This window comes from Ixodes scapularis, unplaced genomic scaffold, assembly GCF_016920785.2.
Source record: "Ixodes scapularis isolate PalLabHiFi unplaced genomic scaffold, ASM1692078v2 PGA_scaffold0__279_contigs__length_252992795, whole genome shotgun sequence".
Classification (NCBI taxonomy): Eukaryota; Metazoa; Arthropoda; class Arachnida; order Ixodida; family Ixodidae; genus Ixodes; species Ixodes scapularis.
This window is the reverse complement of record NW_024609835.1, coordinates 13659402-13731490: the sequence shown is the minus strand read 5'-3', so window position 1 is coordinate 13731490 and position 72089 is coordinate 13659402. Positions and strand designations below refer to the sequence as shown.

At 44.5% G+C, this 72089-nt stretch overlaps 1 protein-coding gene across 1 annotated transcript; it reads left to right on the top strand.

Moving 5' to 3' along the window:
- Positions 1 to 42603: 42603 nt before the first annotated feature.
- Positions 42604 to 54124, top strand: LOC115310424 (putative nuclease HARBI1). The gene is made up of 4 exons (XM_040218810.3): positions 42604 to 43615; positions 44161 to 44580; positions 47070 to 47309; positions 51762 to 54124. Exons 1-3 carry the CDS (start codon positions 43230 to 43232, stop codon positions 47305 to 47307), a joined length of 1044 nt encoding a protein of 347 aa, XP_040074744.1. The 5' UTR covers positions 42604 to 43229; the 3' UTR covers positions 47308 to 47309; positions 51762 to 54124.
- Positions 54125 to 72089: the final 17965 nt, after the last annotated feature.

The window sequence follows — 72089 nt, the reverse complement described above, 5'->3', positions numbered from 1 at the left end:
ATCGTCAGTTATCCATGACTTCTCCCGCCTTTTCAGTTTGCTGCTTAATATACTCGGTATTTGAGAGTCAGTGAGACCAAGAATCCTCTGCTTAATCACTAATCATAACTAATTAACACTTAAGTTTTCGGTAAACACACAAAAGACAAGAACGTTTTTGTAGTATAATCAAAAATTTCCGTAAAATCTCCCTTCGTGAAAAAGAAAGCGGGTTTAGAAGAGGATTTTAGATCGACAAGCAGATACAGCGCAGATAGCAACGACCGCGTGGTGATCATTGATACCAGGGATAACACCTACGTTAGAGACAATATAAGAAGTGTTAAGAAATAAACCAAAAGGCTGCTATCTGCAGTAGTTGGGTATGAGACGCGTTGGAGAAAGCCAGGCGTATTTGTCATAGCTTTCATTTTGCAGTGTACACTGCTATCAGGGCTCCAAGTAGATGTACCATTGATCCATGTCACTTCTCGTAAATTTAAAATCAGTTTGTAGAAATTTGCGATCCATTATGCGCAACTCGTGCACAACATCTGTGTGCAAAGTAGCATGACGACAAAGGGCACCGACAACGAAACTTGAACCGCTAGAACCATCCGACTGCGTGGCTCGGCGCCAAACAAATTCGGACAAATTATTTTCAACACAAAGCTCAGCACTCATCAATATATAATTCGAAAGAACAAAAACGCCCCCATCGTGAGTTTATGTATCATTGCAATAAACATAAGAATAATTAGTAAAAGCTTCACTATCATTTACTGATCCGTCGATCAAAGGTTTAGTGCCAATAATATCGTCAACACGTAAAAAGATTGATTAAAGCAGTCAATTATTCCGCTTTATTTCTTAGGTTTCCTGTAATTTACAAGTACAACAAAATCACTGCCTTTGTTTTGGGTGGAGGTTAAGTACGTCTCAACGTAAGTACTTCCCGTAGTTACGAATCCCAAATAAATGGTTTGCCATCTAAACAGAGTTTCTCGTGAGAAAGCTTTACCAAGAGCTCGCCGTTCTTTTTTTTTTTTTGCATTCACCCACAGGGGTGAATACCATTATTCATGACTTCGCAAGAGTAGGCATTACTGAGGGAGTGTGTCGGTGTCTTTGAGCTTATACACTCTAAAAAAAATCCGTTCTTGAAAGGTTCTTCGCCGCCCCAAGAACTCTTTTTCCTCGTGAAGAACTGTTTTCGCTCAAACAGTGTCACCCCCTGGCGCAGCAGAAAGGCGACCGGGCGATGAAGAACGTTTGCCTGGAAAAAAGTTCTTCATAACGTTTTTTTTTGTTTTTTTTCTTTCTTTTTTGTTCTCGAAGAAGCGGTTGCGCGCGAAGGAGTGCCGGTGGTGCCGCTGCGCCGCGCCGTTTGCCTGCGTGAGATTTTGTAAATTCGAAAGTAACGGCGGCCAACAATTCGGGGTTCGCTGTTTACTGTTTCGACCTGGTTCTGTCGGCGGCATTCAATGGATGGGTTCACGGTGCGAGAACATGCAGATGTGTGTAGATGGAAGCTCCAGGGCGTGTCAGATTGGTTGACAAAGTAAAACCTTCTAGACTTCGCCCAGAGATTCGAAGGTAAGCAGAATGCTCCGTCCTCTTTGTTTGTGTTGGTTGGCGGCGTCGGTTTCGTCTCGCGTTTTCAGTTTCCAAGTTGAGGGTAACGCCGGTAACGGTGGCTGATCGGGGTCTCGATGGTGCTATCCTTCCATACTTCCATGTGCACGGGAATATTTTTTTATGAAATTTGTAGTGCCGTGTGGATATTTGGACATGTTTTGTGAGCGACGAACTGCTTTCGGGTCTTTCGGCGATTGGTGAGATTTGTCGTCGTTTGTGCGATTTCAGCATGAGCGGATACGAGTGTTCAAAGTTTTCGCAGTGCTACCACATAGGGAGTCATCTGACAAATCATGTCCAGATAGCTCATGGTGACCCGGACTTTAAGTCTGTTTGCAAGTTGGGTGAGTACTCTCCGTCTGGACGATACTTTATTGCATTTGAGAGCTTCAGGAAGCACATGAGACGTAAACATGTCGAGGGAGGATCTGGGGAACCAGAAAATGGAAGCAGTGTGGGTGTGATGCATGCCACTGCTTTATGGTTGTCCCCCTTCCCTCCCCCCCCCCCCCCTCTTCACTCTCTTTATACTATATTTGTGTACACCATCGGAATAAAAGGGTAGAAAAATGTGGTATAACTTCTGTCCTTAACATATATAACATATATGTATGATATAAACTGTATGTGCAATATTTTATCTCCTTTTATGCAGAAGAGGTTGATGGGAAGACGTTACTAAACTTGTCAGTGTGGATGATTGAGCAGTTGCTCCCTGCTATGAAACTGCGAGTCAAACTGCTAAAACTGATTGAACAGCTAAAAGGAGACATAAAAGAAAGGTGAGGCACATTACTCAATTCGAAATTTGCGTTCCATTTGTGAAATTCGAGATGCACTAATTACATTGTTATTTTTCAGCTTGCCTGGACCCTCCAATGTGCCTCGTGCTAGTAACACAGCAGCCTCAGTTTGGTCTACAGAGGTTGTAAGGATGTATGGCCACAGATATATACTCTCCCATAATTTCCCTCGCTACTGTTAAAGAGGCTGTGTGAAAAGAGTGAACTGTTCCTTCAACCACAACGAAATGAAGCACGAACAAAGTTGGTCGCTGCGTTGGCAGACGACATTCTGAGCAAAACTCCGAAAGCAGCAGCATTTGAAGTCCTCACTTATATATCTTAAAATAGATGCTAACATTTGTTGTTTTTTCTTTCCAGAACGCCAAGTCGGTCTTAGCTAGATGATGTCGTGCGTGCTCTCCAAGCGGCATACCCCTTCCTGGCCGACTCCACTGGACGCTGCGTAAGATTTACAAGAACTTGTTTTAATTCTGACAATTGAAAGGCCTGTATCGAAGTTCATTATCTGCATTGTAACAGGCTTGCTACTCGTCAGTCTCACTGTAGGATTCACTGCGGCACAGCCTTATTAACAAAATGAAAAAAGAAAAGTTGCTTCTTATGCATCTGCCAGAAGTTCAGCAAAACAAGGAAAACTAAGGCAAAGGTGGTGGACGAAAGCGAAAGGAAAAACGCCAACGCAGTGACTGTATTCAAAAATAAAAAAGGACCATGGTAAGTTTGTTATAATCTGGTTCAGACACAGTTAAAGGAAATAAAACTAACCTGGAAGCGGGAACTGTTCTTAAATAGTTATTCAGCTAAATGTAGTTATGTAATTGCTGCACCATATGCTTCAAAGTGCTTAGCTTGCTACCTTTTGCCAAAATGAGAGGAATCTTTATACAGTTTTCATTTGCCCGTCCAGAGGAATGGTTAGAAGCTTGGGAATGACCTTACCAAATTTGGCTTGATTGTTTTTAAAAGGCATATTTGTTGTTCGCATGCAGATTCTTGTTATGAAGTCTTAAATATACGACATTGATATTCACAATCAAATGACGAAATCTTTGTTTTATTATAACCTTTAGAACTGTAACAAAACATCACTTTGAGTACTCAAAATGTTTCTATTTTTACATTATTTTACTTTAGTGGTACGTACTGTTTGCTTTACTTTTGGTTCCGTACCTAAAATCACTATTCACAGAAGTTTATACTGTCCATCATCACTCGGACTGTTGTTGCCATGTCTGGTGCTTCTATGTGCAGCTAAGCAGATAGTGCTTTGTTCGAGAGAATCAAACTCGTCAAGCAATTGATGTTAACAAAAGGTTGCACAGGAGTGGGAGGGCAAAGTAGATAGTGTTTTAGTTGAGCATGCCAATACATTAACCGTATGATAATATTCACAGTGGTAAGAATAAAGACGAAGGTTTTGCTTACATGCCAATACATCTTTTAGCAGCTCCTAAACATACTTTTGGCTACTCCTAAATGGACTTCTGACTACTGCAACAGGTGCTCCAAAGTGACTTGAACGAATCACATTGCTGTAAATGTAACCTGTAAAAGTCACAGTTGCATGGCTTGTCAGATATATCAAATACTCTCTGGTTGTCTCTCGGTTAAATCTCTTTTGTTGCATTGAACTGCCTTATTATAGCTAAAATATAGAGTGCATATAACGATCTATATGGACCCGTGCACCCACTGTTTAAATTACAATTTTTTACATAACATAAAATAAGGCTTGCTGGAGTTCGTCTGGTACACAACTTTGTTCTTCAAATCCCATATTCTGTGCATGGCACTGACTTTTTTTTTCAGGTTCCACATCATGACGTAGAAGGTACCGACAACTGTGCAGACCACGTAGAGATTATGGCTGCTGAATGCTCCAAGGCTGCAACAGATGTGAAGCTCTTACTTCAAATAATGGCACAGACGTAACAGGCAAGGAGGGTAGACATCGGTGGCAAGACCACCACTGATGTTATTTAGCTGTACCCGGCCCTCTGCATTCCCGAAGTGGTAATTTTAACACCTTTTCCACTAAACTTTCAAAGCAATAGACAGCCTGAATGGTGGATCAGTTTTGTCTGGTTTTGAGTTACTTCAAACCTAAAAAGGGTATACTAAGAGAGTTAGGCACTGTCTAAATTCAACTAACAGCCTGGTTTGCAGCTGCCTACTTGCAGTGCCGTTGTGTTCTTTGTCTGGGTTTAACACCTGTTTGTGCCATGCGCCCTCGCAGTGTGTGGTTGGAGAGGGTCATCATGAGAAGGAAGGGGCCAGAAGTCTTGTTTTGCCGCAATTTCCTTTTTCCTGCTTCCACACCTGAGTGGTTGCCTCGTCCATCTCGTCTCCAAGATAGCATTTTTATCCATAAAGTATACCTCAACAAGAAAGGGTTTTGAAGTTTTTCCAAGTCAGTTTTTGTTTTCTTTTGTTAGTGGTCAAATAATAGATCTGAGCTCGCTAACGTGCCATATATGAAATCAGACATCTAGAACGTTGCCTCCATTTTCTCAAGGCCAAAATTTCAGTGTCTCATTTCAGTGTTCCACTAGGCCGTGTTATATTTGATCTATATTTTAGGCAGAGAAGCATTCGACTCATGTGCTAAGTTTCAATTTAGTCATGTTCAATAAACGTCAGTATGTTTGTTTTTTTGTGAACCGCGGTATCTTGTCTTCATTTCACCATTGACAGGTTGGACATTGCAGAGCATCTCTTTTGTTCTCCTACCTTTATTCCCTATACCTCATACTTCGTCTTGACAAGAGTATCAACGATGAATGTGTACTTGAATACCCATCCAAGCCAGTGGTTCTGCAGTAGATGTAGGGCCCCAGAAAAGGAGCCTTGTTGTTCAAAGCCTGTTTTGCACGTCTGTTGACGTTTGCAAAACGTCTAGGTGATGTATATTGCCTCTTTGAACAGTTCGAGACAGTCAATAAAGAGCGGTTTACAAAAGAGCTACTGTACACCTAAAATTGCTGCCCAAGTCGCTTTTTGCGAATAAGTTATTCAACTTAACTCGAAAGTGGTCTTTGCAACAAAACTTTCGTTGAAAAGGTTCATAATAGAAAGCTCTCTCGGTGAAAAGTAACTTAAAAGTTAGGGGTGAGCAAGTAGTGGTTAAAATAAAATCCTTGGTAGTTTTTTTTAGTTCTCTCTCGGATGGAACGGTTTTTCATCAAATACCTTTGCAAGCTTCTTATAAGCTCTTCCAATTGACCAGTAAATCATGAAAAACCTTTATTGAGTTTTCTTAGGGTCTAAGGAAATAACAGTTCTAAATAACCTCTCAAGGGAACTTTACTGTTGGGGTGTGCGAATACCCCTCGGTTCAAATAGCGCAGCGATATTTCTAGATTCAAGAAGTCCACGGTACACAATGACTTTCATTGCAGTGTTGAACCTAGAAATATCGCTCCTCTTTTCGAACCGAGGAGGTATTCGCACACCCAACATAAAAGTTCCCTTGAAAGGTAATTTAGAACTTATTTCCTTAGACCCTAAAATAACTCAATAAAGATTCTTCATAACTGGTTAATTAAAAAAGAGCTTATAAGAACCTTCCAAAGGCACTTGATGAAAAATCGCTTTATCCGAGAGAGACCTAAAAAGGACTGTTTCATTGAAAAGAGAACTTAAAAGAACTGTTAAACGGTTCTTCACCAAGAACTGTTTTAGCGAAAGAAGGGCTGAAAAGAACTTTTTACAAGTTCCTCGCGAAGAACTGTTTCATTGAAAAGAGAACTTAAAAGAACTACTTAAAGATTCTTCATGAAGAACTTTTTTATAAGGTGCTTAAAAGAACCTTTTAGGGTGCAAAATATGGACAAGCCGAAGAACTCCTAAAAGTTCTTTTTCGAACTGATTTTTTTTAGTGTGTAGAAGCGTTTCTAAATAAGTTTTTTTTTTTTTTATCGCAGTTGAAATGCCGCAGATTTGCTAACCACTTTGAATGAATATTCCTTTTGCCGAAGCGATACATTTTTCTCGACACTAGAAACGTTTACAACCATCTTGGTTTCAAGCAATCTCTGAATGCCACGCTCTCGTAGTTCTGCCAGAATTTTCTTGCTACTTCCCTTTACCCCATAATAATATCATGTTATTACGTCTACTGCGATTCTAAATGTCGTTAATCGTAACACGAATTGCTGCATCATCACCCTACATCGTTGGGACTAGACTTCCTTTTCACATTGACCGACCTGCGACTTACATCCAGCAAGACGTTTGGGCTAATTCTTAACGGAGTTTAATTGCCTGTCAGTTTGAACTTTGTAGTTGGCTAAAGTTTGGGTGGTACGCCACAATCTTTTCGAGTTATTATTTCGGATCTTCGAGAAGTGTCGGCACTCCTAGCGCTATTCGGCCCAGGGTTCAGCTCAATATCTCCGCTTAGAAGCAATACCAGCATACAGAATCCATCAAAACGCTCGGCGATACAAGAAAGCAGCTTTATTTGGCAAGGCCACACCACCAGGCACAGATAATTAAGTTAATATCTGGGAATAAAAAAGGTTTCGTCCAACCTGCAGAGCGAAGAGGAGCGGATAACTCGGTTCCCGCATGCCAGGATGGCTATGTTGGATATTTGAGCGATTCAGGGGGGGTCTGAATGCAAGCTGGACATCCAACCTGAATTCAGACCCCACCTTTATCCCTTTGCATATGCGTACCTTCCAACAAAGCTCGAGCTTTCTACCGTGCGCGGATTGTTTATGCACTATAAAAGGCTCCAAAACGCTTTGATGTGTAAAATGGTTAGAAGACGGCCCTTCAATGTTTAGCTGCCCACCAAAACCATCTCGAACGTGACTGCGCAGGAAATGGACCGGCATAGCGGGTTCGAAGGAGCTTCGTCCTCGTAGTCATAAAAACCGACCGTGCTGGTCAGCCTATGATTCTCTCGAAAAAAAGTCTCCCCTTTTGCACCGGGATTCGGAGCCAAGAGAATCGTGATCAGCATAATGAGGAATTCAGCCGGGACCCCCGCTGCTAATTGGGAGGGTCCGGAAGCAACTGCTGCGTTTTACGACCATCAGCTTCGCGCGACGAGCGGTGAGTGCCGTATGCCTCGGCTAATGGCAAGAAGGTCGCTGAAGAAAAAAAAGAAAGAGAGCCTTCCTTTGACTTTTTTAATGGTGCCCCTTTTGCATTTTTCCGACAAGATCATTTACGTCCTTCAATGATCACTGAGCAGAGATTTTCGCGTTTCTTTTACTGCCGGTTGGGAGCAGAGATGAAAAGAGCGTCGTTTATTTAACGTGCTTTATTCAGTCGACCCACGGAGGTGGCCATCTACTCATTGGAAACATGAAACACCAGGGTGAGCGAAGCGAACGAATAAAATATATTCGTAGGGTCATACTCGCGCAAGCTCAACGCACACAATGGCTTTGTCTGAACTTCAAAAAAATGTTGTAGAAACCTTCTTTAGACATACAAAGATACTTGGTGAGTTTTCTGTTTCAAAGAAATACAAAGAATATCAGTAATCCGGCCCGATATAAGTAAAATAGTTTAGCTATCCTACAAGTCATAGGGGAAACTGTACAAGTTATAGAGGGAACTTACACTAGTGAAAGGTAGCGGGAGTTATACTGTGTCATCTTACTAGTATAACGGTGTTATGCTAGCAAGAAGGAAGCAATACGGGACCTTGGCGCGTGGTGCTCTTAAAATAAAATAGTAGAGCAAATTTTGAATTTGCCATGACTTTTATAACCAGTGTTTTTATACCACACGGACAGGCTATCGCTGGTTTTAATTTTATCGAACCTAAGTCCTGGAAACGTAACTAGGCTTGACAAGGTTTCTTGTTTATGCCCTAATAACGCGGTGCAAAGCTTTACGCGGGAGTAACAGACTGGGATAAATTTGCCGAAGCAATTGTTACATTTTTTTCGGAATAAATAAGGCTATATGGCCACATTTGTTTTTACATATTACTACGTTTCGCAATGCTCGCATTTTTTTTTTCGGTATTCATGCGTTTCCTAGGAGGAGAGGGGTGATCGTTGGCCAAGTGTGCTAATGCAATTACTTTGTTTGTATGTCATTTCCGGGCAAATATTCCACCTTTGTGATACTCCTGCGGGTGCCAGGGAAACCAAATAATAAATACATAAATAGTTCAATTATTTAAATATTATTATCTGAGCCTATTGAGTGTTAATGACTGCTTCTTTCCAAATCAGTACAATCAATTCGAGCATAAGAATATTCAAGCTATAATCCTCATCACATCATTAACGGAGTTGACCTTCAACTTCATTCCACTGTTTTGACTTATCGCTCGTTCTTTTCATATAGCTTCCCAATCATTCATAGGCAGCCACAAAATGAAACCCATTCTTGTATAAGACAGGTTCTTTTTGTCTTCACATGCGTCATATGCATAGCCATCACCGTCAATGTTACACTTATTGAGCCCAACCAGTCTCAAATCAGGGGTAAAAAAATGTTAATCAACCGAAACTTCTCTCTTTCTCTCCCTCTCTCTCTGTCTTTCTTTCTGTATGTTTGTCTATCTTCAATACTTTGATTTGACAGCAGAATCCCCAGGTTATTAACCGGTGCTTGATCATTTTCTGCAATACCGTGTGCAAGAAACATTCACATAGAATGACGGAGTGGCTCTGGCGCAATACCAACGTTACATTTTACTATTTTTTTTTTGTATCAGCAAGCAGTGTGCGCCAGAGTAATTGTCTGCGAACGATGGATCGTTCGCAGATTCAGCTATGTGTTGCCCTCGCTTTGAACGGTTACTGACTTGACGCAAGTGGGTGTGCTAAAACCGGAGGAGTGATACTACGAACCCCAAAACTTTGCTAATGCGCTTGCAAGAGGTTACCTACCGGACAACAATAAGAACAACGCCTTCATGCTCCGTATGAACACACGCATTCGCTCCATGATATCGAAGAAATGACTAAACAGCAGCATACACAAAGATGAGAACTTTGCCTATTCACCATTTTTGGCCCTCAACAGCATGTGGTATGATTGTACTCACCACATAAGTATCGTTTATTCTTTCTTTATAACTTAAGTCTCAGTGGGAACAATAACGTTCAATAAAGACGTGCTGTAGTAGCAACGACCTAATCGATACTAGTTAGATATTGAAAAGTGTTGTTGTTTTTCCCTGAACAACATTACAGCCAAACACAGGGACCTGCACCAGGATATAGCACTCCCCCATTCTCATGCAGTGTGTTCTCATCTCACACGCAGGCTAAGTGGAAAGCACTTCGCGGATATCCACTTAGGGCATCCAGTGAACCAGGATGTTGATAAGACGATTCGGCTTAATCTGCGTAGGAACAAATGAGTGTCGCGCACGTGATCATTGGGTCACGATACCGCTCGCCCTTTCTATTAGTTAAGTTAATTAAAGAAAGGCCAGTGATGGCGAACAAAGTTCTCACGGGAATATTTGAGATAGATAATTTCTAATGTTTCCAAGCGTTGAAAGGTTCCCATTAATTTTGGTCGTTCCTGACACTGCACTGGATATATTTCTGCAGTTTGCATTAAGAATCGTTCGGTTTATCTCTCCCTGTTTACCTTCCCTTCTTCTAGCCCTCCCTCACACACACACGCACACTTACAGACACGCGCGCGCACACACACGCTCGCGCACGCACCTAACTTGCCATCTATTTTAGTATTTCCGCTGCGACGTTTTGAGCGAGCAAGTTGGAAATAGTCTGGCAGAACATCAGGGTCGCCGCGGTGCGTTCCGCATCGCGATAATTGCCCTCGCACCCACCTGGACTTGGAAGCATGTGTGGAATGCTTCCGAACACGTGCCAAGCGTAAAGTCAGTGTCATCGGTCTCGGTAGTTAACCGAGTGTAGCCAGGATTACCGGCTTCGCTGACGCGACGCTCCTTGGCATTCAAATTAATGTCCCGGTACAGAGCAGCTGGTATTGCTTTACACAACTGCGCTCTCAAAAGTGCCCGAGTATACATTGCGCTGGAAAGCACTCGGAAAACCGACTGTTGCCTTTTCTTTACGTCAATTCAACTAATGACTACACGTTATCTACAAGTTACAACTACAAGTTATCACAAACTTAGCAATGCGGTTCCTACGCCAAAAAGTCGCCGACATCTTGGGACACATTGCAGCTACTTTATTATCAGTGAAACTAAATTTGCTTTATTCCGATGGCCCTTCTGATACATCGAACTGATTAAAACAAATGCCTAATAGTGTGTGTTTACAGTACGGTGCTGTATGTCTGTATACATACAAGGATATCATGGAGAGTCTAGTCGCGCGAATCTCAGGCTGGATATTAGAGCAAGTTATCTACAAACAATCATTGTTTCCTTCAGAGCATTGCTGTTAAAAAAATGATGACTAGCGCAATGCAAGCAAAGAAACAGCGAACATCATGTACTGTTCACCTTCTCCATCAGACGATGTCGCCATCGCCACATAAAATTCCCGAGAGATTTGCAGGCCGGAAAGAAAGCAGATCTCCGAAATTCAGCTCTTTCCTTTATTCCATAGACACGGTGTAAGGTGAACGCTTTGTAGACCTCAAAGGACATATGAAGATTAGACCGGTCTCACCAGCCAGTTAGGCTACGCCACCGCTGCCGCGATACATCAGGGAACTGTAGTACAGTGCTCCAGAGGGTTGTAGCGGCAAGAGCGGCTGCCGCCGAGTGAAGATTTTGCGCGTAGACGACACCGTGGCGCTGCCGTTCTGAGCCCTAGGAACGTGCCCCCGCCAGTCTCTTCGTCGGCGCTGCTCGGCGTGTAGTACTGTGGTTCGACTGGAGCTTTTCGCGACGCAGAACAATTGCTAATGTGAAAAATTGTAGGTTTTCCTTTGGACTAATGCCTCTAGAGTATGTGCTTTTCTCTACTTTTATTATTCCGCGTGTTTTTGATGGAAATCATGTGATCAATATCGACTCCCCCCCCCCCCCCCCCCTTCCTAGTATAGACAGGTCGCTCAGCAAAGCTATCACTTGGGCTGCACTCTCAATAGCTGCGAAAGAAACCCCGCAATACTGATATAATGAGGAAAATGAGACTAATAAATTTAAATAAATCTCTGGCTTTTTTTAATGGTGAGAGGGACAATAAACTGGTGTATAGTTTTTTTTTTCTCATCGTGTTGCTGATGCGGGAACCAGCGTTGTGTAAGTTGCAAGGCCAAGCGCGTTTGGGAACGGCCAAGATGACACTGCAGCTGGCAAACATATAGCAAATTGTCTTTTGTGGAAGGCAGTCTATGAAGAAAGAATACCTCGATTGGGAGCGCATGAAGCATTAAAATACAATAGGAACACAAACTTCAACAACCCCTAATATGAAAAAAAGTGTATTGTCAACTCACTGCTTTATGACTTCTCAAAAGTGGTAATGCACTCCATCGACATATACAGCAAGCCCATGACAGATATCCAGCAACATACTACGCAAAAAGACTACAAAATATCTCATAATATATTGCCGCATAGAACCTAACCTCTTCGCCATTGACGATGTGCACATAGTCCCGAAGAATAAGGCGCGGTTCAAAATGCCTCTGGCACCTCTGATGTCTCGGCGAGGCGAATTTATCTTCTCGATTAAGATTTTTTTCCCCACTGTAGTCTGCGCGACTCCTCCTTTGGCGCACGAAACAGCGGCGGCTTACGATCTCTGGTGCTTCGGCTGCCCTTGTTGACCGGGTCTTGCATCCCGGCGCGAAGCAGTGTGTGTGTCCGTCTTTTTCCTTGCATTTATGACCGAGACGGCAACGGAACGGTGAAGACTCCCCACGGCTACATCACAAAGAAAAGTGCTACGGTGCAACGTTGAGGAGAAGCGTACCGCCTCAGCTTCGTCTTCTTCTTCGCTCATCGCACGTCTGCCATCTGCCACAAATTCTCCAAGAGATCGGAACTCCAGCGCCACTCGTACCCCACCGTGCATGACGTTTTGTGCCTTTTTTTTGTTGATTTATAACTTTCTTTCTATGTATCCTAAACTCATAAAGTTAATGTGAAATTGAAGAACCCGTTTTTTCACGATACTTTAATGTCTGATTACGACTGTTGTTTGTTGTTTCTTCATTATTTAGCTTTGAACAGACCACACTTTCTAATATAAAAAGGTGATTTCTAGAGTTATCACGTACCATCGCCTACGATAGCTTACGTGAACGGTCGGTTGAATATGATTAATTAAAAAGATAAGCAGCAAATTGTACAGATGCTGTATATCTTTAAATAAAAAAATGAAGCTTAAAATTGTATGATTTTATTGTGTTTTGAAAATGGAATCACTTCAACTAAGCAAACTTACGAGGCATTAAAGTACAGAGTATTCTTCAATATTACAGTTTCCAGAATTTCTATATCGATATATTATACGTGAAGAATGTTAATAGACCTCAAACTTCTCCTTTTCAGTTAAGGCAAGTTGCAGTTTCTTAATATAAAAGAAAGAACAGACTGCGACACGTGTTTAAGAATTGCTTCATGCGAATTTGACGTCATGTGCCGCTTAGAAGGCCACGTGAAAGTCTTAAAAAGCGCCAGATATCTGGGTGTCAGATGCTTGGATGCCCGCATTGACCGAGCCAGGGATATCAGGACAACAAGCGCGAGGCTGCGGGTGCACCAGAGCAATGACCACCCTGGTGAAAAAGCGACTTGTATGAGAAATTTCTTGTGTAAAATAAGCACATATAAATCATGCAAGATACACTATCACAACCATATAAGAATTGTAAAAGATATATAAGAACACATAAGAACAATATAAGAAACTAATAAATACTTCTCACAAGTTTCTTATATGATTCTTATATGTTCTTATATATCTTATATATTTCTGATATGGTTTTTATACGGCTTTTATATGTTCTTACGTATCTTTTATGATTCATATGTGTTTATTGCACACTAAAATTTCTCATATAAATAAGATTTTCAATACGGCACACTTGCTTTTGCGCGCGTTTTGCTGTGCGTCAGTACACATGCTTGACGTGATCCAAATAAAATGCTCGCCATGAAAGGGATTCCACCAGTTGGGATACGGCAACGTATGCAAAAACAATTAAATGTCTTTATCAATTGCGGAAATCATTTTCGCAGTCAAGCTAGGCTTGTTGGAATGGTTCGACATTTTTGTTTTACAGCAACCTCGGTGGTTTTTAAGTGGCAATGATATTAAAACAAAACATAAAAACTTCTGAGTGGCTCTGAGCCAATGCGCTAGACTATGAATCGTTATCGGTCGGATTTTAATACCGAACGAGGTGCCCGCGACCTGACGGAGGCCAATCTGAGATTTCGGTTGCACGTGAAAAGATCTACAAATAATCAAAATAAACCTGCGATTTTTTTTTTTTTGTACTATTGCGTGTTAGATGATTTTTGTTTGTGTGGCTTGTGAAGCCTTGAGATCTGAATATTTGCTTCGCTTTAGCTTAGTTCAGAGCGCAGTCAACGCTGTGGGCTGATGAAGCCCATGAAGCGGCGCCAAGAGCGCGAGGTCATGCAGTTCGTTCTCTTTCCTTGTCAAGTAAGAAATATAAAAAAAGGGCAAAACAAGAACGATTAACGGCCGCGAGAAAATTGCGAACACCCTCCATTTGCCTGGCGAAGGCAAAACGATGTGTTCCCCCATATCGGAAGTTATGGGGGAAATAATCTATAGTACTGGGAAGGCCAAGGGCGCGAGTACGTGGTCTTTGAAAGAGCTTAAAGGCCGGTTCACACACCTTCCTTGTTTACGTTCGCTTGCCGCCGGAACGACCTTAACGACTAAGTCACCGGGACTATTGTTCGCCATACACAGCATGAAAAGCGATGCAAGGAGTATACTTCGCGGAGCGATTCATGAGTCACGGTTGTTGCGGTGTTTTGGTCGTTACGGCTGTCTCGGTTGCATACGAACGCAACCGTTGCACATGTGTGAACGAGCCGTAATTTCACAGAGCGCACGACGGCTCTGCCCAGATCATCGCGCTCGTTCGTCCCCGTGCCTGTCGTGAACTCTGCGAGTCTTGCCCGTGCTCACACCTCTCCCTCCATCTTCAGAATTCGACGCAACTTGCACTGGCTTGGAGCCAAGGGGGGTGATAAACATTGCGATGCGTCGTCCGCTCGCGATACTGGTGAGAGTAGAATATCCCCCACAGGATGTCTTCAGAGTTGGTAAAGCACCATTTTGTAATGCAAATTAAAAAAAAAAAAAGATCAAATTTGGGGAACGTACTTTGCAGTCGGGAGTTCTACTTTCCAGGGAAAGCACAAAACAAAATAATTTAAGTACAGCACCAGTACGTGCTCAGAGAATGTACTTCAAGTAAAGTAGAAGCTTTCTAAACCTGCTTTAAGGAGTACATTGAGTACAACGTTTTAAACTACTTCTCGCCACTTCTGTTTCTTAGACGCGTTTCAAGCAAAGGTAGTAGTACCTGTAAACAAACAAACACGAATATTTCTCGTGCAGTCGCATGTGTTTTGTTGGAGTTCCTTTTTCTTTTCAGCGCCTCAGATTCAGCAGCCCCGCCCTGAAATGGGTCGTGTGTGTTCAATGCATCGAAAGGCTGAAAGACGCCGAGAAGAGATAGGGAAGGTGCGGGGACTTGAGCTTCGGATAACGTGCCCAACTGCTGCAGCGGCAGAGATAGCGGGCACACACTCTGAAATATGTATTTTTGTTTCTGCTGATGCAATGTTTTATTTCTAGATTTCTTTTGCATCGCACCGCGCATTGCATTTTTTTGTTTTTTGAGTATTGTACCGCGCAGCTATGTGGTCACAAATAAGATATCTTTTTGTTTCTTCACTACTTTAAACCTAACGGTTAGCTGACTTGAATTTCGCGATCGCTGGTGAGGTACGTGTCACACGCTAGGTCACTATAATATTGCTTCTTTTATTTTTTCTATATACACTACGTGCATATTCTTGCTCTTTTTTTTTCACAATATTGCTCTCCAGAAATGGATTCTTTGGTATCGCTTGTGTTAATATCGTGGTGACACACTGACAAATTTTTGGGAGCAACAAAATTACAAAATAAAAAAAATTAATCGAGGAGCACTTGTTGCACCGAAACCAACCAAATACCACTCACAGGTTTCGCTTGTTTAAAGGTTCGGTAAGGTCAATTATTAAAAATGATCAAATAAATTTGACATTTCGAGCCATAAGCTAGGCCATATTCCGTATACACTCCAACATTGTTAAAATACCTCCTCATATATTTTGACGCAAACATAGCACGAAGTTGATGCGGCCAAGCCGGGCCATGATTGAAGCTGTTACTCCCTCCTGGGTCCTTCTTACTCCGTTCAAAAACTGAGATTTCACTTCCTCTTATTCGCAAAGGTAAGAACGTCGTTATGCTTGAAAAAATTCGGGTATGTGTATGTTTATACAGCCTAGAACTTGATCTGCCTCAACGGGCGACGAGTCTCCCAGCTGTAGATGAGAAACTTAGCCAGTGCAGTACAACCGCTAGCCTGGGGTCTTCATCGTGCATCATGCGGTAGTAATACACGACCACACGCCGCTACGATGTTCATCCAGATGGAAACGGGCAGGGGTGGGGATTGAACCCAAGATCGTGAGTTCTGCAGCCGAGCCTTCGCTCCACGTGCTCCGAGCCAGTCTGAACTGGTCCTTTTCGGCCACCGATGCCCCGACGCCGTTATGCTTGATCACCGTCAAAGGTGACGTGTTAAAGCACTTGCGAGTGCTAACAATCGAGGGAGTTAAAACCTCTTGGGATCTCTTACAACAAGAAGACACACTTGCGCCCTCTATCCGGTTACCGTGAAACGCGTGTGATTTCCGTAAATTTTCAACTCTCTTCGCGCCTTATCCTTTCTTTATTGGCTCGTAAATCTTTTGACTCGGTTATAAGTGGTCATTTCTTCTAAATGGTACGTACATTTGATTTCGCGAATACTGCCCAAACATTCGCTCTAGGGAAATGCAGTTCCAGGGTCACCTCACTGACGGCGCTAGCGTGCCGTTGTGTCCTGTAGTCATGAGAGATCCAAGAACTCGACCTTACACAAACGCAAGTATGTGAACCGGACTTTAGGAAGAAGGCGCTCAGCTGCCACGCGTTACGTGCGAGTCGTGAGCCCACCCTTTCATCTTCGCGGATTCGCTCGGCGCCCAAAAGTGGCCGTCCTTTTGAAGAACGTCGGTTTGGGGGAAGAAGGGATGGCGAGATAAATGCGGAGCGGCAGCGGCACAAGCGGAAAGCAAAGTGCTGTTCCGACACTCAAAGAGGCTTCCCCTCCCAAGTACGGTATGGGGCTGCCCCTGGTTCCGACGAGACTTTTGGAGCGGGGACCACTCAAACACGTGAGTAATCTGACACGGCAAGTCCAAAAGGAAAACACGCTGCTCCTCCGCCAAAGACTGCGAGCAATCGAACACAGACGGGCAACACAGGCGCGAGCGTGTCTCTCTTTTCCTGTGCTCCCTTGATCGTGACAGACGGCAAGGCTGAGGAGAAGACGGAGGAAAATTTCAGCGCGAGTTTTTCGTCGGAACTCCGAAGCGTATCGACATTGATCCCGCCATGGCCCATCGCGCGAACAATCTTTGAGTGGCGAAGTCGGGTGTATATACCTAAACAACGGCAACAGTAGCGGGGAAGTTGGGTTTTATTTAGATCGTAGATCAGAAAGTCCAGCTTTTCTGTGTGTTTTGTTTTTGTGCACCTTTAACTTGACGCCGAACACTCTCGTTCTTTCGACACCCTGTCAAGATGGTTCTATATTAGATCGTAATTTATACTTCACGCTTTGTTTTCGCGTTGACAGTGTGTGTCTGTGTTACTTGACGGAGACGGAACTGGCGTCTTCTCTCGAAGCGGGTCTCTTAAGAGGGGGGGGGGGGGGGGGGGTCTAATTTTGATGTCAGGTCTCACTTTGATGCCTTTTTGTATTGATCTCGAGTTGATAATAAGCACTAAGTGACAACGGACTCAAGTTGACCCATACACGACGTATACGCACCGATATTTACTGATTTGTCAAGTTTGCCATTGTTGTTAGGTAACATATGTGTAAAGTACAGCATTTGTGAAATGATATTGGATGTTTCGTCACTAGTTATCGTTATTATCAGGTTTCATGTCCATGTCGTTCAATTCCGATGTATTTGTCGGGTGTTCATACTGTTGCCGCATGAAATGCTCCCGCTGTCCGATCAACTTTGTTGTGATAATTTTCCGAATTTGTGATACTCTTTTAGGTTTTACTAAAAAAGATACATGTATATAATATATTTACCTTATCCAGCAAACTCCATAGAATGAAATAATATTTAGAGAGCCTTCCATACTATTGTTGTTTCGTCATTGCTGTACCAAAACAAACCCAAAGTGTTTTTAATAAACAAAGACGCGTCCGAGCGCGTTCGAGTAACCCAAATTTGTTTTTTGTTTTTTTTTCTGAAAGTCCTGGGAGTCAGATTTGGAGTCGAGCACCACGCGGTAATAAATGAAAAGAGCTCATGAAAGCGGGATTCAGAATTTGGGTCGAAAGGAAGATCGGAGGAGTGCCAAAGTCTTGAGAGACGTCGGCGCGTGGCTCAAAATAGAATATTAAGAGGCGGAAGAGTTGGAAGAGCCGCATTCCATCCTCCACGCAGTGGCGTACCAACTTGTTCTTGAGTGGGGGGGCAAACCCGACCCTCTTCCCCCCCCCCCCCCCTTAATCGAAAATTCGGCGCAACTTTTGTCGAACTTTTCTAAAGATGTGGCAATGATTCGGCAAAATTACAACGTTACCAGACTTAACATTGATATTTTGTTTTTTCTCACGAAAAAAATTTTGCTTCTTCTTCTTAAAATAAATACAACTTGTAGTGCCTATTGAAACAGTTATGATTAAATAAGGTGATATTCTACAAGATAATTGTATCGATGTCGTTTTTGTGTGTTTACTGGCAATTTTAGTGTTTGCTTGCAGAAAGTGGCGTGACAACGAGGTTGGGTAGTAGCCGGAGCAGTCATGAATCACACTACGAGAGTTTTGATTTTGAGGCTTCATCAGCGCACGCCTGCAAGTGTGTTTACATTGTTAAAATAAAGACAATCACTGCGTTCTTACTTTCTCTGGGAGTCACCGTTTCGTGCGCGAAAACGGATGCAACGGTTGTTTTGCCTTCACCAGAAGAGATAACAATACTGTAAATATGCATGTTTTTCGATTTGAGTCACTTGACGTCAGCTTTGCATGAAAGTGCGCGTTCCATATTCGCAACGTGCCGTTTTTAACCTTTAAAATTCCGGTTTCTGGTGTTACGACACACACGGACGTTTAGGAAGATGGGGAGAGTTAGGAATGTCGGATGTGCAACGTCGAGCATGATAGTTCTGTGTTTAACGAATACTTTTCATCAGTGTTTACTAACGAGTGCTTGGACTTCGTCCCCACTCTCCCTGAAGAGCTTTACGAGCGCATGCATCCTATTAACGTTAACTCCGCTGGTATTAAAACATTGATTGATAAACTAAAACTTACTTCGTCCGCTGGAACCGATAACATCAACCCTAAAATTTAAAAGAAACACCCGTGTTATTTCTAGTGAGTATTTGAAACTCATCTTCATTCAGTCCTCATCTCAAAGCTGCCTTCCATCTGACCAAAAGGTGGGAAGGATAATTCCCAGTCTTTAAACAGGGCAGCCGCTCTTCCGCATCTAATTATCGCCCTAATTCATTGACTTCAATTTCTTGCAAACTACTTGAGCATATCCTCTACTCCAATATCATGAGGCACCTATCATCCCATTTCTTTTCTTTAAACAGCAGCACGGTTTTCAAAAGGTACTTTCCTGCGAAACGCAACTCTGCGACTTCATCCATGACTTGCACACTAACCTTGAATGTCACGTCCAAACTGACGCAGTTTTTTTTTTTTTCCAAAGCGTTCGGCCGTGTCCTCCATCAACGCCTTCTTTCTAAGCTATCATCTTTTTGCCTCGACCAATAACCGTTTGCATGGATTCGTGACTTTATTTTTTCCCGTGTACAGGTCACGTCCATGATGATCATGAATCTTCCTTAATAAATGTATCTCCTGGTGTTCCCCTGGGGTTCGTACTTGGGCCCTTACTCTTTTTAATATTTATTAATGACATTCCCATCGGGATTTCTTCAAAAAAACGCTTTTTCACCGACGACTGCGTCATCCATAACAAAGTAACTTGTGTGCAAAATAATAACCAGCTTCAGGAAGATCTAGATAAAATTAACAATTGGTGCAAAGAGTGGGTTATGTCACCAAACAAGTATAAACGCAAACTAATCCACTTCACCAAGAAAAAAACCACTCTGTCATTTAATTACTCCTTGGACTCCGATCTGATTGAGACCGCTACTGTGTATAAATACCTTGGTGTAAGACTAACATCTGACCTTCCCTGGAATAACCACATTGAAGTCATTACCGGCAATTCATCTGGAACTCTTGGACTAAGCAGACGTAACTTAAAAAATCGCTCCACCCTTTGTCCCTAAGCTAACCTTTAACACGTACGTCAGACCAAAAATAGAATATGCTTCAACCATCTGGAATACCCATCGACTGTACCTCATCAATACGCTGTAGAGGCAGTTCAGAACAGAGCTGCTCGCTTCATTTCATCCCCTTATGACTTTTCTTTCAGTGTCTCGGCGCTAAAAACTGAACTAACCATGTCCTCTTTGCAGCTTCGCAGGAAAGTCTCTGAGCTGTGCCTTATTCACAAAATCTACTACCACATTCCCGACCTCAAAACCACTTTGTTATTACCCCTCGACCGAACATCTTCTCGCCTCAACAACGTCTGCACCATCAAACACACTTCTGGCTCTACAAACGCTTTCAATTGGTCATTCCTTTCTCAAGCCATCAGCCACTGGAACAGTCCCCCATCCTCCATTGTCACCATCTTGGACCCTGCTGATTTCTCCTCTGCAGTAAAACTACACCTTTCTTGGCCCATGTGATGGTGTGCGGGGCTAGGCAGATCAGTGAAAACACTTACGCAGAGCGCTTGCCAGGCCAGACTTGTACGTAGTTCAAATACTTTACTCAAGTTACTGTAGTTTAACTATTTTTCTGGGTAGTTTAGTAACTTTTAATTACATTTCTATTCTAGTGATCAGTAGTTTACTTTAACTACTTTTCCGAGTGACTTCCACTCAAATTACAAATTACTTTCTAATTTTAGTGGTTGTTTTGCCTATCAACAGAGAACAGAGGTCGGAAGGTCAGCTGATATTTGCAGAGGGGGAAGCATGCGGAGTAGAAAAGGGGGGGAATGGGAAGGAAGAAAGTGATTTAGATAGTCCAAAAAACCCCAAAATTTTAACGACCCCCCCAGTACAACAACACTGCTACGAGGCGCGAGGAGCGAACAGACACGACGCAAGAGAGGTCGAGTAGCTGTGGGATTAGCTCCGAATAGTGGCGTTTCTTTGTATTCCGAAGCTCAAGGAGACTTGACGCATTTCAAGAAAGGGCTTGTTCCCGCTTCTCTCCAATGTAGGAATTCTTGCCCACTACAGGAGGTGCACACACTGCTCCTTTTACGGTGCAGGCGATAGAACCCCTAACAACGACGCTCACGCCGGATGGGCTGCTCGTGTATCACTCGAAGCGCGTTAACCCACCCCCGCGCCTGCGTTCACGCCGCTTCGCGGTGACGGTGTGCGGCTGCTAATTACAAATCTATTAACCCACCTAGCCCCCCCACCCCCCGTACACGCCGCTTTGCGGCGTCCGGTCGGCAATTCAAGCCCCGCTGCCCCCCATGCACTTCCGTAAATAGAGTCGATACGATTTAGTTTAGCGATGTTTCGTCAACAACATTCGTTTTTTTAGTGTTAATGGTAAAAAAGAAATGTAAAAATCGCCAAATGCCTCGACAAAACAAAATGTTCGAGAAAAAAAATAAAAAGAAGTAAGCCGGCCCACACCATAAATAGAACCCGGGTCTGACACGTATGAGGCAGACATCTCACCACTAAGTTACGCTACCTCTTCGGAAACTCGCATTGCATCCGCTGCCTATGTTGACGGCGGCAGCGCCTATCTCCAAGCAAGCAAGCAAAACTTTATTTTGTGTAAGGGCCTACGTCCTGGTCTGGACGGCCCGTCCGGCCCATGTCTCGCGGATGGATTCCGTAAGGGTATACCGTGTAGCCTTGTTCGTGGAGCAAGGCTTTACGAACCAGCCAATCCGGCGTGCGTGAGCACCGTTGCTAGGGTTTGTATCGCCTGCGCGTTAAAAATATGCCCGCGCGGGTCGGGGGGCAGTGCCCTTGGTATTCCTTGGGCGCCGCCGGCCTGTGTCTGCTCTGCCCAGTGGCGGCCGTTTCAGGGGGGGCAAAACGCATGCCTTGCCCCCCCACTCTGAGAACTGGGGGGGCAAGTGCCCCCCTTGCCCCCCCGGTTGGTACGCCCATGCCTCCACGCATCATCTCCAACCGCTTTGGACGACTGAAAAAAATTTAATGGGCCAAACGTTCACTCTCTAAGTCTCACACCTTTCTTATTATATTTTAGTATAAGAGATTTATAGAACGGGTTGTTGAGTCCGGACTAATTGTTTTTGTGGTTGTTGCCGAGAAATCAGCCAAAATCTTGAAAGGTTATCCTCCATTCAAGAATTGCCTTTTTCATTTCTTTTCTTGCTTTAAAATTGCTGTGGGCTTCATTCTGCACGACCACTCTTTGCATGCGAGTCCCATATCTCGTTATTATCTTGACCTATACTGGAGCGATTTATGGGGTTCAATCGTTCGGCAGTATACAAACCTTCAATGTTTCCATGAGATTAAAAAAAATCTAGCATGAAACAAAGTTCATGAAATCTGATTTTCAATTTCAATCCGAAACGCATTAAAATATTACCGAGTTTCAGGCAACGGGTTTCTCAACTCCCATACGATCAGTCCGGAGCCTAGTGACTGCCGCAAATCCGCCTTAGGTTCGATCACAAAAGTGTAGCCCGGCTCGCAGGTAGAGAGAAGATTCAACCGTGTACTTGGGAAGCTCGCGTTAAAAGAAACATAATAAGAACCCAGTCAACTAAATATCTTTGAACGGTCGTTACATTTTAATTCGGCGTACAAAGATGTGGGCACCAAACCGTTTGTGGTTTATATTTTTTGTAAGCTAATGACATGTTTTCACTTCCTAATGATTCAATATACTAACTTTATCACTGTTCAGTCCTCAGTCCTGGAACAAATTTCTAGCCATCATTTTGACTCCTGTGTGTCTACCTGGGGCTATGCCCACTATGCCTGGCAAAACAGCGGAATTTCAAACTTCTCAATTGCTAACGATGCTGGGCAACGCCTTCACCAGAAAATCGCGAATACAACAACTGCGTTTTAGTGGCGTTGTTATAACGTAAAATTGTCAAAAAGAAAAAAAAAAAAAAAACGTGCGCTTAGACAGAAAAGAAATATGATCAAGAAGAAGATTCCGAACTTGAACATTTTATGCTGGAACACAAGTACTTAACAGGACACGTTTTTCTATTCGTTCACGGGGTAGCGAGAAATTCGCATGTGTATATAAGTGCTGGCCAGTGCCACTGGGGGACGTTGCGCCTGCGACGGGAAACACCGCCTTCTTTATGACTGCGATTACATCGGCCCGAAACGGGGTCACTCGACACACGAACCGCGGGGATTACCGGGCGAAAATTCCGGGTGACGGCGCGAGGGTGTTCGGTTCGGATTGGCCTCTGACGCTACTTGCGGATAATCCGGCCAAACCCTTTGCTGTGCCACAACGCCGCCGTGGGTGGTGTTCCGGTTTTACGTTCTGTGCCATGTGTGGTATATCAGAAACGCGCTTGAACACGAACTTAGAGCCCTGAGACTTTAATACGGACAGTAAATTATGTTTCTTTGTCAATGCAACCACAATGCGTGCTTCGAAAACATTTTGACACAGTTGTATAAATCTGTAGTATTTCTACGATCTGTCAAGCTTTTCAATTCACTTCATGTCGATTCACCTGACTGATTTTATACAGGACAATTTTAACAGGGCATTTTGTCAAATAACAGGCAGAAATGCCTGCCATGATCTCTTCCAACCGGTGACTTATTCAAATTGACTATAGATTAAGTTTTGTTATTTTTTTACTTTTAAATATTGTATGTTTATTGGGTGCATAAAATAATTTGGTAACCTTCTGTGATCTGTGTTTTATACACTTAAGAGGCAATATTGCTCCCCTTCTGTGGTAACAAGGAGGGGGGGGGGGGGGGAGTTCTTAACATCGAGCTTGGTAACTAAATGTACATGCCAACATGTAAATAAAGTATAATATCTGGATCGTCTAAACGGCAGTCCCCAGAGCGCCAACAATTACTGAGTAATTCGTCAGTTCTTAAGACTTCAGCAAACACAAAAATATTTGTGTTATCTATTATAGTTTTGTTTTACTGTCACGGGTTCCTGAAGAATTATGATTAATGTTATCCCTTGATATGTACTTTTATTTGTCGAGGATTTTATGTTATATTTCATGTATTTTTAGACTGCGTGACTCAGGGCAGTATTGTAACAACCCCATGAAGGAAATGTCATTTCTCAGAACGTATCATTTCTAGCCCTATTCGTGATTAATTTTTATGGTATATAATAATATTATGTGGTTATTTATGCAAACGAATGCCACAATATTGACCAGGCGCATTAACAACGCACAACGTACGAGATTCAAGCTTTAATGGCGGACATAATACAATATACTGCACGTTCTATTTATATTTTTTAATAAAACGCTATCACAACTTACTACTAATAAAAATCAGGGAAAATAAAAGTGGAGTTTCTGTTTTAAAAACCGATTTCGAATTCCCAAGATTTTTGAAGCGTAGTTGAATTACAATATATGTAGAGCATTTTTCATAACACATATAATGTTGAATATATTGAATAGAAATAACTAACCTTGAGCTTTTTGAAAATATTAAGTTATCAAGTTCATTAAAATATCTTCTATAAGTAACACATAAAACATTTCAAAATTTTGCAAATATGATCAAGAAGGCACAGTTTGGCATATGAAAGGTATTTCACAGTTTATAAAAAGTAATTCAATAAGCACAATAAGAACTATTTTGAAAGCATTGCCAAAAAGTTCTAGTGCGGTAGTTTGATAAGTGTCAAAATGCCGAGCGGTCAAACATGGAATCTCCGACAGGCTGAAGAAACGTCAGTTTTCGCCTCGGTCGCTACAAACCCCTATAATTTGAGAGAAAAAAAAATAAAACAAAAATTCGCGAAGCTTGCCGTTTACACTCTGTTTCCTTTAAAAAAGTGTGCCAACACATTCCCTTTTTTTTTTTTTTCGTCGACATTAAAAATTCGATTTCAAAATTACATCTACTATACAGGAAGCGCTAGTGCATTCTGTAAAGCTCTCAAGCCCACTTCAAGTGCTTCCGATTTGAAATTCCCCGCATGTACGACGTTACGACACCGTGCCGAACTTCCTCGATTTCGATAAGCAACGGGAAGTATACGCAGCGACAAGCACGTCACTCTCAATATGCGTCCAGGAGGAGGATACAGAAGCCAAACGACCTACAGGCGAGGCCTTTATAGTACGCGGGACCGAGGTCGTCTGAACTTTGGTTCCTCTTTTGTTTGCCCGTCATTCTGCCGCTGCCACCAAACACGCCGGCGAAAACAAAGCGAGCAAAGCCTTCATTAGTTTTCTTCTTTCTTTTTTCACTCATCCCCCGCGTTTTCTTCTTTCTATACAACAAAACTAGCAGTCAACACGAACTCTGAAAGTGGGGCTCAGATATCGATTTACCCACCCGTTTTGTCTGTTTATCTGCTTCTATACGCTAGAGAGGACGGAGTCAAGAAAGAGCTATTTGAAATTATTAGCGAAATACCCTTTCCCTTCCCATAAAAACAAACCAACAAACAAAAGAAAGAGCTGAGAAGTTGGAAGTGCGCGGGCGAGTGTTCGCCAAAGCTCCCTTTCATACGAGATCTCCCGTTTACAACTGCTAAGCGTCTTTGTTTTGCGCCGAAATTGCCGCCAGCGCGGAATCGCGAAACACGACTGCGTCCTTGGAGTTTTGTTGCATCGGACCTTTTTTGAGGCTTTTATTTCTAAGCGCAGGCAATACGACAGAGTGCCAGAGGCGGTTTGCTTGGACAAGAGAAACGGATCACAAAAGGAGTACATTAACGTTCTCCGTTTCTGTTTCCTTTTTTTGGCGGAGCAGGCCGCTTTCGATGTTCGAGCGCTGCCTCGGCATGTCCTTGCCTGCTGCCGGGGCACTTTTGGCGACGCAGGTGCTGATTTAAAGTCAGCGACGTACGACCTGAAGTCAGTAGTTGATGAGATGCGCTCTTCGCTACTCAACTTCTTTGACCTGGTTCATTAGCGGGTACGGAGAACATGTGAAAAGGGAATTAAAACCGGCTTCTTTACGCGGCAGGTTTGACCCACTGACATATTGCAATAGGCAGGATCGCGGATAGGGAGCCCGACGGTGGTAGCACCGGCGGCCATTGCTTGATACCAGATAATACACACAAATCTATGGGAAGAATGAATAAATTAAATTTTTGAAGCTGGTGTGAACTCCCTTGTAAAAAAAAAAAACGTTTATGTGGTTCGCTGGAATACTAAGACAGAATTTGCAGTCGCTGTTGAGAAAGTAATTAAATCACCCAAACAGTGTTCCAATCATTGTCGTTTGCTGCCATCAATGGGATTCGTCTGCCCAATTGTTCCGAATCGTTGTATTGCTGAAAAAAAAAAAACGTTTTTGCTTAAAATAACTTGCAACAGGAATACATGTTCTTATGATAATGTATTAACAAAAGCACCAGGCACCAGTCACCGTGCACCAGGCAAAAAGAAAAAAAAAACATACAAAATTTAAGAATTGGTTCGCGGGTCAGAAAAAATTGTCGCGGGGACGAATCTGCGAACCTGTTGAATGTTGTGTATCGCGTGGGCAAACATCATAAAATAGGTACGCGGACCGGTCGTACCACGGTTATCGAGATGTTAAACCCGCTCATCTGCCACTTTTTCCTGGTCCGGTGGGGACCGCGCGTGCCCCGTCTGTGGACCTGGCACGGACCCCTCCGGTTCACTGTGCTCCGGTTCTTCTCGTGCCGACCCCCAGCGGAATTTTCGCGCGTGCAGAAAGACTACAGTTCTCCCACGATGCATCTCGGCAGCGGCGTAGCGAAACTGGCTGGTGAGATGGGTCTATTAGCAAGGGCCTATTGGCAAGGACAAAAAGGGTGGAGGAGGCCCTAGTGGTGCGTGTAATGCGCTGATCAAGCTTCACCGCTTCAGGTATCCTTCTAGGATGGGACAGTCACTGTGCTGAAACTTGTATAGGAATGCCCTCTAGGAGAAGGGTCTACGTCTGTCAATTCGAGGCCACCGCAGGGTCTGTCATAACATCTCCTAGAGTAGTTTGCTTGCCCTATCCTAAATGTCTTAAGCAGTTGTCGACGCTTTTCGTTTGTACGGACTCAATCCGCTTTTTGAGGTCGGCCTGGTGGGGGCTTTAGATGGTGTCGCAGTATTCCAATACTGGCAGTACGAGATCTGTGTACAGCGTGCAGAAGGCGCGGTGCGGCATGGCCCGTGAAATATAGATCATAAACCCTCTCAGCTTGTTTGCTCTTTTGCAGACATAGTCGACGTGTGATCTGAAAGACAAGCTTCGATCAAAACAAACGCCGAGAAGCTCAGTCTCAGAGACTTTCTGTAGACGTGTGCCGTAGGCCATGTAGATTACGTCGGCCGATATTCGTTTACGAGAAATTCGTAGACATAGCGACTTGCCTGGATTGAGGATCAGGCCATTACGATCAGACCAGCTGGATATATTGAGGAAATCGGACTGCAAGGTCCGCTGGTCATTAGTAGGGCGGATGGTGCGCTAGAGTATGTGGTCGTTGGCGTATCGTAGGATGTTCGATTCAATGTCAGACGCTAGGTCGTTAATGTGCAGGTTAAACAGAAACGGCCCAATCACGGATCCCTGTGACACTCCCACTTTTACATCGTGCCACTGACCAGAGACACCCTGCACTCTAAGAAAAAAGGGAGGAAAAAGGTAGCAACAGCGACTGTTCCTCCTTGTTGCGGACAAATTGCCCTGAGAAGGGAGGAACGGCAGTTCAGATGAAAGGAGGAGGGCGAGTTCCTCCTTGTTCAGTCGGCGCAGGGGTAAATCATCGCGCTACTGACCAAGTGGTCAAAGGTTCGATCCCCAGAGGAGCGGTTTTTTTTTTTTTTTTCGTAAATTATTATTATTTTTTTTTTTTTTTTTTTATTTACCGAAACACGCATAAACAAACCCACACCGATGAAAGGAAAATTAAAGTCCTATTATTCACCGAGACGTTTTCCTCCTCCGGGCAGACCGGAGAAAGCTTTCGCCCTCCAGACTCATCTTCTTTCGGTTTCGTTTTTCGAGCACATCGCGCACGTTGTTTAATAAATTAATGTTGAGTTCATTGAGCTTCAGCGGCAGCGAAGGCTGCCTGTAATTCTGTCTTCTAGTCCAAACGTGCAGAACACTTCGGTTGCATTGACGTTTTTACCACTAATTTTATCAAACGAGCTAACGAAGCCGCTAGAAACAGCGAAGTTCCGGAGCAGTGCCAGCAGCGCTACATACACTGGGTAAGACGGCCGTCTCCAATTTGCGGGACACACGCGGAACTACAGCAGCGAAACCACGAGGAACTGTATCGACGTTTTCGACGTTATGGAAATCGCGGGAACTGCGTCCAAGGCAGGCACGTTTTCCTGCCGGCTGCCTGGGTGCCTTCCATGCTGAGTTCGGTTCTGTTGTCCCGTGCCGAGTGCCAACCGGCGTTCAACGTGATTCTGTATTTCTGCGTGTCAGCAACATCGTCAACGTGGTTCTGTATTTCTGCGTGTCAGCAACATCGTGATGGCAGTGTTGTGGGTTGTGAACAGAAGACTGGAATTATCGCCGATGTGACCGTGTGTTAGCGTATCAGTGGTGTAACAACAAGATGAGATGACGTAAACTGTCGGGCATTGATGCCGCTGGTCGGGCCGTTATGGGAGGGGGCGGGGTGTCGCAGGATGACATTCCGCTTTACATTAAAGAATTTAAAACCACTTGAGGGATTAGGTGCAGTCGATCGACGTGTAAATAGTCATGTTGGAACGCTGGTCTGAACGGTAAGCTCCTATCGTACAGTGGCCAATGTGACTGTCGGTCCCCGAGAGCGATTGCGCTCTGGGGAAAAGAGTGAACACTACGAAAGTATGACGGAAAGTACGTATATTTACAATGGAAGTTTAGCATAAAAAAAAACACAGGTAAAATCGAAAAAAAATCGCTATCCTTTATTTTACTGTTTAAATATATTACGGCTCCTGTAGAAACTGCCCTCTAAGTGGCGCGCTGGGATGAGCGCTAAAAGTTTTCGAGCTCGCAGCGGCGTAGCTCCGTAAGTACACTTAACAGTTGTCGCAAGTCGCGGCTTTGACTGCATTCAAGTTAATCGAAAAGCGATTTCTCTGCCCGTTAAGCATCACTTCCAGCTGAGTGAATATCCGCTCTAGAAAGATTAGTTCAAGACGGCAATTGCAGCCGTGCGCGAACAGCACAAATAGAAAAACAAACACTACAATATAAATACTGGCTACGAAGGGCCACGCGGGAAAACAAACTCATGGCTTGGAACCACATTGGAGCGGCTCGATTTATTGGCTTTCAGATAATTATGGCATGATCGAGCGTTTTCTTTTTAATAAGAGATTCATCCCCTGAGCTATTAAAAATAGCCTCAGATGTATGACATTGCTAAAAAAAAAAAAATGAACATGTTCGGAATATTTTTTATTGCTTAGGGAGTCACCGGAAAATTCCGTCCGTTCAAAACGACGAGTATAAAAGACGGAAATGCGGGGCTCGGGAGTAGTGGTAGGGGTAGTGTGCTGTTGTATTGATGTTTGTATGTGCGATACCTGTGTATGCGTTCAATGTATGTTCACCTGATGCTGGTAGTGTGCGCAACGTGTCAACATGTGTTAGAGATTCCCGAAGAATAGGAAACGCAATTGTGGCGTAAGGAAATAAAAATATTTTTTTGTAAAACATGAATTGGGCGGTACCTAGCGCCACCTAGCCTAGCTACGTGCGATTACTCTGCTTGATCCTGCCATCTAGTGGCAAGCGATTTAACATCCTTTTACGCTACGCGGCTACGCCATAATTTCGTGTTATCGTGCTGAGGTAAGCCAAGAGGTTGCTTCGGATTTGCTTTTTTTGAGAGCGGCTTTTGGTTTTGCGGGCGAATGATTTTCACTCGTCCGTGATGTGAGGTTGACGCAACGGTTGACGAAGGAATTGTGGCTCGAGGAATAGCAAAGGTAAGACATAAAGTGCGCGAACTGGGTGCCGGTTGTCTCCGTTGAACATCGCAGTGCTGACGATGAGAAGACTGAGTGACTGCATGCTTTCGAAACGTAAGTTTCTTTACCTGCAGGGGTAAAGAAACTTCGGAAATAAATACAGTTCGCGGAAAGCTCGTGTTACGTTTTTATTTCCTGCTCCTCTCGCTTCGTGCAATAGACTTAGTGTTCTCGTTAAGCCTTATCGAGCTCGATTTGCTCGATTCGTGGCCGCCATAATGAGATGCAGTCGACGGAGGAACTTTTCCTCCCCTGCTTAAGGGACGAAAGTTTCTCCCTTTCTGAAGGAACATATGTGTCAAGAGCGTTCCTCCCTTTAGGGAGGACTATACTGACCCTTTTTTCTAAGAGTGTGGTAGCTGACTCGCTGACGGCGATTTCTCATGAAGTCTGTTATCCATATCAGGGTCGTCCCAGAAATGCCAAAGCCCGGGAGCTTGGTGATGATGAGGTTGTGATTAATTCTGTCAAATGCATTTGAAAAATCCAGGGAAAGAACATCAGCTTTTTTGGAGCTGTCGAGGGCACCACTCAGGTCATGGTGCAGGATGAAAAGCAAAGTTTCACAAATCCGTCCTTTCTTGAAGCCGTGTTGAGTGTTGCAAATGAGATTGTTCGGTTCAAGGGACTCGGAAAGGTTTGCTACAAAGGAAACTTCCACAAAGTTTGCAAAGGATGAAGGTGAGGCTACTTGGATGGTAGTTTTCAAGAGTGCTCAAGACTTCTCCTGTCAGAGAGGGATCATGTGTAGTTGTACAGATTGGCCAGAGAAAGGGGGAGAGCAGAAGAAATAGCCTTGAGTAGTGGTGGGGGTACGCCATCTGGGCTCAGTGAGTCACTGTTCTTCAGCTTGAAGATGGCACATTGAACCTCGTCTGCTTTCACAGATGGAGGATCGAACACGGGAGTGGTCTGCGTGTGAGTCAACTGGTCCGCCAAGTGGCTGCCCTCATGGGGAGTTGGGTAGGGCTTGTTGAAAGTGGGCTCTAACTTGCTGAAATATTCAACAAAGGAGTTCGCAATGTTCTATGGATTGTCAGAGAGGCCACGTTCAAAGTGGAGTTGGGCTGCGGTACTATTTCTCTGCAGGGAGCCGAAGGACTGCCAGAACCGCTTGGGGCACGTTCTGGCTTGGCTAACGAAGTCACTAAGGTATCTCTTGGTGGACACTCGTATCTCATTTCTTAGTGTTCGAACGAGGTCCTTGTATGCTGACTAATATTTCAGGTCTTCAGTTTCAATGCTTTTTTGAAGAGGCCCTTGGTCTTGATCGATAATTGCCTGATGGGACCTGCTATCCATGGTTTAACTTTATTTTTCTTTTAGGTGAGGTTTGAGTATGCAGAGTCCTTGCATGCTGCCCGGAACATGTCGTAGAATAAGTCCCAAATAATGTAGTCGGTCAGTAAATCTATGCATAGGTACCAATGAGCTAAGGCTACCTAGAGTTCCAGTGTTTCACGTCCGTCTTCGTTGATCAGAACGACCTGTTTCGAAACGAGACGTTTGCCTCTACAACCAAGGTGCCTCACAGATCAGATCGCGATGTGGGTGGAGTTTGATAGAGGTGGTTTGTACGATAACAAATGTAGTTGAGCCGGGTTCCGGCGAAGCACAAGATTTAGGGTGGGATTGAGGTGGTCGCCATGAATGTGTGTTGGGAAGCGGACAACCTGCGTCATATTCGCATAGTGCATCCAGTCCAAGAATTTTGCCTCTATTTCATTAGTTGGCATCGGGTACGCGGAGTTCAAGTTGATATGAAGGTTGAAGTCACCAGTTAGTAAGATGCTCATGAAGTGGTCCCCCTGAGAGCTGAATCGGTCGAAAATCTCACAGAGCTCGGAAAAGACACCATGCCCTGAGGTTGGGGGCCTTTAGAGTGAGCCGAGCAGCAGTTTCCCACCGCGGCAGTTGAGCTGCGTCCATACCAATTCGGAGTTGGGGCTTTCAATATCTGCGCGGTGCGTTGGGGGAAATTTGCGCTTTACGGAACTCAAAACACCACCTCCGCGTCCGCGTCGATATTTTCGAAATACAACGTATTCCGGACCAAATATTTTGTGACCTCGGACGGAGTCACCAAGCCAAGTTTCACACACACACATGGCGTCTGCTGGACTGCAGCTCAGGTCGGACTGCAGTTCAGGGATCCTGTTTAGAAGGCTCCTTGCATTGTAGTGCTGAATGCGGAAGTACCCAGTGTTGAAGTTGTTACCTCCGGAGAGAAAAAGGAGTCCGACCAGCAGAATATTTAAAACTGTTTAAGGGTTGTAGGGTGTAGGCTTGGAAAGCCGGCGCTGACCCTTGCCGTAGCAGTCTCAGTCGGTTGACCGGAGCTCACCTCGCAAGTCTGCTGTTTTCTTCACGTAGACTGTCGTTCTCCGGCAGTGGATGAGCAAAAGGAAAGCGCACATCACAGCGAGGATCACGGGAGCCCATCGCAGCTGTTTCCGGCTGCGATTGATGAAGGTCATGGCGGCCATTGTGGCCATTTATCTCGTGCTATCCAAATTCGTCACAGAAACACGCCTCGACAGGCAATGCTCGTAGAGAATGTGGTGTACAAACATCGTTATAGTTTTTTTCACTTCCGTTTCGTCATAAATTAATTACCAACAGGATCCTGAATATTCTGCGACGAATTGAATGTTACCGAACGCAGTTTGGGGGTGACACAGTGCTCGTATTAAATTCGTGAGCTATATTCGGCTGAAGAAAACATAATAGACTGGTTTTATTTTCAATATTTTAGGGCGAAAAGCTTACTTGGCTCTGTATCTTCACTTGTTCATTTTTCTTTGCCCCATAGTCAATTTTAATTAGTAAAATTGAAACATTTCCGAAAGCCTCTGAGAGTATGTTTCCCAGTGGTGAACGAGACACACCTGTCATTGGTCTTCCTTTTTTTCAGATCGACCTATGCTTAAAAGTGATGGGCGACCTTTTTCACTGAGAAGGATGATTCTTGGAGCAGGATACCAACCACCCTCCTCGTTGACTCGGATGGTTAGAGAAAGACACGAGTGTGTTGCCAGACTCCAATACAAAGAGTCATCTTGAAATAGCCCCGCGGGAAGGAAGGAAACCAAAATGCTTAATTAATAAAACACGGGAAACGGTTTCGCGAACCGATGTTCCACGAGTCCACTACATGAGGTCGTTGAAAATAAACATAAAGAAGAACTTGACGGTGTTTTCGAACTAGCTTAAGGCTTGCACAAGAGTAGAAAACCAAGCGCTTTTATCATCTTGTGCAGCTTCCAACGGCTGCTAACCTTACATCCTGGAATACAAACCCCTCGGGCAGGGAGAAAAAATATTGACCGGTTGAAAACTCTCTCTAAATCTTGAGGGCAAACATCGGCTAGCAGAACAGCCGCAGGCGCTATACGCCTATTTATTTTTCCGCTCGTGCACACTTGCCGCGAGCCAAAACGCATACCTTAGTGACATTTCTTTAATTCTGAAGAGTGGGGAAACAGAAGAACAGGACAATACGAAGGAAAGGGCAACTGAACCACAAGAGATCACGGACAGGAAAACACGAAACGGAAATTCGTATTGTCCCGTCCTGTTTCCCCACTTTCCAGGGTCAAAAAACGGACTCCATAACCAGCTCGCCTGCATTCTTGCATTAACAACTGAGTGGGAGTACCGCTCGGCTGACCGCTTTGCTTTTGCACTTTTCAGTTACTGTAAGGGTGCTGGCATTCATCCAAAGCATCCCTTTCTTTTGAGATCTCGCAAAGGCAGAAAACTAGGCAATGATTCCAATAGACAACTTCCATATATCCGTCACTGTGCTCGCTGCATTCTGAGAACCTGTAGGCCAGGAGCGGAGCGCGTATGGATTTTGCTGCCCACTGTTTCCCACAATGCATAACGTGGCATTACGCCGCGATGGGGCGCTTTGAGTTTTGGAACAAGTCTATTTGTAGCTGCTCGGACCCGTCTGGTATAGGGGGTATTCACTGGACGCCGTATTTGAGGGCACTGTTCACTGTGCATGCACAAAAGAAGCACGCTAAAGACCCCAGGGTAGCGATTGTACTGCACTGGCTAAATTGCTCATCTACAGCGAGTGACTCGTCGCAACTCTGAAATGGCTGACCAACCTACAAGCTGTATAAATATCCACACAACTCCAATTATGCAAAGAAGAAGCTCACGCTTATAGGTTTCCAAGGCAGGCAATCATGATGATGTGGAATGAATGTTGCAAAAGCACTGTAAAACCTCGCGTACAGCACGCGCTGATGAACTATGCACTCAACTAGTGCCACTAAGTAAGCTACGCTGTAGAGAACCGTCACTCGCGCATATTGTGGCTTAAAATCATGGTTGCCCGTTATCTCATGCTTTATCTGAAATCACAGGAAACGCTTTGCCGTCCTCCGCAAATGTTTAAACAGTTCGCAACAACCAGCATATTCTTGTGTGTATGTAAATACAGCCGGAAGTTAGTCTGCCTCAGTGGGCATCTGGTGTCTCAGCTGAAGATGAGCAATTGAGCCATTGCGGTACAACCGCTAGCCTGGGGTCTTTAACGTGCACCTCGCAGTAGTGATACACGACCGCACTCCGGTACGATGCTCATCCAGATCGAAACGGTCAGGTCAGTGGCTGGGATTGAACCCAGGATCCCTGGGTTCTGCACCGCGAGCTTTCCCTCCACGTGCTCCGAGCTGGTGTGCTCTAGACCACCCGGCCAGAGCCGTATATGTAGAGAGTTTGGCCATTTGTTGGGAAGTATAGGAAACAAATGAGGAGGCGCCATTGGCCGAAAGCGGGCTAGGCGTGTTCCAGGGCGTCTTTAGAAATTCGAATGTGACCAACCAGAAGCCGGAAATAATACCCTGGCGGTGGTCGCAAGAAACAAACCTGATAAGTGCATCAGAGTAACTCTCGGTGACTGAAAATATGCTACACGTGATGTTTCAATCACGCTCATCCAAAATGATGGTGGAAGGGTGCGACTAGCGGAAAGATCGACATCACCCTTACGCCAAGCGCTGAGGGCGGGGAATCTGCCGTCTCAGCGGTCACACTCTGTCCGAGCAAAACAGAGTTGAGCGGCGCATTCGTTTCTTACATCTTTCTGCATGATCTTGATCGAAACATCACGTGCACCCCATTTTCAACCGCAAAAAGTTACTACACCTCCACTCTTACGCGCTTATTAAAACCATATACGAACATACACCTTTAATCAGAACTGTTTCTCGCTACCACTTCTAGGGATTCTTTTCGGCCTCTGGTTGGTCAAGAGGGCAAGCCAAGCCCTCTTTCGGAGTCTGGTACGCGCCTTGGCTCTACCCGCGCCCCCATTCACCAAACTCTCTATACACATGGCTCTGCAGTCGGCCACCGATCGCTTTTTTTTTTCTTTTTCGTTAATGCATGGAAAAATTTACAAGTGACATAACATGATACTTGTGGGTATATACATTTACAGGACATTCACTTTCACACCTTACTTACATACCAATGCCGCACACACGCCTTATATATGGCATATTGTACATGTGGCCAATGGTGTGATAAATTTAGAAACAGAAATTGCCCCGACAAGAGTAATACAATGGTTACAAAAGGATATATCGTCAATAGAGCATTTCAGAAATCTGGGAGACCCAGACATCCATCGAACAAGGCAAACCATTCTGGTTGACTGAGAGGTGAAGCGTATACGCTCCTCACTTGCGCTACCTGCTCCAGAAAAAGCGATCTTGTCGTACGGGAGGGGGGGGAGGGCTTCTCTGCATGTCGATCGATCATGCGACATTTCCGTAGACTATGAAGTCCCGACAGAGCGAACATGTCGTACGGGACGGTCTCGTTCTCAGCGAACGGGAGGAAGCGGAGTCTGTTGTCATTAAAAATTATATCTTTTTTTAGCGTGCGTTGCAGAACATTCCGAAATAAAAACGCGTCGTTGCAATAAATCAAACAGTGCTCTATGGTTTCTGACTTGTTACAGAGCCTGCAATTAACAGTCCACGGTACAAATATTCATTTTTTCCTGAAGGTAAGTTTTTACTGGTAAGGTTGGTGTACGCAATTTGAAGAACGTCTTGGTTGCGGGAGGCACGCCCGTTTTCTTGACTCTTTTGAGAACATCATTGACGGGTTCTAGCGTGAAACGGTAACGACAAAGTGGCAGAGAAAACAAGCTTTCCGTAACATTCCTTGACAGTGTCTTCCTCCCCCCGACACGCTAAACAAATATTCCAATGAAAACCGTGTTTCAGAAAATTTAAGGTATCGACTACTTCCCTTAAAAATCCCCAGGGCCTATTTTTCGACATTTCGCCCGTTGAAACAACAAGATAACTTAAACTCTCAGCAAGGCGTGATTGGACTATGACTCTAAGGATCTTGAGCTGGGCATTTTTAAAGAAAAAGAATCTTAACTAGCGGACAAAAATGTGACACAGTCCTAAACCACCAGATTCGAGAGGGAAGAAAAGGTTGTTCATTTTTACACGTTCCCACGTTGAGCACAATATCAAAGTGGTAAATATTCTATGGAATTTTTGGATGTCTGTTCGAGCAAATGAAGCACTTGAAGAACGTACATAAGCTTCGAAGCGTGGAGTCTGTTGCAGACACTTGCTCTGGTAGAAATGGAAATGTCTCTACCTCTCCACGCCCCAGCCTTCCTTTTCAGTGTGTTCGCAAGGGAGGACCAGTACGTCGAGCTACTACGAATTTGTGAGAGCGGCACTCCAAGATATGCGATCGTACCCTAATTTCATTCTGTCCCCACAAAAAAAAACAAAAAAACGTGGTTTTGTGGCCCAGGAATCACACCAGAACCCGTTGCATTTAGATGGATTCACTAAAGCCCCTGTGATTGCCTCAGTAACGCGCTGCTTGATTAAGCGCTTTCTCGACACTCTTCTTGTCAACGCAAAAAAAATCCGACATCGTCTGCGTATGCGAGGACTTTTACTTCAACATTTGTCACAGAGTACCCACGAATACATTATGTTTTGAGGATGCTAAGGCATAAGGGCTTTAAATACATTGTAAAAAGGAGGGGATAGAGAGGGCAGCCCTGCCTTACGGAAGATTTTATCTTAATTTCATCAGAAAGTGTGTTATTGATATTCAGTCATGTCGAACGTCGAACTATGCATGTAGAAAATCCGGATTCCTTCCAAAAGTGTCTTTCCCACGTGTATGTGCTCAAGACGGGCCAATAGAAATGAATGACTCACGCGGTCAAAGGCTTTTGTAAGGTCTGTTCGTACAAGTGCAACCTGGTAATTACTGTCTGACACAGACTCTAGGACGGAGCGGGTAACCTGTAGGTTCGTTTGAATATATCTGCCGCGTATCCCACAAGTTTGGTGCTCACCTACCAGCTTTTCTATTACGCACTGAAGTCTTTCATTGAGCACTTTGGCGTAAATTTTATAATCTACGTTGCATAGTAATATTGGTCTGTAGTTTTCCATCTTATTATGCATTTCAAGATCTTTTGTTTTTGGCAGCAATATCGTGTGTCCACGGTAAAATGAAGGAGGCAGAGTTTTCCGTATGTAGGATTCTTCAATTACAGCCAGTAAAACGGGAGATATAATGCCTTGGAACTTTTTGTTAAATTCAGCGCTTAGCCCGTCCGGTCCTCGTGTCTTCCCATTTGGGAGAGATTTAATGGCGGCCTTAATTTCGTTTAATAATATGGGGCCTTCAATTAAATGGCGATCTTCCTCGTCAAGTTTTTGCATCTGTTTAGTAGCTGTTCGATCTCAGTCTTCTCTTCTGTGGGTATTACTGTTCCAAAAACATTCGTGTAGAAGTGGTGAAAAGATTTAACTATTTCAGTGGCGTCGGTGAGTATCAATCCATTTTTGCTGATTTCTATTTCCTTTGACAGTGCGTTAGGCCTTTTGTCAACCTGAGATTTCTTAGTAGGTTCTTCGCCTAGGAGAAAGCGTTTCTTCCGCGAGCGAATTAATGGTCCGCGGTATATTTTGGTTTCATACAATTGAAGCTAGGCTCGTACTACGGTAACATCATCGCTGTACGCGCCTGGATTTAAGCATTCAAGCTCGTGCAGGGTTACTAAATTTTTAAAAAGGTCACGCTGCTGTTGTTTGTTCATATATGATGCAATTGTAGCGCGTTCAATTGTGATGTTTTTCACTGCTTGCTTGAAACTATCCCATTTTGCAAAGATGTGCATGTCAATGTTTTGCAATGTATACGACAAAAGTAAGGAGATGTTAGTTGAAAATTGCTCATCACTTAGAAGTCTCAGGTTGAGCTTCTAAGTATATAAAAACCGTATTTCAATACCTTCGCGAAGGTATGGAATATACAATTTTGATTCTCACCGTATATTTATTTCAAGTGGAAGCTTTTATTGGCAGCAATAAAAAGCGACGTCAGGGAAGGTGGTTTGTAGACCCTGTCCTCAACTGATTGCAAGCAGTTTCTTGGTGTCAAATGAATGCCATGTAAGCTCGCTCCAGCATCCGCGAAGCAGCGCAAAACAAATGCTCGGCATTTTCCGTTTAAAATTGTTTTGCTCGTACACTTAGACAGCCTTGATGCTAGTCACGCCTCAACTAGTGTCTGGTCTCTTAGCTTCAGATGTGAAATTTTGCCAGTGCAGCACATTCGCTAACCTAGGGTCTTTAACGTTCACCATGCAGTAGTGATTACACGAACGCGCGCCAGTACGAAACTCATCGAGATCGAAACGAGCAAGGGGTGGGGATCGAACCCAGTAGGCTCTGCAGCGCAAGCTTTCGCTCCACGCTCCGAGCTAAGACATGTTAGCCCACTCGACGCCATATTTGAGGGCGACGCTTAGATAATATGGACGCGATATTTGAGTGCGATGCTTAAAGGGGTACTCCGGCCGTTTTTTGAGCTACCTAAACAAACTGCATTTTCCGCTACCCGGACTTCAGTCGTCAGGGTACGCTATTTATTTATTTTTTTTTAATTCAAAACAGCAACTGAGAAAACCGCAAATGAAGATGATGCCGAAACAAGCATTCAAATTTTCGCACGCTCTTCAGTGGTGTGACGTCACATATGGTATAGACTTTCAGGTCATGCATGTAGTCTTAAACTGAGTATGTCGAGTGTTTTTTACGTGCTTCTCAGTGAATCCGTTACCAAACATTCTTTTCCTACCGTCAAACGTCTTGTAATCAGTTGGGAACTTGGCTTACTGCCCACTTGATACCATTTCTGTCGTCACACTTCAATGTTGCCATTAGGGGTTCCCGGTTTGAGAAACACGATGAGAACGAAATCCGAAAATTCAATAACTTCGCGAATTTTTTTTTTTTTTTCACACAATACTTGGGGAACTCGTAGAGCCATGTCTATCGATGTGTTGAGCCAATTTGGAGGCAAATCAGCGACCATAAAAAAATCGCCGTAGTACCCCTTTAAAGCGCAGGCTCAGAACGAGCTAACACTAATAGGCCACTAAGACTGGCAATCATGATGGTGCGGAATGCACGTTGCGATAGAACTTCGGCAGCTCGCAGTCAGAACGCGCTCAGCAATCGCGCACACAGCTATGGCCGCTAGGGAATATTCCCGATAGACGCTTTAAAGGGATACTACAACGAAATTTCGGCGCTCATTTTTTTGGTCTATATGTGTTCAAAAGAGCAGTATCACATGGAACATATCAATATCTTGTTAAAAAAGTCTTGAAAAGGAATTTTAAAACGAATTAAACGATTAGCAAAGAGCTCCTGGTGGATGCCGCTAACGCCTCGTTTGTAATGCTCGTCTAGGAACCTTGACAGCTAGTGACGGAGGTAGTCTCGTCTTCGGCCACGACGAGAGAAGGGGGGAAGGAGGAACTCCCCTCTTCCCGAGAATCCCTTTTGTGTGTCGCAGAAGTCGCTATTGTCCCCCTAGAAGATTATAGAAGATTAACCCGTCACTCAAAATTCGTACAAAAGCAGCCGCTTCGGTGGCTGGAATGACTAGGCCATCCTCTCTACGTAAGCCTCGCCGTAGCTTTGCTCGTCTTGAGACGACCTACGTCACGATTGCGTTGGATGTCACGTGCTCTAAGCTGGTCCTTCTCCGAGCGCTTGCCAGAGTGGGCCGTTTATAACGAAAAATACAGCCACCAGGATCAAAATACAAACGTGCGATTGTCATTTACGGATATTGTGGATCATATTCAACCTATTTTTGAACAAGACGGGAATATTTCAAATTTCGTTGAAGTATCCCTTTAAAGGGATACTACAACGAAATTTGGGCGCTCATTTTTTGGTCTATATGTGTTCAAAAGAGCAGTATCACATGGAACATACCAATATCTTGTTCAAAAAGTCTCGAAAAGGAATTTTAAAACGAATTAAAAGATTAGCAAAGAGCACCTGGTGGATGTCGCTAACGCCTCGTTTGTAATGCCCGTCTAGGAACCTTGACAGCTAGTGACGGAGGTTGTCTCGTCTCCGGCCACGACGAGAGAAGGGGGGAAGGAGGAACTCCCCTCTTCCCGAGAATCCCTTTTTGTGTGTCGCAGAAGTCGCTATTGTCCCCCTACAAGATTATAGAAGATTAACCCGTCACTCAAAATTCGTACAAAAGCGGCCGCTTCGGTGGCTGGAACGACTAGGCCATCCTCTCGACGTCAGCCTCGCCGTAGCTTTGCTCGTCTTGAGACGACCTACGTCACGATTACGTTGGATGTCACGTGCTCTAAGCTGGGCCTTCTCCGAGCGCTTGCCAGAGTGGGCCGTTTATAACGAAAAATACAGCCACCAGGCTCAAAATACAAACGTGCGATTGTCATTTACGGATATTGTGGATCATATTCAACCTATTTTTGAACACGACGGGAACATTTCAAATTTCGTTGAAGTATCCCTTTAAACACGCGCCAGATTGAGCCGCCATAGCCGACCTCCTCTTGTGTTACCGAGATGTCGAGCCACTGAAGCGGGCTTTGACGGTCCTCCACAAAGGCCTATGCTGGGGAGAGGGACACAGTAGCACATAAAGCGGCAATAACTTATCCTGTTGCGGTTAGGATGCAGTGAAGCGAACAGAATTAAAGGGAAGAAAAACTGAAGGTCGCTCATAGCGGCGCCCATGCACAGATGCCTGAAAGCCTCTATAGCACGAAACATCTACGGAAAGAAAAGTGTCTCGGATGCAAATTACCTAGGACCGATAGTGAATTCCGCTCACAGATTTAGAGCGTTCCATAAGCGCCCCTTTTGCAGCGCGCATCTTCCGCTGGCAGGTCCGGCTCAAGTTTGTCATCTTCTACTCGTAGATTTGGGGAAGCACCCTCCCTGTGGAGAGCCTCCAAGCTCCAACCCCGCCGAACTTGATCTTCACGGAAGGTGACAAAAGCGCGCCACGCCATCTCCTTAAACTTCGAGGTGGGCATGCGGGGTGAGGTCGTGGGACCGGCCGGGCCTTCAAATTGGGTCTGTTCCAGTCTTGTACACGTTACTAAAAAAGTAATCGATTACAATTACTATTACTCTTGGCTAAAAAGTATTCGATTAGATTACTTGATTACTCGACGGCAAAAGTAATTGGACATTACTTAAAGAAGTAATCGTTACTTTTCCGATTACTTTATTGTGCGAAGACACATCTTTAGCGCTCGTAACAATGAACTACTTCCAACCTATATTTCACATTTGCACAAGTATTGAAGAAAAACTGGCTCCCTCTTCGTGGTCGTTGCACCTTCACAATGCGGACACAAGCATACAATTCGTTTGAAGACGTTTAATGATTTGGGCGTTCGCCAGTGTGTGTGTGTGTTTGGGGGGGGGGGGGGGGGAAGCGGAGGTGGTTCTGGATCTTGTTAAGCATGAGCAAGGGTTGTCGCTCAAAGCTTGCGTCGCTCATTTTATTATTCACATGTGGATGAGCTCGTACGTTATACAAAAGAGCAGCAGCTCCAGGATTTGAAACGGATCATGTGTAGTATCCATTAGCGGAAGAGATCTCCCCGACCACTTCTCAACTCGAAACATTGCTTGTCACAAAGACCACGTAGGGGAAATGGGGAAATATTTCAAATGCCTTTGTTATATTTTGCATCCGCTTTAGGCATTCTTCGGTTCTGGTTCTCCTACGGGCTGCGAGTAGGTACCTTAAGCAGGATTTTTTTATTTTTTTTTTATTTCTGTGAGTGTGTGCTAGTTTGAACGAAGGACTCACAAAGCTACATTCTGCGTCCTCAAACTTCGCCCTGAATGGTCTTTGTCACGCACTGTGGCTTCCCACTCCCAGTCCCAGCCCGAAAAAAAAAAAAAAACAAAAAAAAAACGAACATTCCACGGAAATTGTACATAGAAAGAGATTGACCTCCTTTCCTACAGCTCCACAGAAATCTTTCTTTTTCCCGCTCAAAAAAAAAAAAAAAAGCAAATTTTATTTTTGTCATTTCATAAAAAAAAGGCGTGTGCCGGAAAGGGGGGGGGGGGGGGGTTCGCGTGGACAAATTGTAATGGTTACAAGTAATTTTATTACTTCAAAAAGTAATCAGATTACTCTTGTGATTACTGCCTAATAAAAGTAATCAACTGATTACAAAATTACTCCAAAAAGTAATCGATTACAAGTAATTTGATTACTTGTAATGCGTACGGTACAAGTCTGGACTCTGTTCAGATGCGTCGGTTGTTTACGCGGGATTGTGACGACTCGAACGATCCTATCTCGCGCAGATCAGGGCCCGTTTGCTCGAAGAGCTAACCGCGGTTAGCGTTGGCCAAAGTCCCTAGTAGGTACCGAAAGTACCTAGTTGTACCTACGTTGTACCTACTACGAAACTTTAATGGCTGGACATAAAACAAATCCGTCCTTTATTATTGGGCTGGAGCCTGCGCCACCTTGTGCTGAAAAAAATAAATCGTTATTTTTTTATGATACAACGTTTGCTTTATGGGAACCGTTTTCGGCTAAATCTAGTTGTAACTTGCAAGAAACGTTTGCTCAATTGAAAAGAAAAAGGATAGTTTCTTTTTTGCATCGAAATTCTTTCTTTCGAAGTGTGGAAGCGTAGACAAGACACCTAGTCAAAGTGCTTTGCAGTTTTCTGTTGTCGTGTTTTGCAAAAAGCAAGTGCGTCGACCGTCGCTTCCAAGTCTGGCAACGCCGTGTGTGCCGTGTCGCGTGCACGGCGTTTGTTTATACAACCAGTTTCGCCTCGTTGCACGCAACGCGCGTTTCTCGTTTTCGGTTATCATCTGAGTTTTCCTGTCTGTATTCTGCCCTTCGACCGACCGACCCACCGACAAACCCTCCGACCGGCCACGGACTGACTGATAAGATTTGCGGACCGATTTCCGACTTTGCTACCGGGCAGAATGTCCAACGCAAGGAATCGCCGACACAGAAGAGACCGCACGGACGCGCAGTACGCAGCGGCAATGATGAGGCGACAGCGTGTGCTGCGGGACCGCCTGAACCCCTTTGAGGATTTCGACGAGGATGGGCTGCAGCAACGGTTCCGATTTGGAAGAGCGGGCATAATGTTTCTCGCCGACACACTGCGTCCGGACTTGGAGCGCCGTACACGTCGTAGCCGCGCCCTCTCTGCGGAGCAGCAAGTGATCATCGCCTTGCAGTTCTACGCAACTGGGAACTTTCTGATCACTGCAGGCGACTACATCCGCGTGCATGTGTCAAGTGCTTCACGGGCTGTGAGGCAAGTCACCGTAGCGCTGGCTCGTCGAGCACAAGACTTCATACGGTAAGGGTCCTTTTTTTTTCCTTTTAATTGTAGTTTAATTGCCAGCCGTATTGAAGTAAAGTAAATACACTAAAAATATATCTGAATTGCTGGTGATAGGGATGTTTTGTAGGTTGCCTTTTTATGGCAGTAATATTCTACCTACTAGTAACTAGCCCTCCCTCCCCCCCCCCCCCCCCCCCCTTTTCAATAGAAAAAAAAATGATTACGGCCGTAAGCGTCCTACTTGCCCGATTGGAAAGGGCCCGGGCACGCCATTTTTCTGAGAAACCTCAGAAAGCGACCCGTTTGCACTTTTGGTAAGGACTTGCACCGAATCACAGTCACTTTATAGGTCTTGGTAACTGAACAAAAATAAAAAGGGATCCTATGAAAACATGCAAACTTCACTATTGAACAGGTGCTACTGAGGCACTTTACTGCTACCACAAACTTGAAGGGCACAGCCAAAGTCCTTAGCATTCCTCATTAAAAAGGTATTCATAAGCATTGTAGCTGTAAGTTTACTATATGTGGTTTAATTGCTGAGGGGATCAACGACGCAGATGGCCTGACGCTGCGGAGGGGGCAGCCTTGCAGCACAAGTTCTACGACATGGCCGGCTTTCCTTTGGTCGTGGGTGCTGTTGACGGTACCCATGTCCGGATCCAGGCACCCCATGTGCACGAGGAGGCGTACGTCAACCGCCATGGATACCATTCCATCAACGTACAGGTGGTCGTTGACGCCTCTTCTCGGATTCGCAACGTGGTTGCAAGGTGGCCTGGAAGCACCCACGACTCTCGGATCTTCACGGAGAGCACCTTGGCAGTCAAGCTGGCCAGTGGAGAGTACGACGGCCTGCTGCTTGGTGACAGCGGCTACTCCTGTCAACCTTGGCTGATGACGCCATTCCTGTCGCCGTCATCAGCAGCCGAGGTCGCATACAATACGGCACACACGACGACAAGAAGCATTGTTGAACGGTAAATCTAGGCCATATATTGTGAAGGGCACAGAGATATTCATGCAAGACATTTCGAGACGACTAGCTGTCTTGACGTAATATGTGCAACACGTGCATGCTCCTTACGTCTGTTGCTATTCTTTATGGCATAAAAATATTCATACAAATTTTTATATTAATCTAACGAAGCATAAGATACCGTGGTTTTATGTAAGCAAGATGAAAGCAGTATCCTGAGATTACGAATCAATACAACTTATAATAGCTGCCTAGGGTTCTGCGGTTTCAGTTTTTATTTTTCTGGAATCGGCATACTTTTTTCGGTTGTTATTGTGAGTATGAAATTTTCAGTTTTTATCGATGAATATTTTTAGTCGAAAGCTTACTGCCTTTTTCCGGTCGATATCTATTGACCAGTTACGTTTTTTTTCAAGCAGGTTTGTCGAGAATGCAGTAGATTAGGTTCATATCTGAGTTATTCGTCAAGCGGCAACACTTGCGGACATGGCAAACGTAACCTTGGTTATACATGTGCTGTGACGACAAATTCTTAATCGCAAAATTTGCAAACGTAATTCTTGGCACGCTTCTTTGTTCTTCACATGTGGAGGACTATTAAAGCTGCTTTCCTCTAACCAGATAGCACCTTGAGAGAGGCTGTTTAAACAGCTTTGGTTTTTTTCTTATGCTCCCTACAATAGGAACAGAATGACATTCCATTCCTCCCAGAACAAAAGTAAGACCAAATGGCTTGACAAACAATGAAAACGCTCCAAATCCGCCCTCTAGACGACCACAGCAAACTTGATGGACAAAGGAACGCAAATTGCATCGATGACAAACCCAAATACTTCCTAAAGTGTGCTTCCAACAGAATAGTTTGAAAGCACGGAGATAAGATAGTTGACTACTCGGTCACATGCTTCTATACTCTGTCTACTCGGTCACATGCACCTGTAATGGTCTAAAGTACTGACCATTTAGGTTTAAAATCAAACTTTCGAAACTTACCTCACCACACTTTATTGGGTTTTATCGCTTGAGACTGAAAATGCAGAAACTCAGTTATGTCTTAGGTCCCCAGGACTGGCAATAATGGGGAAAAGCACTAAACTCACCTCAGGTGCCAGTGCTACGCAAGACCCGGACAGAAGTTGATATTTTGTTAATTGGACAAAAAGAAGCATTAATGACAATGGAATTTTTTTCCTAGACACAGCAGTGGAAGTAACACTGTGCCTTGGCACTTTCATATGTCTACTTTTTGAAATGTCAGTTTCGGGCTGTTTAATGAAAACTAACTAAACGTGCTAGATATGTATGTACTCATATTGAGTGCACAAGTACAGCTAAGCTCGTGCGTGCTAAGATGCGTGTGATCCAAAAATAGCGGCACATCGGTGTAAGTCGCAAACAATTGTGTGTTGCTGACCGTCTTGACCGATTGGCCAAGAGTACATGCCTAGCATGACCTATTCTGCTCTCATCGATGGAATTAAGAGTAGTGCCAAGGCATCATTTTGGACAATGTTGAAGTTGAGCATGCAATAACAAGTTTCCACAAATAGTCTCTAGACACCATCTTACACGTCATTCACGACTGATGATGAGTCGCTGCAATCTCAAATGTTCAGGCAAATCTTGCTTGGGATTCCGTTGTGAAAGCGCCATAAGACCCTCTACCAAAACTTTGGCTGCATGCGTCCAGGAGCTTCCACTTGAGTCAGAAATGGCGGTGCGTGGACCACTAACTAATAGGAACACTAGCGGCACAATCAAAGGGTAGGAGTACTTGGATAAGGCGTTATATCAAGTGCTTTACGTTTTACATCTCCCAGACTTACAAGACGGATTCTTATTGATCAATGACAAAAGTAGATGGGTTGCGCTACCACGAACATCTATTCCTGGAGAGTGGAAGGGAAAAGGCTCAACAAGACAAGAGTCTGGCTCTCTTTCTCTTTTCACTCTGTCTCACAAGTAACATGTAGAATGAAATTTTGATGGTACTGTATTTGTTGCAGTATAAAGCTTGGTTACAAGTTAATTCTTACAGCGTTGGCAGCAATCAGGTAGCAAAAAATTCTAACATATTGGCCTGTGCATATGCAGGTGTTTGGTTGGAAGCATATCCACGAAACCCTTTGAGGATAGCGCTTGAATAAAGCTGCACTTTGCTTGTTGCTTTCTATAAAATACATTGCACAGGCTAACCTCAGGTGACCCCGGATGTGAACGCAGTGTAAAAATAATTCGGAAGGAAAATAAAATGGTATGCATAATGCCCAGCTTTCGATATCCTGGAGCAATGGGCTGGAGCTTGGGCTGGAAAAATTAGGAGGTGTGATATCGGGCACGGCAGCCAATTTGCGATTCGAATTCAGCTGTAAATTTGTCCTTGTTGCGTGTCATCCTCTTGAGTATTTGCGTTCCACGCTGTTGTCCGATTTTGCTATTGGGTTTCTGGGAAGGAATAACATGTGGTTTTGATCCATGCGCTCTGTACAGAACAATCGGCCAACTCAAGCGGAGGTTCCATTGCCTTCACGCTGAGCTCCGAATGGCTCCAGAACGGTGCTGCGACATCATTGTCGCGTGCTGTGCCCTCCACAACCTGGCCAAGAGGTACCCCTGCAGGACACCCGTGGCCGCCATCCCCGCTGAGGTTCCCGTTGAGCCCGTAGCAGCCAACCGTGCTGAGAGCAACGAGGCCCGAGACTTTATTGTCAACCATTTCTTCGGCTAAGTGTAAGTGTCTGGATAGGTATCTTCTGGCTGTCCATTTCTAATGCAAGATGCTTTGTTATGATCGTGGCTATTGCTTTCACCTTTTGTTTATCAGGCTTTGCAGATAATTATAAGAAAATTATGTCAGACAGTTGTCTAACTAGATCAAATAATTGCTTGAAATAATATTTATTGTTTTGCTACTTAAACATCAATTGTATTTTTGGAAACTGCAACAGTTAGGGGCTCAACCGTGCTGCACAGTTAGCAAGAAGCCAACAGCTTTGAGATATTGATTAATTTTATTTTAAGCTTTTTTTGTATGATCTAACTGGATGTAAGATTATCATAAGTTCTACCCAAAATAACCCATAAAGGAGTGTGACACATGTGACAATGCTGAAAGTGTGTTATCAACATGACAATGACATTCCAGCAATGCATATATCACTCTTGCACAGATCAATTCGGGTAGTGCTTGCAGATATCCCACATAGAGTTTCGAAATTTGGATGATAGAAATGTAAAGAATGATTGATGGACATCCCCTTATACCTGTTGCTTCCATAGCAGTATGTGTAAATTGCAGCATGAGCGACGAAATAAGTAATGAAAAAAAATTTTCTTACTTCCCGCATTATTGTTACAAAGCTCGAAATGTGTCATTTGAGGCACTTATAATTAGCTCGTTGGAAAGAGTGTGCTCGAAAAAAATCCCTGCCGAAGCTATTGGTCAAACGGGAGTGCAGTGCAATGTCCAACACTCCTGCAATCGCACGCTGCAGCTCAACTGCTTGTTACTGCTTTGGTCTCCTCCCCATCAACTCCTGCACTCTCGCAGAGCTACAAGCATAGGCACACACGGGCTCTCTTAAACTAATAGATTTTGAATTTGATTTCCGGAGTTCATAACAATGCACTTTTCAAACTTCTAACTAATGACACGAGGGATGCTTCTTCAAATTTGTGCACTTCTTCGCACTCTCTGGAGCTCTCTTTTTATACTGTCATTATTTTTTGTAATACATTTCCCACACCGACGGATGCTTTATGGGAAGTGCTGAAGTCAGCCCTATAACAGACTATGTGTGCACAGTTTATAATGAGGCAACTGAAGAAGACAGTTATTTTCCCATTCAATATCTACAAACCGATACTATTTAATGGGTACAGGAGCATGAATAGGAGAGTATAGTGAAACAATGTTCATTTGATACCAATTTCAAAGCTATCAGTACAAATTATATATACTACCCCATAGAATGTTCATTTTTCACTGCATACTCATGGTTACTAGCTCATAGGATTTACATAGTGTACGCTTCTGAGTGTTGAGTCATAACACCTTTCACAGGTTTTTCCAACCTGCAAAGCTTTTCTCTTATTTTTCACAAACCTCCTAGGGTTAGTTCATATTTTCTTCATCCTGGCTGGCATGATAACATCATTTGCAAAACATTTATTTTTAGTAGGGCATTGTCCAGAGAGGAGCTTTATTGTACATACTACACTCTCATTAATTCAAACTCCAGAAAGTCACATATTTTAGTTGGATATATATGATACTAGAGAACATTATGATTTGTTACATGGATAGCGATATATACAAAGCAGATTTTGGCCAGTTTCCTCTACATAGCACAATAGCTTGCTTATAGTTAATGCATAACTATAAGCAAGTACAGGCATAACACATTTGTGAAAGAACTGTGACTAAGTTTATTCATCCGGCAAAAAAGTCGTCAATTGTGGACTGTTTAGTCAGCACATGAGATCTCAAAACAAAATTTCCAATGCCAGCCAACGCAAGCAGCTCTTTACGGGACTTTTCCTTTGCAGACAGAAACTTCCGGAGCTGAGCGATGTGCTCAAAGGCCTCTGCGGCTGTGACAGTTCGTAGTGGGTCATCCATTTCTTCATCGTCATCTTCACTGTCACTGCTGCACTGTGCTGGCATTACTTTCCGTACTATGTCCTCTAATGAGTCATCATGACAAACACACACATCGTCGTCAAGACTAATATAGTTCGCCTGCACGGCGTTCACATTACGTGTTTCAAGGCCAGAAATCATGATGCCAGTGAGCTGTGCCTCGTCCTCGTTGTCGTCTTGGTCATCATTGCTAGTCTTGAAGCACATAATTTGAACGCCGTTTTCCGTTCATGTGTGCCGTTTTCGCTAATTCATAGTTTTTTGTTCTCGCGGCCCCGTTGACTGCGCTTCTTTCCGAGCACTGGTGCACTGCGGAGAAGCAACACTCGCAAAAGCAAGCTCCGCAGGTATTGCTTCTCTGCGGTGCACCGGTGCTCGGAAAGAAGCGCACTCAACAGGGCCGCGAGAGCAAAAAACTATGAATTAAGCGAAAACGCCATTCGAATTAAGTGGCTTATAAATACATAAAAAAGCTTAGCGGGACAACCAAAATTTTTAAACCTGTTTGAATTAACTGGAAGTACGAAATATCCGAGTTCGAATTATCGCGAGCCTACGTACAAGCAGCAAGTAGATTTCAGCTCCAAAAAACTGTTGTGTTGGATAACAGTGTATTTTTTTCTCGGTTGTATATCTATTCCGTGCGGACAAGTGATCACTTTGTGTTTTTATGTATGTGTGTTATTTCCCACCCCTCCTACAATAATGCCCTCGAGGCGATGAAGGTACTCTTTAAATAAAATAAATAAATAAATAAATAAATAAATAAATACTTAAAGAACAAGGTAAGTGGTGACGATTCAAAGTAATAAGAGTTGAAGACCCGGGGCCCCAAAAGGTGACACACGCAACAAAATGATGTAGTGTTGTGTTTGATCCCTTTTTCTGTTCCTGAGTTTCGGGATATTCTTAGTATGAACTTTTTCGTACATAAGCAGCACACAGTCCATAGGTCGCAGGAGCATATCCAGGCAGAAAAAGCCTTTATCTTAAAAGCAGAAGGAATATTTGCAGATGCAAGTCAGAAAGTGTCTGTGGTCCACTCATCGATGACTCGAACATTTTCTTAAAACACAGAAACTCGACCTTGGTCTTCTGCCGGGAGGCTAATCGTCTTGGCGACCTCCTCTCTTGAGCTGTGACGGGGAGCCGCGTTATGAAAGGGAAACATGTGAAGGGATATAGGAAAGAAGGAATTATACATCTGCCTTTGAGCTTAACCCATATTTTTATTTTAGGTATCCATGTAAATTATGTGCCACCTTTGGGGCGTCGAAAGCCTGGGTGCCATACTGCCAGTATGATATTCTGTTGCTTACTTAACCACAGCGTAAAATATTGCGATCAGAACAACCACGCTGGTCTAGTGTAGGGATAGTCAACGACATGGAAAAGATTGTGTGCAAGCTTCCCTTGTAGATAGCATGCATAAAATAAATGAAGTGTCAAACATACCATGTTTGCACGATTCTAACGTGGCCCCGATACTTACATGCAGGCAATTTTAGCTCCCAGATATCGAAAAATTTAATTGCTGCCGATTCTACCGCGCAGGTAAAGTAATGCACTTTGAACACCCATAAGTGCAGCTCTTAGGCGCTCGTTTCCGGCTTGAGCGGCGTCGCCGTCGCCGTCGTCGTAACCGCCGGTGCATGATGGGTAAATTTCTCTGCTAAATCTAGCGGAAAAATTTCTCCGCTAAATCTAGTGAAAAAATTTCCCCGCTAAATCTAGCGGAAAAATTTCCCCGCTAAATCTAGCGGAAAAAATTCCCCGCTAAATCTAGCGGAAAAATTTGTCCGCTAAACCTAGCGGAAAAATTTCTCTGCGGGGTCATGTGACCTGGGGGTCACGTGACCCCCCCCCCCCCCCGCCGAGGTCACGTGACCCCCCTCCTTCTCAGTACCCTTCCCTACTCCTCCTCAAGAGCTGCGCTCTAATTCGGCGTTACAGAGTTGTAAACGGCCTTCACTTTTTTTTTTTCATACAACACTTCGCGAGCTCATTGGGTCGCTGGGATTGCGAGGCTACGCAGTGTCGCTCCGTGGTTATCGTTTCCCGTCAGTGTGATGACATAAAGGCGAAAGAACGCGCGATACGGATACCAAAATATCTAATGTAAACAAACGGTCACAAAGGCGATTGGGCTAGCTGCCTTGCGTTTTTCTTTTGAGTTTTGGTTTCAATTGTAAGTGCATCTAATTTTAGGCACCCATTTTGGCAAAAAAAATGTGAGCGTTATAATCGTGCAACCAAGTATGTAGGTCAGAAAAAACGCAAAATATGTATACAACACAGCGACAAACAATGCAAGTAGCTCATTACATGAGTTAATCTTGTCCTAATTGTCTTTTTATCAGTTCAATTTGCAGCTGTGCTCGGGTGGTTTCAAGTCTAATGAGTTCTCTTTGCTCCCTGAGCACTTCCTCCCCTATAGCATAGAAACTCCGTGCAGCATCTGCTGCAGCGAGGGTTGCGTTTGCAGCCTGTATGGCCCCATTTGTGTACTTTCTCTCAAGGAGTATATTCTCATGCTCCAGATCCTGCTGTCGCTCGGCCCTTCTCTGGTACTGCTGTGCAGCCTCACGGGTCCAGCGCTGGTTGTGCTGCACAACAGGAGAGGCCAGTGTTCTCTGTGCTGCGTCGTCTTCAACTGTACTGCTGCCAGATGACGAGGGTGGCGGCGTCGTCACCCTTCCCGTGCAGCTGCTGTAGTGACACGCATGACCAGGAAATTGTTTGAGGTTAAAGGGATACTACAACAAAATTTCGGGTTTCATTTTTTGGTCTATATGTGTTCGAAGGAGCAGTATCACATCGAACACAACAATATCTTGTTAAAAAAGTCACGAAAAGGAATTTTAAAACGAATTAAGCGATTGGCAAAGAGCACCAGGTGGATGTCGCTAACGCCTCGTTTGTAATGCCAGTCTCAGAACCTTGACAGCTAGTGACGGTAACTGTCTCGCCTCCGGCTACCACAATAGAAGAGGGGAAGGAGGAACTCTCCTCTTCCAAAGAATCCTTTTTGTATGTCCCAGAAGTTGCTATTGTCCCCCTACAAGATTATAAAAGATTAACCCTTCACTCAAAATTCGTACAAAAGCAGCCGCTTTGGTGGCTGGAACGACTAGGCCATCCTCTCGACGTCAGCCTCGTCGCAGCTTTGCTCGTCCCGAGACGAACTACGTCACGATTGCGTTGGGTGTCACATGCTCTCCGCTGGCTGTTCTCCGAGCGCTTGTCAGGGTGGGCCGTTTGTAACGAAAACTATAGCCACCAGGTTCAAAATACAAACGTGCGATTGTCATTTAGGGATACAGTGGATCATATTCAACCTATTTTTGAACACGACGGGTATATTTTTAATTTCGTTGAGGTATCCCTTTAACGCATAAGCCTTTACAACGATTATCAGCAAACTTAAAAACCCAGGTCACTCACTGGCAGTGGATGGCAGCCCGAGGTACAATATTGTCCTGCATAAAGTTAATGCTCGGGACGTGTTCCGAGCATGCGCAGTGAGAAAAATGGCAGCTCACAGAGGGCTATTGTTGGGCAGGAGTGAACTTGTAAATTTCAGCATAACTTAGCAAACTGCAAGGGCTACAGCTCCAGAGAGCTGCTCAGAGCATTGAAGCAAAGGATTGTGACTAGACACCATACTCGTGCACGTACGTCCTCCGTGACATGATTCTCTCCGTCCTCTATCTCTCCAAGTGATGCATGAGGGCTGCAGTGCATGACATTTTTGACGTCACCCTGGATCAGGGTACATATATGTGTGGGAGAACTGAGTGCAACGTGCGGCAACCTTAATCCAGATGTGACAGTAACACTTGTCATAATTTTACCACATATGTTGGTGGTACAACAGACTGGAGTGCCTAACCCCGCAACTTTGTTTCATTGGCGGTTGGTAGAGTCGCCACATAGACATTTGTACAAGATTTAAAACAAGTAGATGTGGCACACTCACACCAGCCGTCATATGTGATTATTGTGTACCCAAGCACTGTCCGGCTAACTGGGACATTGATACTTTTTCAGATTTTGTTGGCACAGATCAGCATCGAATAAGTCATTGGTGCATTCTCAACTTAATCTCATAAGCGTTACCAAAAAAGAATGGATTTTTGCTACGTTAGCAGGCATGTACGAAGATCATGCAAAAACATTTCCACTGACAGTGGAAAAATTTGGGTATTGAGTGACCTGACTTTGAAGAAAATAGGTGATCTCAACTTGAGAGAAAGACTACCATAGCTTTGTTGATTATGATGTAAATATTTCTTTGTAATTTTGTGGTACAAATAGTTTCAAACTGTGAGTTTTACTGCATTTACCCTAATAAATGGTTTCATTGGCACTTTTTCAGCAGTGCAGAAATGGCTAAATATGTGAAGGTAGTGTCCTTGTGCTGTGTTCTGTTCTCTACTGGACAGGTTTTGACTCGTGCTCCTAATATTGTCGTTTTGCTTCATGAAGTTGGTCTCTATGTAAGGGCACGCAGCAGTAGTGTTATGCAACTGACATGTCTACTTTGAGATGGAAAACCAATATATTCTTTTATGACAATCCAAACTGTTCCCTATGCTCATCAATGTTTTCTAGGAGCATGCCAACAATTGGTGACTTTTGATATGCCTTGTGTCTGTGCTCAGTTTCATACCTATCATCAGTGACAGCAGAACATCCCTATCATCAGTTTCATAACTATCATCTTGTGGAAGTACTCATAATGTGACGAGCAGAACAGAAAAAGAATGCACCTTCAGCGCGTGCTCATTCTCTTCTGCTGCTTGTGCATCCTTGTGCTGTCAGGGCTAGTAAGCTGTAACTGGGTGCAGAGCTTCCACTGTACTATCGCCTCCATTGTCACAGTCTACATACAGTGTGCAACGATATCAAACTTGTAGGCGTAAGGGTGGGCCATTCAATTAGCACAAGTAAGGTGATTGACGAAGCCACGTGCTCATACCTACAACTTTAGTATTGTAATGTATAAAGTATCAACAGGAGCATAGCATACACAGCATGGCCTATAAAGTGTTACCTACTTTTCGGTGTCACCGATGATGACGTCAATCCCACAGATCGTCGGGGAATCGTCCCCGATCACATTTAAAACAGTCTCGACAAGTGGTGTCAGCTGATGGGGGTTGGGACCAGCACCTATGAATTGAAGTACACTTATTTTGTTTTCTAGGATGTAAGCACAATTAAAGGTGGGGGAGGGGAGACAGGGTGTTCATTATTCAACATAGTATCAATGTGCGAATGAACAGAAAACGCGTAAACATGTAATTGCCAATAATGATAAGATTGTTTTCTTACCTTCGTTTTTTTTTTTCACCCTCAGGTTCCTATTATCCGGTCTCGGGTAATATGTGATGTTGGACAATTTATTTCTTTTTTTTTTTTGTTTGACAGCAAACTCACTGTTGCCAGCTACCGGCTAGCCTGGCCCACTCTGTGCCTGAATCGGTTGCGTCGGAAGTGTTTGAAACGTGGAGGGGCGACGGGGCCTCTGAGCTTAACCCCGCCCCCTTTTGCAGCATTGTTTACCGCAGCTGTCTGAAATTTCAAGGGGGGGGGGGGGGGGGGGGGGGAAGGGGAAGGGGGTCTGAAGCCCCCCTGCCCTTGTTCCCACGCTACTTGCCTACATACATTTTTCTTCTGTGTTTAGTTGAACAATAGTGTCTACATTGTTTACAGTGCTAAAGACAATGTTTTTGGCAAGCAAAATTTGGACATTAATTTTGAGAAATTACGCAGGCCCACTGCATGGAACAGGATCCAAGGTGCTTTGGGGCTATTTCTGTGTTAGTGCCACTGTGTTGAAACTTGTGCGAGTAAGAGCTAATTAATCTTTGGGCTTGCCCTCTCATGATATTGAGCGAGATGTTAGTTGTCGCGCATTGAATGGGGTCTTCGGTTGAGATATTTGCCCCAAAAATTTGAGGGGCTAATATATCACTCTCTAATAAATTTGTACAGTGCACCCAAAGTTTCCAATAAAGATTTTACAAATATCGCCCTTTTTTCTGTTTTTGTAGCGCAAATATTGGAACTTACCTGTCCGTTGGTCATGTTCTTTGTACAATCTGTACAAAGTTCGGCACTTTTTAAGTAATTTTCTCCATGCTTCTTGAAGCTGTTTCACTGAACGCGGAACTTGGTGGCGGCGGGTCATGGAATTGGCGACTTGGTCCCAGGCGCGTCTTTTGGTTTTAGTAGTCACGGTAGGGCCGAATTTTCCCAGGATTTGGTATTTTCGAGCCTCAACTTCCCGGACTAATTCCAATTTTTCATCTAGGGTCCAATTCTTTTGACGCAGCGGCGCGGTCCCCTTTGAGGTAGTCGCTCGGTTCATTTTCGTTTGCAGAAGGAGCATGATCGTCTGCTACCTTGGTTTGTTTATCTACACAATTGCAACATTATTCCTGCTAACCGTAAAATATTTTTTCAGAAGCAACGCGAAATAACAAACAAGTGCATTTCCAACAACTTCAGTATTGTTTATTTCTCGGTTCTACAACTTTCGCAGACGGCACAACGGAGTTGATTCGGAAAAACTGCATGTACCGGCTTTCTTGGAGGGCGAGTGAATTGAACGATCGGCAGGTCACTGGTCTTTTATGGACAACGTAGCATTTCACTAAACCCAGAGAAAGTTCTGCTACTCATCACTGCTAAAATCCATTGGACCGTTGAGCCTCTGTCCGCCGTTTATCTGCAGAAAGGTTGATGCTGCAGCTGCAGTCGCACTGTAAGCAGAATACGAGGATTTTGTACAAAATGGACACCCTGAACAGAAATTTTCCCGGCGTGACTACTTTCAATAAACCGCAATCGCTACTCAAAAGGCAACTCTCCGTAATGCTTCCTTTCAATAAACGTATTCTGATCCTGCTCCTGCTTGAAGTTAGTTTCACAGCGCTCAACATAACGTGAGTATGAGGCTGGCCTCATCACAACCCTATCGCGAAATGTTTTGGTGCTCACCGTAAAACGCTTGTCGTACTCGGCTATCGTGTTCCTTGGAACGCATCCCACATTTCGGCGCTGCGATGCATGATTCTTGCCGTGCTTCAATGAAGCCGATGCGAAGCTTCGACAGTCGGCGACTCCGGGCCACTGTACTTCTACAAATCGGTGACTCTGAGCCACTGTTTGTCGACGGGCTGCTGCCGTCGACTTCAGTCGCAGTCCCCTCGAAATGTCAGTTTCTTTAAGGCGCACGTAGGATACTTGTACACTCTTAACTTAGAACACGGAACCTAAATCATCGCTCTGAAGACAAACACCAATGCGATCGCGACCGCGGAAACTGCGTACGCCGCAGCCATTTTGTCGAACGACGCGACGGGGCAATGCGTAGCTCCCCGTATCCCTACCGAGCCAGTCACGTGACTAAAAAATCCCTCTCCTAGGTACTGCGGCTAACTTTAGCCGCGGTTAGCTGTTCGAGCAAACGGGCCCAGGGGTGTAGAACCGGGACTGGAGCGTGGCAATTGGTAAGCGCTGACATAGCATACCATACCTTTGGACACTGCATGCCGCCGGTGTCTTCTAGTGCAATAAATTAAGAACAGACTTGTCAACGGCCGTGCAAGCAGTTGTTTATTATCTGTCTGTGTTTATTAAAGTCTTACGAGCAATCGGATGTTCACCGACGTCGATCGCTGTGCGTGCCGCGCCGCTTGGCGGCGGCCGAAAAGTATGTGACGGTGGCGAACGCAGACGTCTTCCTGTTTATTGGTGACATGGGCACCGTGGTACGGATATTGCGCACGGCCTGTGTCGCGTGTCGTTTCCCCAGCTAAACAGTTACAGTTCTGTGACTGGTCGTCGAAAAGCTCATTCGGCTGAGGCATAGGCCGGCTTGTCAAGTTCGGGATACGGCCCGTTCGTCACATGCCGATTCGTCATAGGGCAACTGGTAATAGGCCCATTCGTCACAGCGGAACATTCGCCATAGGATAATTCGTAACTCTGGCCACCTGTCACACAGTAACCCAAAATTTGTCATATGGTTCTTTCTAGTTGGGTTTCTTGAAAAATTTGATTGACCGTGCCAAACCCGTACAAGGTCACCAAGGTTGATCGCGGGCGAAGATTCTGTAACAGGTGCTGCAGTTCCGGGTATTAGTCCGAAGGTCCGACATTCGGAACGAAACTAGAAGTAGTAGAAAGCAAAGAAGCCTCGCAAAGAACCTAAGCCATATATAGAAAGAAAGAAAAAACGAACAAAAAGAGTTTGTCTAAGAGTATCGCCAGGTCGTCATTGTTTGCTTTGTTGTTGTACGCGTGTCACCCGATTCGCCCAGATTCAGGAATTTTGTAGCTGCTTTTCTTTTTTCGGGTGTACCATGGTATAAAAGAAACGTCATTTTTTCATGGGAACTTACTCTCGCTTTTAAAATGGAGTTGATCACAACAGACAGGGGTGGCGCTATGCTCCTCCACGACGGACATTCTTACACTCGTGTTAAGTCTAACGAATCGACGCTCTACTGGGCTTGCCGGCAAAGGACACTTTGTAAAACTAAAGTTGTAACTGACCTAGCCAATACTCGTATACTATCCTACTCGAGCGACCACACGCACGCCGGTGACCCAACCGAGCTAAGTGTTCTCAGAGTACGTCATGAGATGAAGCTAAGAGCAGGTAAGTTGCGAAAAGTTGTTTTTATATTCCCAGTTTTGCATAACAAGAACCAATTTTTATATGTGCTTTTTGCTTGCAGTGGAAGGACGCCTAGCACCACACCAGATACTTTTGGATGCAGCCTCCTCCGTAACGGACGACACTGCCTCGCAGATTCCTGCTGCATCCACACTACGGCGCACGATTCGGAAACAGAGGCAGCGCGCGAATTTCGTGTACAGTTACCATCCTGCTGGGCAGACATTCGAATGCCCCCAGAGTTTAAGGTAAAGTGCTTTCCTGCGTTATGCATTTGATTTCGTAATAACTGTTCCAACTTCATGCAGGTCACAGCCAAAGGAGATTCGTTTTTCCTGCACGACAGCGGCGACGGCGACAGCGAGAGACTTCTCATCTTTGCAACTGAGCGCAACCTGAGCTATTTGGCCAGGGCAACCACCTGGTTCGCAGACGGAACCTTCAAGGTCACCCCTGAGCAGTTCTACCAGCTTTACACTGCGCATGCAGTCGTCAACGGTGTAGTAGTGCCCATGGTTTACGGCTTGCTGCCCAACAAATCCGAAACCACCTACAGAAGGTAAGCACTAAAAGTTACAAAAACGGATCCCTCGGTGTGCCATTATTGTGATTTTGTCTCCATAATTGTTTCTTTTATTTGTAATACTGACTACAGAGAATTGTTATTATTATCATTTTTGTTCAAGGTTCGTCGATGTGTTGCTGAGCCACGTTGGAACCCACTGCGTTGAGGTGGTCTACACTGACTTCGAGATCGCTGCCATCAACGCCATAAAAGCCATGGCCCCTAGCGCAAGGATTCAGGGATACTTCTTCCATTTATCCCAGTCGGTATACAGGAAGGTGTGCTCTAGCGGTCTTCAGAGTCGATACAATGCGGATGAAGAGTTTGCTGTTAAGGTATGAAAAATTATTTTGTTATTTTTTTTTCTGTTCTTTATATATATATATATATATATATATATAAACTGCGTTTCAGACCAAAAAAAAAAAAATTACTTCCTTTGCACTTTCAGATGAGAATGCTGCCTGCATTGGCCTTCTTGCCAATTTCCGACATCCCAGAGGCATTCCAGGACTTGGTCGAGGTTTTCCCCTCAGAGGCTGCACACGTGGCCGACTACTTTGAAGATGTCAACATCGGCAGGCCCCGTCGGAACGGCATGTCTACAGCCATCTTCCTTCCGACAGTTTGGTCAGTGGGGGAATCGACATTGGCGGAAATGCCAAGAACAAATAGAAGCATCGAGACTTGGCACCGAGGACTGCAGGTATTAATCGAATATCTTCTAAGTTACTTGTAGCAACAAACGCGAATTACATTATTTCGTTGGATGGGCGGTGCAGTTGGTGTTTCGACGTAAAATAACTAAACCTCTCTAAGTACCGATTGGGGGCACAAACTTAAAATATATTGTCACGAAATTACAAAAAAAAATTCAAATTTCTTATCATCACCACTGCTCGGGAATGAAGAGAGAGAGAGAGGGAGAGAGAAAGAGATGAATCGAGACGGGGGCCTCCGGGATTTTTCCAAAATATGATGACTGCATACATGACCGCGTTTTATGTCTTCCGTCACCCATATGTTGTTCTACGTAAATATATGCTTCATAGTAAAGCTGTGCTCGTGCTTTCTGCGGTTAGTTGCGTACTCAGTGAGACTATACAGTAATAACAGTTTGCGCGTGTTTTTCTTTAAGAGCAATGTGGGCTGCAGCTCCCCCAACATCTGGGCCTTCCTGGGATGTGTCAAGAGGGAGCAGTCCTTCACGGAAATGAAACTCGCTCAAGCTGAGGGCGGCACTACGTCTTCAAGGGTGTCGAAAAAGCACGCTGACTGCAACGAGCACCTTCATATTGTCGTCAGCCGCTACGACAGTCGCAACCGTTTGGAAACGTTGAGGGCAGCAGCCCGAAATATTGCGTTTTAAGATGCTAACTACTCGACTAATAAACCTTTTGTTTTCAAGTGTAATCATGACGCAGTTGGTATTCACTTATTAATTAGGTAATGACTTTCATTGCACCCAGCTGCGGCAGCACCTGTTATGCGTCAGCACTGATGGGCACCAGCCCGGTGTAAATGAATATGAGAGTAGACGGTTTCGCGACTCACTGTGTATCAAAGGTCTTGCATGATATAGTCAGAATTTCAACAAATAAATAAACTTTGAACTTTCATTTCAGTGCCTTTTTTTTAATTTCATATGACGAATTCTCCTGTGACGAGTTCCCCTATGACGAATTGTCCTATGTGACCAATTGCCCTATTACCAGTTGGCCTATGACGAATCGGCATGTTACGAACGGGCCTACACCCGTCAAGTTCGAGTAGTGGCCATTTTGGATGGCAGACCGTCTCGGGGAGGTCTCTAAAAAATGCGAGTCCATCTTCCGCTCGTCGAATTGGAGCGGGTCTCATGGAGCGGCTTTTGGCCTCTCTCACGGATTTTGGAAAGCGCTCCGGAAGTACCAGCTGAATTGTCCATTAGCTTATTTCGGAATCATAAATTATGCGAATGCGTACTGTAAAGGAGTGTTCTGTTTACCGTATGTTTACTCGAGTAATAGCTGCACTGTGATGAAGAAAACATGAGGGTTCGCTTTTTTGCGGAGCACGCAGATTGCCAATCACTGCAATCGACAGCATGATTCCCGCGGTTAACAGGACAGAGATAACGTCTTCGTGCGGAGATACCATCTGTGAAGATTGAATTTGTATGAAGAATCGTGTTCTCGATTTGTCTATTCGCTTTATTATTTATGCGCAACGCGATGATTGGCTGTATATGTGTTCTGTGGGAAAGTACACGCAAGGTCCTTGATCATAAATAGTGCGCCTATTACTGGAGTAAATGAGGTACTTGGCTATTCTCATATCTTGAAGGCGTGGAACATCAAGATGCCGAGCGCCTGCAGTGGCAGGTGGATCAGGCTGGTGCATTCACTAATCGGAGGTGTGACCGTGCCACGAGCGAATGAGTATTCACTGGGCGCCATATTTTCGGGCGATGTCTAGAGCGCATGCTCTGAACGAGCCCACATTAATAGGCTGCTAAGACTGGCAATCTTGATGGCGCGGAATGCACGTTACAAAAGAACTGTGGAAGCTCGCCATCAGCACGTGCTCAGCAGTCGTGCACACAGCTATGGCTGCCAGTGAATACTTCCTATATGTTTCCTTACGTGGCTCGCAGACTGGGCAGAAAGAAAATGAGAGAAGAAGGAAGTCAGGAGTTATGTGTGGGTCGAGTAAACAAGCCGTCCGTCGGGTGCACAGGGCGTCGTTAGGGGCCCCGGTGGACCTGAAGTAGGAGAGGGAGAGCGGCAGCGACCAATATTCACGGCTTATGTGGACTGCTCTCGTGCACCACCAACCCCCACCCCTTCCCACACACACACACTTACACATTTATTTATTCGATATGGCTACGTGTAATCGCTATATTAGAAAAATATGCGTAAATAATACCTCATCAAGCCACTTGTAAGAAACTCGCCTCGCCCTGAGTTTCTTAAAGTGTCAGTTCAACACCTCCAACATAAGAAAGCCCAAGTGCTGAATTTTCCCGCGTCATCGAAGAGGACCTCCTTTGGCCAGAGATTAAACACGACTGCGGTGTCGGCGTTGGGCTGGGAATCGTGCGCTCGCTGATTGGACTCGAGTCACGGCCGAACGCTCACGCCGTAGTCGTATCCAGTCTCTGGAGAAAGGAAGCCACCTTTGCTGAAGCAGGAAAACTCAATGCTTAGGCTTTCTTAACTAGGAGGCGTTGGTCAGTTATAGCATAGATAGGAGAGCCCAGAAACAGCCGCGAGTGTAGAGCTCCGAGCATCTTCTCGGCACATCCCTCGAGATGCCGGCTCTAGCCGATAAGAACTGCGGACAACGAAGACACGAGCGTGAACCTAATAGTCTTTGGCCTGCGATTCTTAAGCAGTCAGCAGGGCGAGAAACTTATTTCTTTCTCCATTTATCTATATGTAATTGGTTTTAACTTTTGAGTTAGATCCGCTTCCCGACGATGTCGACAGAAGACTATCATTTTCTAGTTTATTTTCCCCTTATTATTGTTCCGAAATAATCTGTCACACATCGGAGCAGCGCTGGCGCGAAATGGAGGCGACTTGGGCGCCTGCTCAGTCAGCTAGTTCATGTCTCGTAAATCTGCGCAGCCTCCGTCAGCGGGTGTGCGACACGACTCGCACTCGGCGCTCCGGAGGTTCGGCGAGTTGCAATTTTGATCCGGCCGAAGGAGAAGCAGGCCCTCCCGGTGCAGGGATCCGAGAGACCCGGCGGGGCGAATACACAGCAATAATTTGGCGGGCGCCGTTATTCACGCCCGACACCCGATTGTCAGGTGCGAAGCATCCTTCTTGCTCAGCCGGGAACTCGGCCGGAGGCACAAAAGGAAATGTATTCCAATCGATGCAGGCGGGCACAAGGACTCCTTGCAAGCCGCAGGAAACTGGGTCGCAGACTTCCTTAGAGGCGAACCCCGGACCACAACCCGCACAGGAACAGGGCCCGGTCCTGCGGGCGCATTCTGTACATACGCTTTCTCCGAAAATCTCGAAGAGCGCCGCGATACACTCGGATTCACCAACCATAGGTCGCATTTTAATCAGTTCGCGCGATCAGCCAACTAGAAGAGCCGACGGCCTTGCGCTATAGCCATTATCCAGACGCACTGCGAAACGAAATGCGTCAGCCTCAATTTTTCACTGAGACCGCACAACCACCCGCTGCTACTTGGTTAAACTATTTGAAACCGCCCGGCTGTTTGGTTAAACTAATTGAAATATGACAAACTAATTTTCGTTCTTACTGCTTTTTGCGTGCGTGCGTCCGTGCGTGTGTTTGTGCGGGCGTACGTATATGTGGTGCGTGTGCGTGTGCGTGTACCTCTCTGCCTGTGCGCGTCCCCATGCACGTGTCTGTGTGCGATTGCATGGCGTAGTACCCCTTTTTAAATACAGACGAGTAAAGGATATGAGGTAACCAGCGTCCTCTAAGGCATCCGCTACACATGTACCATTTCTAAATCGATATCCCATGGAGTCGTCCAAGCGAATCCCCAATCTCCTTCCCTCTGCATAACAACTCCACATAGCTTTAAAAGGGAATGAATCGCTTGGAGTAGGACCCGCCAGGCCTCCGTCACCTTCTTGGAACCTTGACGACCGTTGTCAGCTGCTGAACGTCAGAAAGCTTGAGTCGCGATCTTTCTGATTTTTATAAAAAGAACATTCGCGCTGCGAACTACGCAAATTAGAGTTGCGCTTTTGTTTCGAACAATGGGGTGTTTTAAAGTAGCGCTCGAAATTGTATCGCACGTTCTATCTAGCAGTTGGACATTAAAGCAAGAGCATATAACGCCAGAAAGAGATAGACTGGGGCATCACTGCCGCAACTTAAAACGAAAGCATGCATCTCCGGCTGGCAGCGCCATAAAGTAGAATCAGAGCTTTAATTGCACATGCGAATTGCGGTGACTTGGAAAAACGGTTTTGCCCTCGGCAAAACCTTTCAAAATTAGTTTGAAGATGCAAAAACGATGTGAGCGGCAGTGTTCACTCGCTCGACGGCTCGCGCCGACGCGACCGCTCTTAGTCTATATGTTAGTGGCAGGGCTGCCAACACGGTAAGTCAGAATTTCCTTTGCGGACGCCCAATGTTTCCCCATTTCCGCCGAAAATTACCTCCCTTGCCCAAATAATTATATAATGCTAAATATTCGTGTGTCTTTTCTTATCACTTCTATTTTTACGGTGAGAGACATATTATGCAGCCTTTACGCCTCGCGTACGTTTCGCAAAAGTGAGTTTATCGGGCCAAAAGAGTGGGCAAAGCAAATCTGGCAAGAGGAAGTATAACGGGGAGATTCAAACTGACAAAGCCCAATATTATCGGTGGTAGGAGATTATTGTTTTCGATGTATGCTTGGAGTCGATTAAGTACCACGTACACGAATAATTCTCCGATACACGAAGTCAGAGAGATCGGTCGCAGGTTCTCTAATTTGGGAGGTTTTCCCGGTCTTGGGGCTTAGGATGTTATCGGCGTGTTTTCACTCTGTCAGGAGGGTGCCTTCCTTCCAGTTCCGGTTGAAAAAGTGGTGAGGGTTTCGGGGGAGCTGTCGCTATCTTCCCTGGGACAAAGTAGTCGGCGTACTGGGAACAGTTCGATGAAACGATCACAAGAACCCCACATTGACCACCTTCGAAAAGTTCGGCTACTTTCGAATGTACTTGGGCAAAGAAGCGAAAGCAGCTGTTGCTGGATTACCAAGAATACACACCTGCTGCGCCAATGCAATAGATATCCTCAGTCGCAGTTTTAGAGGCAACCCTATCCTCGCCTTAGATTTTATGCACGTCATTACAATATGGTAGTGCTTTTACAACTTATTTAGCGTTTTTTTATGATAGTAACTCCAAAAAAAAAGCTGTAACACAAGGTGGAGTTGTCAAACATGAACACATGAAACACAACACATAGTAAGCATCATTTCGTGCACGGCACTTCACGAAATAATGTTACTCATTGTAAGTCGGTATCTTGGACATGGTGCCTGTATCTCCAGATATCGTAGTATTTCTTGTTGTACTCAAGCTTTCTTTCCCGAGAAGGTACAGTGGCGCTCTCTGAAGCTTCGAGTTCACTGGTCCCTTCCACCATAGTTTTCACGGTGGCAATGAAAACTGATTTGACATAAAAACGTTGCTTGATTGCTTCTCAGTGATGCCAGATAGCCGCAAAACAAACCGCCAAACGGATGGAGGGAATAACTTAAACGTAGCTATAAAGCCACTGAAATTCGATGTTATCTCGGGAAAAAAAAAATCATAATTGACCTACAAATTTCAAGATATATACGTACGGTGCGCAAACGTTTTTTTCAAACTAGCAAGATTGTGTTTATTCCCAGATAGGCTTGAATATTACCTTAATCTGGGAAATTTATCTCGGTTTGGCCGCCCTGGATAGTGGTTTCGTAGTGCTGGCACCGATAACTTTATAGACCTTTTCACCCTCCGCCGCATGGGCGCTGCCATCTTGGAATCACGTGATGCGGCCGCCATTAGGTTGCTTCAACTTGTTGCTCCGCTCTCCCGTCCGCGCCTTGGAGGATGCGTTGAATTCGTGTTTTTCGTCGCGTTTCACCGCGTCTCTTGCCTTGCTCCGTAAAGTGTCGTCCGATACTTATACTTACCATGCGATTGCATTACATCATTTTGCGCACAACTTCTGTAGTTGATTTTGTAACACGTTTTGAATATTTTTTACCGTCGGCGTGCGAGATACGTGTGAAAAGGTTTTATAGGAACAGGAATCAGCGTTAGCACTTGCGCACATTGAATACATATATAACTTGAAGAGAGCCTCGAGGGATCAAATACCAATAACTTATGAGAACTGAGGTTTGGCTACTAATAAGGGCGGACCATTTGCAATAGGAAGCCCAATGTTATTATATATATATGAGTGCGCATTGGTGTCAAGGAAGAAAACAAAAACACTCAGCGTAATTAGCCACGTGTTTTTCCTTAAAACATGGTGTTTTGTAGTTCCAACAAATCGAAAACAGTTTCTTTTGATTACACCAAGGAACTAGTGGACTAGGCGCGGGAACAAACATTTAGTTTGAATTATTTTTAATGCTAGAAATAATGGTACCTTAACATTGGGCGACTTGTTTGTTCGCAATATCACACCTATATCTGTTTTACGTTCTTAATCGCGTGTGTGATATAAGCATTCGCTTTATCGGTTTACTTATGAACTCTACGGAATTGTATATATTGATTGGTCCCATGTCCATAGTCTTTCAGTTGCTTAAGTCATTTTTTTGATATAACCATGCAGTTTCAATTAATTTATTTCAACACAAATATTTGAACTCCCCGCGTAAGAAACTGCCACAGATAACTTGATAGTGCCTATGATTCATAAAATGTGACGCCGAAAAGAATCCTTCTGCATGAAAATCACCCGAGTGTAGCCGGTTGTCGGCTTCGAATAGGAAGTTACTTTCAGTAGATGGCGACGTCAAAATGTGCAAAGCGCATCGTTTCAAATCAGTGAACAGCTTTCTACAAAGGTCCATTGGGTGGCGCCTGGCGTTCGACTTCAGCCAAACTTATCAGAGATAATTTCTTTTGCGATCTTCAATTTTATTCGGCAAATTTTACGGAAGATGACTATCAGACTTTATTTGAAGCCTGGAATTCACTTATCTTATCATTCTCACACCTTGAGAACGTCGTAAGCAAATGTCCATATAACAAAAAGTTTATTTCATAAGGCCAATATTTTGAAGTGCTGTAAATGAGTACTTTAGTTAAGGAAATTTTCTAATCAGCCTAGGCTGGTCTATCAAAATATTTCTCGAGCGTTAATTTCTTTAAATAAAACAGGCCGAGACAATATCACTTTTTTTATATTATCTACGTGATTATATTAAACTTTTCTAGTCATTATAAAAGACGTTTCCAGTCTCGAAGTTAGAAAAGGTTGGTGTACGGAAACCAAACATCGAACAGTAAACTCGTCAGTTCATCTGTTCTTGGTGATTCAGCAGATTGTTAATTATGTTGTCGACCTGATTTTTCACTATGCACTCATGCAATATAGTCTGTTTCAATATAAGATGATCAGTTCAATATCTGACTTGAGCGCGAGCTATCTACTTCCGTACCGCTCGGTGCACGCACAGCCAAAGCACGGTGGCAGGCAACGAGCGCACGCTGCAGGAGGAGCTTGCCCTGCTCTTTATTTCTTTTTTCCTTCTTGAAATTAGTGTCCGCAGGTACGGCCGTGGACAATGGTACTTTTCCCTGTGCATCAGCGCAGTTGTTTCACCGCCGAACCTGGCCGAAATTAATGATGGACGGAATCAGACGCATATAGTGTTAGTAAAAAAAGGTCGCGATTTAGGCTCGAAACCACTTCGCGGTTTGTCAAGTGGCTGAACACTATTGTTTCATTCGCTGTGTGCTACAAGAAAGAAATTCATATCGCAAAATTAATCGAAAGTGGCATAAAACAGCATCACAATCGCGTGTACGTTGAAACCGAAACCGACCAAATTGAAGCAACCTAATGGCGCCGAGTGTGCCAGCGCCCTCTACCCGCCGCTCAGGCAACTACTGAAATGAAAAGGTCTATACCTGCAGCAGTGAACAAGTGCCTGGCGACCGTTGCCCACATTAATGGTACTTAAACAAAGTTTATGGAGTGCAAATACTGGTTAGGTTAGGTTACAGGCGATGATACAAGTGCGATGACTCCGAAAACTGGCATCATCGCAGTGGTGATGACGCCCTTTTCTTGGCTAGGAAAAAGGCTTGGAAACATTGTTATAAAACTCTATATTGTTGCCTCGCGATCACCCACTGCGAACTCAGTCATAATCCGACGGCCAAGCGTAGAGCCCGTGATCGATGGCCCGGTCCCCGTATGATGACGGGAGACGTGGCCCAAATCTTGACTGGTCGAAATTAGAGGACACGGCTCGTGAATTTTTTTGTTTTGTGCTAACCCTTCCGGTTAGTTGCGTCAGCGCGCGTAAAAATAGTCGCACGATAATCCTGAGCCTGTTCTCAGATATCATGCATTCGACCGAGCGTTTGCGTCAGCTTAGGACAGGAAACACAACTGTAACGCGATAGTATTCAAGAAATAGACTTTGTATTTGCATTTCTGTATGGAGATTAACCTTTTCGAAATCATCTCTATTTCCAGTATCTAGATATTAGGAATGGGCAAAAAGTGAAATTTCAGCTCAAGTCGAATTTGAATGAAATATTGCTGAAGAATAGCAGCAAAAAATAAATAATGTCAATATTAATATTGAAAAAAAAATCTTTTCGCAATATTTACAAGACAAGTATCTACTCTCCTGCGAGACACGCGGAACGAAGAGAGGGAACCTAAAACAGAAACGGTGCCCACGACCACATCGAAACGACCAACTCGAGATACAGCTGACAGATGTGTCCACCCATCCACGCGTGGACACGCAGCGTGTTGAGTGAACGGGCGGATATGGGTGGACCGCTTGAATCGGGCAATATGTGTCATTACATATACTCCATTTCCCTCCAAGTCTGACAGCAGCCGATGCAACGATCCAATGTTGCCAGTCAAGCAGCTCCAAAAGTGCATAATCACATACCTCATTTTCTTTGTTGCTTTGGACGGCTGAACCAATCCCGCACAAACAAGAAATGCACGATTCATAACTGTGATTGGTTTAGTCTCGTTGATAGCAAAGCCACAGAGACAATATGCGCCATGACTATGCATTTTGGAGCTGCTTGATTGGCAGCATTGTAGCGTAGCGCCATCTGCGGTTGCCATGGCATAGAGGCAAGAACCGATAATTTGATTTTAGTGCGCAGAGTTGGCTGCAGGTGGCGCAAGATTCCTAAATTCAACCTAAAGATGTGCGTAGATGACGGGTCTGTTTCCTTTCTTATTTTTTTTTTTTTTTGTCGAGCGCATTTGGGAGGCTACAGGATCATGACAACTTCGTTCGAGGAATGCCAGACAAATCACCTTGTGTTGAAACTGTTCGTGAGTCCAAGCTTTTGATTTTAGGTTTGATTTAGATCCATGACTACTTCTCCATATGAAGAGGGCTCCTGAATGAACCAGATTTCTAGCCAGCAGCCACTGATATTTGATGTGTTCAATTATTCTAAAACTAAAATACTAAAACTCTGAAAGTCGAATGAAATTTTCCTGTTCATTATTACAATATTTAAACTCAAAACTCTAATATTCGCTCATCCCTACTAATATATTTTCGGCTGTATTCCTGATATCTCGATACTATCAGGGCCGATGCATCTCGTTTTGTTTTTGAGGCGACCTTATTCTAAAACAAATGTTCATCCTCAAAACACCGGCTTGCAGCATGCTGTTTCAGTAGTTTATCACGAAAATTCAAGCTGACTTTCTTGAGTGGAGTGGAGGGAGTTCTGAAGAGGACTTTGAGGCTCCATTGTTATGCAAACAAAGGTTCGTACGGAATGTTTTCTCTCCAATGATGCGTGACCTCCCTGCTCTATTCTGTACGGATAATGAATGCTCGACCTTCCGCTTCTGGTGGTCCACTATTCTTTCTGATTCCAGATGTAAGGTGCTATCGGCTGGAGCCTTGGAAGTGCACCATTGCGAACCATAGAAAGAGGAAGAGGGGGGGTGCTTGAAGCGTACATGATTAGATCCTGCCAACATATAGTATTAATTATACTAGAAATCAACCCCTGTTCAAGTATATATAGGTAAAATCGAACAAAATAGTAAGAAAGTGAGAATGGATTTAGGTGGCTCATCCCTAAGGGCATTAATTGAAGATGCGGATGCACCTCTGAAGCTTGATTCTGGTGGTTGTGATCTAATAGTCATGTTGACACTTTTCAAAGATGTTGAAGAAAACGAACCTTGTTAGTTCAGATGTGAGTAACAGGAAGATGACTGGATTTCTGTAAGAAGGTGATTAGCTTGATGAATACAACATTAGGCGATTAGGATATATACGCAATATTATCACGTTGTATATAGGAACCGTGCGGATCTAATTCAAGCCCCCACCAGGGCGCCCCTAGCGGCAAACGGGTCCGTTGCATCGGGCATCTTCTGCCAGTCGCTGCGTTGGTTGTGCGTTGTAGTGGGTTAGCGCTGTAATTTCTGAGATGGTTATTCCGCACCAAGAAAGCCGCAACAATTGCTGCGCGGTCGGCAAGATCGCGCACGGCACGAAGTACTACATCGTCCCTTCGAAGCCGTACGAGGCAGAGTACTGCGCGACCTGGGTACGACTTGTGCGTCCGTACAGGTTAGTGGTGTTTCTTACCTTCCAGTTCGCGCTTTGTTTAAGCTGCTGACAAATAATACAATTAACTTTTTTTCTCTTCTAGCAACGATGGATTGGCATCGACACCGAAGGCAAACTCTAAAGTATGCAGCAAATACTTCACCGGAATCGAGAAGCGGAACGAGGTCGCCCTCCTAAGCCTACCGTTGGATGTTTCCATCAGCCTACAGGAAAATAGTAAAGAGAATCGCGGAACGGCGCGAAAACAAATCGCCCAGTTATTGTCAAGCTGATTCAGAAATAAACGTACATAATTACCGCAGTCCACTCAACGCCAACAAAATTTTTTTGCGGGCGCGCTTAATTTTGTTTGCAGAGTACGGCGCTCCGTGACATCCACTAGTCCGTCGAAACGGACCTCCTTCACGTCGCACACGCGGCCAGATTCATGAAACAGTTTTCTCTTCGTCATATTGGCACCACGGAAACTTTCTGGATTCGTAACCGCCTTAAACCCCGTCGTAATCAACCCGGGAACACTCCGCTGTGATGCTAATCGCCACTGCTTCCCCCCGATGATTCTGCACCGGCTACCGAAGAAGCTTTCCGGATTCTTAGTCGCCCACTGTCCTCTGTGCTGTTCGTTGCTATTACTTCGCGATGATTCTGAGCCGGCGGCACCGGCTTCCGAAGGAACTTTCCGAGCTCGTAACTGCCTTAAATTCCGTCGTAATCACGACGGGGACACTGTCCGCCGTGCTGTTCGTCGCCATTGCTGCCCGATGCTCCTGCGGCGGCTACCGCCAGGTCGCGGCGAACAATAGGCGACTGCCGCGACACGGACGGCTTGCTCGCTTCCTATAGTAAACTGAGGGGGATCGGTGGCCGAGTGGGCTAGCGCACACCAGCTCGGAGGACGTGGAGCGGAAGCTCGCGCTGCAGAACCCAGGGATCCTGGGTTCGTCCCCACCCCTGCCCATTTCGATCTGGATGAGCATCGTACCGGCGTGCGCTCGTGTATCACTACTGCGTGAGCACGTTAAAGACCCCAGGCAAGCGGTTGTACTGCACTGGCTAAGTCGCTCATCTACAGCTGGGAGACTCGTCGCCCCTGTGAGGCAGACCAAGTTCTAGGCTGTATAAACATACACACAACCCAATTTTTTTTATATAATAAACTCGTTTTAACAAAACTTTTACCAGTTTGTACTGGGATGAAGGTAATTTTCTACCTTAATCTGTAGATTACTAATCTTAATCATGTATCAGAGTGCAGAATGCCTAATGGTATTTAAGGGAAAAGATTTCGGTGTTCCTTAAATATCAATATTATCTTGTTTATTGGTAATTGGGTATAGAATATAAGGAGATCAATCAAAACGTTGATCCATGATGATCGCTTAAATTTTACTTTCCTAAGCTATCACTAGTTATCGAAGTAAACTGTGAAATTAGCGGTATTTCGTAGCACACTCCTCTCGTATTCAAAATCGGCTGTTTACCTTAGGCTTTTGTTTTCTTTTACACCTGTAATTTTTGGTTTTAAAAGTTTCGCATCCCGTCACTTCCGCGAGCGCTACATTCTGGTCCAGTGTGATCGTTTTCGCCTTATTTAGTTTATTTTTTCGGCGCAAACACGGTTCACTATAATAGGGTTTGCGTACTACCCTCAAGACATTACTGCTAATAAATTGACCATTTTTTTCCACAAAAAAAAACAAAAAAAACGTCGTGCATAAAAATTTGGTTTCCCTTAACTTGTCCAGTCTAAAATAGAATCCCTTAGTCCGTTCTCCAGCTTCGCGGTGAACCGCAGGTGCGGGTAAAATTAATTTCGAGACCTTCCGAAGCAGAACAGCGGCAGCCAATATATGCTGCATGTTCCCGCAAGGCTGAAATACGATACCTTGTTTTATTGGTTCATTATTTTTTTTAACGAGGAAATAAGGAAGCTTAGTCATGTTCACCGTTTCCACATTTTGTTGCTCTTCTAGTCCGCCCCGGAAGCTCAGCATAAGTACGGAATACAGTAGAGCGCTGGAGGAAGGATCATGTCAAAACCAGCCATTCGCATAGATTTGCATAGGCAATGGTTTCCTCGGCAGGAGTTCATGCTTCGCCAGGGATGATTTTCCCATCTGAGATTCTCATTTTGTGCCCGAAGTCTCGGTTTAATTTGCGTTATACATTTTTTTGTTTGTGTGTGTGCATGTGAGAGTAAAGCCGCTTGGTTTCCGTTTTGCTTCGTTTGGAATTTCCCTCTTGATTACAAAAAAATAGGCGCTCTTGTTCGAGAACGACGTATATGCAAACCGAAATATCCATTCGGAATGTTTCGTCGGAAA

What these genes read in the sequence shown, in the direction of transcription:
- LOC115310424 (XM_040218810.3), top strand. Translation starts at nt 43,230, where the DNA reads ATGTCCAACGCAAGGAATCGCCGACACAGAAGAGACCGCACGGACGCG. An exon ending in CGAGCACAAGACTTCATACG is followed by an intron (nt 43,616 to 44,160) that starts GTAAGGGTCCTT and finishes TCAACGACGCAG; the next exon opens with ATGGCCTGACGCTGCGGAGG. An exon ending in ACAAGAAGCATTGTTGAACG is followed by an intron (nt 44,581 to 47,069) that starts GTAAATCTAGGC and finishes CGCTCTGTACAG; the next exon opens with AACAATCGGCCAACTCAAGC.